This window comes from Cynocephalus volans, chromosome 12, assembly GCF_027409185.1.
Source record: "Cynocephalus volans isolate mCynVol1 chromosome 12, mCynVol1.pri, whole genome shotgun sequence".
Lineage (NCBI taxonomy): Eukaryota > Metazoa > Chordata > Mammalia > Dermoptera > Cynocephalidae > Cynocephalus > Cynocephalus volans.
Window position 1 is genome coordinate 15,090,944 of NC_084471.1, and position 72,089 is coordinate 15,163,032.

Here is a 72,089-nt window from a genome sequence, read left to right on the forward strand (position 1 = left end):
ATGGAGCTAATGGAACCATAGAACTAAGAGCTTATGTGTCTAGAAGACAAATCAAGAAAACAGACATGTAGCATAAATCAAGCAATGGTAACTGATAAACAGGGTAATGAGATAAAGCAGTGGTTCTCAACCAGGAATGATTTTGCTCCTCTGGGGGGTATTTTGGCCATGAAGACATTTGGGGTTGTCACAATTGAAGGAGGTGGTACTGGTATATATTGGGTAGAGACAGGGATGTTGCGCAACATCATGTAGTGTACAGGACAGATACTCCCACCCCACAAAAAAAAGAATTATCCAGCCTCCAAATGTCAATAGTGCTGAGTTTAAGAAATACACACACATGCTCATGCATGTATACATATGTATGAAATCTCAAACATGTGTAAGTAGAGACAATAACACAACATAATTAACTCCGATATACCCATCACCCAGCTTCAGTAATTACTAACCCGTGGCGAGGGATTTCATTTATTAATCCCTTCTTTCCCTGATCTCCACTACTACATTATTTTAAAGTAAACCCTAAACATAATATCAAGACCTCTGAAAATTTTAAGCATGAATTTCTAAAAAAATCCGTCTTTTTTTAAAAACACAACTGTGCCATTATAACACTGAAAAAATAACAATAATTCTTCAGCATCGTCAAACAATCTTAACGTTTCCTCAACTGTGTCATATTTTTATTTTTGTGTGGGTTTTATACAGTTTGCTGGAAGCAAGATCCAAGTGGGGTTGGTATACCTCAATCTTGGTTGATATATCTCTTCAGTCTCGATAGAAGCCAGAATTTTGTGACCAATTTTTGGAGAAGCTGAAGCTGAGGGTGTCGTCTGACTCCAAGAACCGGGTTGAGGGTGTCATTTATCGAGATGGTTCGTATAAGAGTAGACGCAGATGGGCGTTGTGGTGCAAGGTGGAAAGAAGATAACAATTTTGGCTTTAATGGACCCATGAGACACTCCAGTAAAAATTTCCAATTGAAAAAGAAGAGAAAAATAATCTAGGAGAGAGCTCTGAGAAGCTCCAACATCGGAGGAACACTGGAAAAATAAGCTGTCAAAGGAGACTACAGAAGTGGTTCCAGACAAGCAGGAGGAAAACCAAGAGAAAAATGTAATTGATGAAAAACAATTCTGTTCGATTCTTTCCACTGGGCCATACACGTGCACACACATACACACGCACGCACACACACCTCACTACCACCACCACCAACAGCATCCCTCTCGCCCACCATTTCTTTATAAATACTTTAAAACTGAAGTATGTGAAGTATACATATACATTAAGAAAATTCAAATTTTATTGAAATCACCCAGTTCTGCACAGCCTCATGTTATGATGAACAAATTAGGAGTAGATAAAATCTGGAATTTAGAAGATTAAATTGATTTTATTAATTTACCCCCATTAAAGTTTCTCTAAGTAATTTGCCATGCTGTTAGTAATTACGTGACAAAATTAAAGACTGCAAATATCGTAAGAAGTGAGGAACTAAACAGTGGCGTCTTAGGATTCTCTGAGGGGTTTTGGTTTGAAGTTTGGAAGAAAGGCTTTCCCTACAGACATCCAAGAAGATATCAAGGCTCTCTTGTTCACGGGGATAGGGAACAAAACTATTTTGCTTATTTTGTAATAAATAAAAAAAGAGAACAATCCAACCTTACTCCCACATCCTAAAAAGTGAGGATATCTCTTAAGAAAAAGAAAATACAAAAATGATAAAGATACTATGGAGTAAACATCCATACAATCTTGATATAACTAAAAACTGAGTGGTTACAAAAATCGAAAGACATTCCCAGTGACATTGATGTATAATGAGATGATACGTAAGTAAGCTTTTCAAAAATCGTTCCCAAACCCTCAATTGCCTGCTCCTGTGAGCAATTCACTTACAGAATCTGGTGACAGCATGGAATTAAAAAATACTTCTGGAATAAAGAGTAAAGAGCAGGCAAAAGTCCTTGAGTCTACATTTCCACTGCTTGGAGGATGGGGAAGTACAGAGGCAAAAAGTACAGGCCTCGGCATTATATAGCCCAGGACCAAATCTTGGCTCTACGAATTACTAATTTTGTGACCTTGGACAAGTCCCCAAACCTGTCTATGCCTTTTTGTCCACCTCTTCAGATGGGGTGAGAATAGAACCTGACTCCTACTTTAAGTACTTAATATAAGCAAAGCACTTAGAACATGGCTTAGCTTGTATTAGGAGTTATATAAAGTTAGGTGCTATTTATATTAATGTTGTTGTTATAGATGTCATTGTTATTTTTCACAAGCAAGTAAGTGGTTTGAGAGTTGGGATCAATATAGTAGAGAAAGAGGCAAAGCCAGGGACCAGGACTGAGAATGCCCAGAGACCCAGATGAAGTTGCGTCTGATTGGACCCATGCACCTTCACAAATTAGCAGTCCCTTCACCTTTACTGTCTTTCTGAGCCCTATCCACTCCTAAAGACTGCTCCCAATCTACCAGCATCATCTCTCACCTGCCTTTGTTTTTCTCTTGCACTCACAGTCCATTCCTACACAGAAGGTAGAGGGAGTCTTTTCAAAAAGCAGTTAGACCATGCATTCCTTGGCTCAAGGCCCTGCAGTTGCTCCTCATTTCTCCAGAGGCACAGACAGGGTCCTTACAATGACCCACTTGTCCCTCCATGGTCCAGCCCTCATCACCTCTCTGTCCTAGTATACTATCCTTCCTTGCTCCACTCCAGCCCCTCTGGCCTCCTTGCTGCTTATCAAACCCACCAGACATGCTCCTGCCCCGAGACCTTTGCTGTAGCTCTTCCCTCTGCCTAGGATGATCTTTAAATATTTTTCCACTTAGTTAACTCTTTACCTACTTCATGTCTTTGCTCAAATATCCCTTCTCAATGCAGACTACATCAATGACCCTTTCTAATAAAACTACCTGCCTCTGCCATTCCAACCCCTTGGCACTCCTGAGCCCACTCTCTGCATTACTCTTAACTACCTTATCCCTCACCTGGATCACCCAACAGCCTCCTTACAGGATCCCTCACCACCGAGTCTATTCCCCAGAGCAGCCAGGATTTGGGGGCACTTACCACTTTCAGTATATAACATAATGTACTTAATTGTTATGCATATTATTTATTGCCTATGTTCCCCTGCTAGATTATAAGGTCCAGGAGAAAAGAGATCACTCTTTTATTCAGTGATATCTCACAAGCTCTTGGTACAGTGCCTGGAACACAGGAGTTGCTCAAAGCATGAACCATGAACCAATCCCTTTAGTTCTTTTCCAGACTACATGGTAGCCAGCCCCCCTAGCCAGTGAGAGCCTCGGGAGTTGCTACAGCGTGAATGTATGTGTCCCTCCAAAATTCTTTTTTTTTGGAACTTCAACCCCAAACTGCTGGTATTAGAGTTGGGAGCTTTGGGAAGTGGTTAGGTCATGAGAGTGGAATTAATGCCCTTATAAAAGTGCTGGAGGGAACTAGCTAGGCCCTTTTTTCTCTTCCACCTTTTCCACCCTGTGAGGATGCTACACGTAGAAGCATCCCCTTCCGTCAATGGGGAAGGCTCTCACCAGACACTGAATCTGCTGTTGCCATGATCTTGGACTTCCCAGCCTCCAGAATTGTGAGGAAAAAGTTTCTATTGTTTATAAATTACCTCATTTAAGGTATTTTTTTTATAGCAGCAGGAACGGACTAAGACAGGACTACTTAGTCATTCAATCAATCATCCACCCACCCTACTAAATTGTACTGAATACCTACCATGCTTCGGGCCCTCAGGTAGGTATTGGCGAACCTACAATAAATAATGAGGTCTGATCTCTACCTCTTCCTACCTCCCATTAATTTCTTATTCCATCCTTGCTTAGCATCTTAATTTTCCCCAAACATGCAATGTTCTTTCAAACTCTGAAGACTTTGCCCCTATGATTTCCTCTGTCCAACGAATACAAACGAATAATAGCTAACATTTAGTGAGCACACTGTTCTAAATGTTTTACATGCATTTACTTATTGAATCTTCATGATGATGCAATGAATTAGATACTATTAGTGTCCCTGTGTTTACAATGGAAGAAACCAAGGCCCAGACAGTGAATTAAATTGCCTAATGTCATGTAGCTGGTAAGAGAAGCATTTCTGACTCACGCATGGAGCATTTGATTCTCATAACCACTGTACAATAGAAAAACACCCTTTTCTGTTTTTGTATGCCCCAATTCTTGTCTCTTTCTAAGTTAGGGGGTCATGAACTCAAATGCGTTCAGGAACTAGGCAGGTTATAAAAATACATGAAGGGGTTAGGTAAAATGAAAGGGAGTAGTCGGCCTATACTAATTAGAGACTTATCCAGTTTTCTTACAAGAACAGTGTGAGTCAATCAAAACATGTTTCTTCTGTATTCAGTTCACAGGTTAGGAATTAGCAACACCGCTTTGGATATACTTGAGATGTCATATTACCCAACAGAGTTACCTACTCCCTCTTTGTGTTCCCTTGGCCTTTGGGCACTTAGTAGCTCATCTATGACAGAACTCAGTAGGTCGTTGATGCAAACCTGACTGAGCACCTGGCAGGGGCCAGGCACTTACAATAAGGTGGTGTCTAAGAGCGTTAAGCACACTGGCCTCCTGGAGCTTCAATCTAGAAGGTTCAGGGTTGAGAAGGAGAACAAGGCGGGTGGGGGGAAATGATCAGAAAAGGCCTCAAGGAGGCAGTGGCTGTTTGTCCTCAAAGATAAACAGATGAGCATCTGTTGGATGAAGCAGCAGAGGGACCAGAGAGACAAGGGCATTCCAGGCAGCATTAACTACACCATGGAGGCTTGAAACAGCCTGGAATTATCAGGGAAATTCAGGAATATCCATAGGGGCCTACAGGGACTGGGCAGGGGACTAAAAGCAGAGCAAGAGGCAAGAGTTTTTGTCTGGATATAAAATTTACCCTGTGGGCTAAAGAAACACTGAACAGTTTTAAGATGACAAGCAACATGACCAAGCACATGATTTAAAGAGGTGAGTGGGACATAATGTATTTTTGGATTTTTCTGGGTGGAAAAGGAGACAATGAAAGACTGATTTTAGAGATGGACAGCATATGGAATTTCAAGGACTTGCTAACTGATTGGGTCTCGAGAGAGAGAAAGAGTTTACAATGATGGCCAGATATTTGGACTGGGTGGGTGGGTACATGGTAGTGTCATCTCAGGTACAGAGATCATGGCTGGAAGAGAAGGATTTTGGAGAAAATATACTAAGTTCAGTAGAATTTGAGGTGCTTGAGAAATGATGGGATGGAGATTCCTAGCATGGAGATTTTGATACATAGTTCTGACAAAGAACAGCTCTGAGCAGTAGTTGAGTCCATGAGAGTGGATGATTCCAAGTGGATGCAGAGTAAATAGAGAAGGAAAAGATGGGGTCCAGGACAGGATTTCAGGGAAAGAAGATGATCTAAGAAGCAAGAAGAGAAAGCGAAGCTTGCAAAAGCACTGAAAAGAGTACGGTCAGAGATAAAAGAAGAATCATGACAGAGGAAACCAAGTCAACGTTATTGAGGACACCAAGGTATCTACTGCACTTATCAACCAAGTGGTCAACATGACCTTTGCCAGGGCAATGCCAGTCAGTAGATGAGGACCCTGACTGGAGTGGTTAATTGTGACAAGTGAAGAAGTGGAGACAGCAGGTGTATGGGATCCTTGTGAGAACCTTGGCTCTGAAGATTAAAGAGGGAAGCGATTAGAGGGAAAAGGACTTTCTCACGATGGAAAACATTCGAGCAGCTTTCTCATCTGAGAGGAAGCAGCCAGGGTGGAGGGAGGGTCTGGAAATTCAGACTGAGCAGCATCTGGGAGGAGATGGGAAGGCACAGGTAGAGAATGTAAACACAGAAGACCACTGCTTCTGAGACCGGGAGAAAAGAGGTGAAAGTGCAGATAAAGCTATATTTTATGGGGCCCACCTGGAAGTGTGAGGAGGTGTCACGTGACACCATCGATTTTCTTAAACAAGCAGGAGGACAAGGCCTCCATTCAGAGCATGTCTTCACAACCACATGGCTCGCTCCCTCCTCAGAGCTGCTGCTGGGCTTTTGTCTCCTTGTCCTTTCCCAGTTGGAGGACTTCTGTTGCCATAACAACAGGATGCAGCATTTTAGGTTAGTTTTTAAACTGTATGTGTGTGCATGTGTATGGGTTGAGCATTCTAGTAAATGTGGTGTGGATATGGGCTGGAGTATCTGAGGGTATCTGTTGTCGGTGATGGTGTAATTGTGAGTGTGGACAAGCAAGTTGGTGAGAGTATGTGAGCTGTCTTCATCTGCCAGTGAGTTAAAAATGAGAAACATCAAGTGACCCTGAGGATCTCCTCGAGGTGTGAGTGTGTATGAGTACATTAGCATGATGGTGTGTACATAAGGAAAAGCTAAGTGTGTGGGCCTGGGTGTGAGTGGGTTTCCATGGGGAATAGCCTACGGGTACATGAGTTTATGTGTGTATGAGCAAGTGAGTAGGTACATGTGTGTTGTGTATATGTGTGATGGTAATTGTGTGTGAATTTCTGCGTGTGGGGAGAGTGAAAGTGTGTATGTAGGTCTGAGTGTATGTACGTGGATATGTACCAGAACATATATAACTAGTTTATGCAGGCCAGTTAAAAATTTCCATATTCTCGCTTTCATTCTCCACACAGATTTCAAATTTTAAATTGGCCATCTTCTACATCAACAGTCCCCAAGACTCGGTCTTAGGTGTCTCCTGGTGTTAGCAGGAATCACGTGCATAGGGACTTTGTGCACCCTGTAGGGTGTAAATACAAGAGAGTGATGATCGAGCACACATCTGGGGAATGTGAGAACAGTGGAGGGCGTGTGTGCGAGTCTGCACGTACGTTGGATTTGAGAGCTGGCATTGCTTTGAGAGAAAAGGGACAGAGCTCATCTTTCTTTAAGTAAGCATTTATAGAGCAAATTCTAGGTGTCAATCATTATTCCAGATACTGGAACACAACAGTAAACAGAACAGCCAAAGTTCCTGCTCCCCGAAGTTGATGTCTTAGTGAGGCGTGATGGACCATAAATTAATAATCTGATACCTAACATGTCAGTGGTGAGAAGTACTAAGAAGAAAAATAAAGCAGACAAAGGGGATGGAGGGTGTTGAGAGGCACTCTTTTATGTAAGATGGTCCAGGAAGGTCTCTGTGAGGAGGTCATACCTAAACTCGTTTGGGATTATGGAGCAAACTCTGAGCTAGAGCGTTCAGGGCAAAGGAAGAGCAAGTGCCCCTGAGAGAGGAGGGAGGCCAGCGTGGCTGGAGCAGATGGGGGAGAGGGGGAGCAGATGGAATCGGAGAGGGATCGAGGGATCGGGAGCCGCAGCACGCATGGCCTGACAGGCTGCTGTAAAGACTTAGGATGCTATTCTGAGTTCATGGGAAGTCAGAGGAAGGTTTTACCGGAGAAGCCCCATGAACTGAAAAGTATTTTACAAGAATTTTTCTGCTTGTTGTATAGAGTTTGGACCCTTTCAAAAAAAGCCAGAATGGAAGCAGGGAGACTGATCAGGAGTCTATAGCCAAAGCCAGTGGCAGCGGTGATGGTGAGAAGTTGCCAGATTACAGACACATTCTAAAGGTAGGTCAGACAGGACTTGATGATGCGTAGGAACTGAGTGTGAGAAAGAGACAGGAATTGCTGTAACTTTAAGGTCTCTGGCTTCAGCAACTGGAAGGATGAAGGTACCATTATGAAGACAGGGCTGCAGTATCTGGCCTCCAAACCAGACGGTGTCACTTGTGCAGTGACAAGTCATGTGTCCTCTTCACAACTTTCAGACACAAACAATAATCCTCTATCAAGGGGTTGTCCTGAGAACTGAATGCTGTTTTATATTCATTCAATAAATATTCTTTAGAACTGCTTTAGCTATCGGGCATAAACAGAATTGTGTTTTAAAACTACTTTTTTTTTCCTTTTAGTTACCTTCCATGTAAGAGATAATTGGGGAATGCAAGTGGTAATTTAGAAACTACTAGTTTGGGATTCAATTGCAGTTCAGGCAGTAGTCAGTGAGAGATACATGGTCCAGCAATGGGTCCCTTTCTTAGTCTCAGCAATATCTGTAAAGCATAATATGAATGGGAAAGAAAGGCACTAGCCAATCTGCATAATAATGTGTATATGATGATGAGCCTGTTGGATAAACTCTTCAAATATCAGGCTGCACTTCCAAATTTGCAAAAGAGCTACAGGCCTGTTGTAAGAGGATATAGGTTTGGCTGCATTTAATAAATACCCAAAATAAGGGTAGCTTAAGCAAGATGGAGGTTTTTCCTTTCTCACATAAATGTTGGAGATGAAATTACTTCTCCACAAAGTCAGCAGGAGGTCAGTCTCCCTCTCTCTATTTGTTCTGGCTTTCCTGGAGTATATACCATGTCTGCATGGTCCAAGGCGTTCACTGTCCCTTTGCATTCCAGCCAGGAGGCAGTGGGAAGGAGGAAAAGCCATGGACTGGACATTATGCTCATCAATTCTGCTTGCCCTCTGTTGTCCAGGACTTAGTCTGTGGTACTGATTCTCTGTGGCTGTGTGCTTGAGCTCAAGTTCTATTACAGTAGCCACCCTTATCTGCAGGGGAAACAGTCCAAAACCCTCAGTGGATGCCTGAAACCCAACCCAACTACCGGAAATCAGAACATGCTTCTGTTCAGGTCTTCCACCCACAAATTGAATGCCTTTTCCATTTAACTAAGCACCATGGTCATAACTTCTGCACTTTAAGGTGTGATTGCAAAACTAACACAAATTTGTCACAATTTTATGGATAGAAGATTCATTCTTACTGTAGATATTAGCAACCTCAGCATACAATTTATTTTCTTTCCTTATTAAGTCGAGAACTTTCACCTTTTCACTTAAAGGAAGAGTTTTAGGGCTTCTCTTCGGCATATCCATATTGCCAGCATCAGTGCTCTTGTGTTTAGAGGCCATTATTAAGTAAAATGAAGGTTGCTTAAACACAAGCACTGCGATACCTTGGCAGTCAATCTGATAACTGGGACAGATGCTAAGTGACTAACGGCAGGGAGAGTCTACAGCCTGGATGTGCGGGACAAAGGGATAGTTCATGACCCGGGTGGGACGGAGCAGTACGGTGCCAAATTTCATCATGCCACTCAGAACAGCGTGCAATTTAAAACTTATGAATTATTTATTTATGGAATTTTCCACGTAGTATTTTTGGACTGCAGTTGACTTCAAGTAACTGAAACCATGGAAAGTGAAACTGTGGATAAGGGGGGAGTACTATATTCTGGAAGAAGGGCAGAATTGACATTGAGAGTCAAAGTCTCTGCCACACTCATGGAGTTCACAACAGAAGATACATTGCCAAATTTCGGACATAAAGGGCATAACACAGAGACTAAGGAAGCAGTTAACAGCACTGACTCTTGAGCCAGACCACCTCAGTTTAAATCCTAAACTTGCCACTCATTAGCTGTGTGACCTTGGGCATGTTACGTGGGCTCTCATGCCTCTGTTTCCTCATTTGAAAAATGCAGAAAATGATAGTATCTAACTCACACATATAAATATCTGTGTCTATACATAGCTTAGAATACAGTTCATTTATTATAAGCACTATAAAAATGTTTGCTATTATTGTGTTAGTAAACCCTGTATTATATTATATTAACCCTGCATTATAAACTCAATATGTTTATTAAATAAAAAATATAAAAATGATAATAATATAAAAATATATCTAATTTTGTCCAAAGCCATAGTATTGTTGGTAATATATCAGGTTTAGTATAAGCTTTTTTTTCCCTAAGATATTCTGTTACATAATAACATAAACTCATAAGTCCTAAAATTTTATTTTAAGGTTTATGCGTGTAGCACACCTACAGTCATCTCGTACCTCAGCAGTGTGTACATCACTTCAGGAAGCAATACCTGGCCTAGAATCAGAAGATTTAGATTCAAATTATTTGTGTGATGCTGGCCTATCATTTCTCTGTTCTGAGTCTTAGCTTCCTCCGCTGTTAAAACAAGGAGACATTACAATCTGTCTCAGGGTGACTGACAACATTAGATGACAAAGCGAATGGGAAACCACCAGGCCTTCCTTCCTGGCCCCTGACTGGTATGCAGCAAAGCCCAGCTGAATCTGAAGCTCTCCAGGGACAGATGATATCCTCGTTCCCCTCCAAGAGGGTCAACCTTCGAGCAGCTTCTTTATTTGAGGGGTCTCGGAGAGGAAGCGCTACAGCAGTTTTAGAAACCACCGGCCCATGATCATCTTCTTTGCTGGATAGAGAAGGATTTTCATGAGGAGTAAAGCACTGAATCTTCCACCTAATTCTCCGCTTCTTGCAGTTCATGAGCAAGCTGACCTTCACCTTGAGAATGTCCTTGAGACGACAGCACCCTGCCTCCCCCACCTCTGTTTCTTTTTTCCTTCCCACCCGTCCCTTGGAGGTGGTTATGTCTCCCCTGACAGGTTCTAGAGATAGAATTTTTCTTAGAATTGGGGACGAATCTCTATTAGAGAGATGCAGCTGCTTATCTCAGTGCTGTCTTTGCCGCCTCCACCTCCTTATCGCTCCCTGGCTCTCCCGGTTCTCCGACTCATCACATCTCTCTTAATTTCTTTCCTTTTTTTTCCTTCCCCTGCCACATCTCTCAAGTTTGCTTTGCAAGATTAAGAGGAAGTGAATTTTCTGTCTTAAAACCTGTGGTGGCATTTGAGTCCCTTCTTTCTTTTCAAGGATGTTGAGCTCCTTCCCTCCTGTCTGACATCCCCGGTGGCAACTTCGGACGCTGGGGATGCAGAGTTCTCAAGTCTAACCACTGCACTAGCTGTGTGACTTAGACAAGTCAAGCTACCACACCTCTCAGAGACCCAGTTACCCCTTCTGTAAAAGCAGGGGAAGTTAAATCCTCTCTTCCACGGGAAATTAAGTCAATAGCTGTATTAAGGGACCTAGCACAATTCCTGGAATGAAGTAGCCATAAAGCCAACATTTTTTCTCTTTTTTGTCACCCCTTTAATTTTTTTCCCTCTACTTCTAATTCTTCCATTGCAATGGAGGTTGTAGAGCTTATCCACAAATACTTGAAGTCCCAATAACTTGTACTGGGACAACCAGGTAAAGAGATGAATCTATTTTTTGTTGATAGCAAAGACTCTAAGTGATTGAGTACCTACCATGTGCCAGGACATTTTTACATAATTTTTGTATATGTGTAAAATTTTAAAATCCTCCCAGGAAGCCTGAGAAACAGGTATCCTTTTCACTGGCTAGAGGCTGCCGACCTTGCATAAAGTCACACAGATGAGACAGGAAGAATTTGAATCTGACCTCATGCATCAGAGTCATGGGGAAGCGTTGGTGCTACCAGTGCCCAGAAGCGGAGACCACCCAGTGGGAACTAGAGCCACAGTGAGGACGTCCCTGTAGGAGCTGAATCTCAGAAGAGAGGGGACTGTAGCTGGAGATGCCTCCAGAAGCCCAGAGACGGAGGGACAGAAATACTCCAGCTTTTCTCCTCTTCAGTCTTCGCCAGTGCCTCCCAATGGCTGAAACTAGTGGGGGGACAAAGGGCAAAGGAGCCTGGGGAGTGTAGTTCCCTATGGTGACAAGCAGAACAGGAGATCACCTAAGAGTGGATTTTTGAGAACAAACAAACAAGAAACTAACCAGGTGACAGTGACAGAAAAAGGAGAGAGCTTAAAAGAGGGCTCACGTGACATGATCCACACACACTTAAAGACAGGTACAAAGGGAAGGTATTTGACAAGGGAAGGAGAGTCCACTTCCATTTGAGGTGGTCCTCACCCTGTAGGGTTTACCTGAGATCTTAAAAATTAAGCAATGTTTTTCCAGAAACATGGAAGGGAGGCACAGCTCAGGGGGAAAAAACAGCCCATGAGAAGTTGTACTAGGAAAACACCTGCACCTGTGGGTAAATGGGGCATGGGTACTTGAAGAAAAGTTGTCATGGATAGTGGTGACCCATTTCAGGATTTTGAGGAAGGGAAAATTGTCCAGAGCAGAGAAGTAGGCCATTTGGGGGACTGTGATAGGTGGTGGTCCTGACTGGGTTTTTTTTACATTCATTGTAGCTTGGAGTAGAAAGGGTTTGGAAAAACCTTAAGAAGTCCATAACCAGGCACTCAGCACCTCCTGAGTACTGAGTATCAGACAGACCCACAATCAGGAGCTCTCCTGTACTGCCTTCAAGCCCATTCAGTGAAAATCAGGTTACAGATAACTTTCTTATTTGCCCTTCAGAGTCAGAGTGGCAGAGCTGATTCTGTGTGAGAAATGAAATATGTATATGTCTGGAGCTGATGGAGTGCAAGGGGTGCGAGACAGATCCACTGCCCACCTTCCTGTTTTCTTTGGTTTCTGTTTCTCACTCCAGATCTGGCATCCATCCTTCTGTGCACAGTAGGTAGGCTCTATGGCTAGAGCTCCCTTGTGTTCTGGCTTTTGGTTGAGTTCAGCCAATGGAAGGCATCCACTGGAGTTAAAGGGTGGAGGAGAGAGAGCTGCAGGTATTTATCCCTCTGCTCTCTCACTGCCAGCCTCAGGTGGCTCCCCTCCCTGAGGTTACAGCACTTCAAGCCTAGGGTAACAGCTTCCCACTGTTGCTAGTCCCTGGATACTTCACCAACCCTTTCTGGTTCTCTCAAATTCACCCAAACCTTTATAAACAATCCTTTTGTTAAACTTTCTCAATAATGCTTTGAATGTGCCATTCCTTTCCTACCAGGACAGACTGATCCAGCATCCCTAGGCACAGTTATAAAATCTCTATCCACAGGATATCACAAAAAAATCCTAGACGGTGTCAGTAGTGAGAAGGACCTTAAACATGCATCTCTAGGTCTAAATTCCTCATTCTGCCATCAAGGGAACCAAAACCCAGATGGGATAAGCCTACATCGCAGATAAGTTGTGGTTAAATGAAAAAAAAAACACTTCTCCCGTAGTATTTTTCACAACATTACACCATTTTTTTTTTTTTGCCTTACCTTAAGTTAAAGTAATCTTTCTGTATTCAATTACCTCTTGTAAAGAAAAAAAGTTTTCATGGTATCAGAACTGCCTTACATAACGCAGAAATTCAATAAGCTTCGCTTAAGTGTCACATGCACTGAAGATAATAATAATTTATGTTAGACCATATCTCCTTGTTTACATTGAAGTTTGGTGTGTTTATAGGATAGAAAATTCCCTTTCCATATTTTATGTCTGTTTAGTCAGCCTTTCTTGTCTGCAATGTAAAGAAATGTAGCATTATAAATTGTAACCACTTACTAGCGAGACCAGATGGCAGGTTCCTGATGATGCCTGCACCTGCTAATAATCAGCAGCCTTAGTTCTTCAGGAGGGTTCAAGAGATTTCTCTCCCATCCTTGTCAAAATGAACATCTTGGATGGTCTGCCCATATCCTGGTGAGAGCTTCCTTAACCACCCTTCTTGCCTGCAGTTTGTCAGGTGATCCTGTATCTCTGGCCACAGGTGATTAGATGAGGGGTGGGAGAGATCTGACTCAAGTTAGCCAATTAGATTCCCTTGCCCGGAATTTGGAGACTACTAAAGGGAGCAAAGCAAAGAGAGAGGCTGAGGGTGCAAAATCATGTGGCCAGAAATTCCGGAGCCATGGGTGGTTATTTTCCACTATGTGGACTGGAGAATAAAGAAATCAGACCCACAAAGCCACAGCAGTAAGATAGTCTCTGTTACCAAAAGTTCCCACCAGGACTTGACTGTCTTTCTGCCCTGGAATCATGGTCAGTCTGCATCCTGTATCAAAGTACTTTCTACTTTTATTTTGCTTAAAGCATACATTGGTTCCCATTATTTAAAAAATGCCCTTACTATGCACACACCCTAAAAAAGTTCCAGTCAACTCTAAAGAGATAGAACTTTCTTGAGAGACAAATTCAGAAAGCAGGACTGAAAGCAGACTGGGAATCAGTTCCTGTGAATGATGACCCCCTAATGTACAGGGTTTCCTTCCATCTGACGTGCATGAGGTGGCTTAGAAAAACCCCATGTCACCCAAATAAAGGAAGAGTTTTCTGTTTTATATGTCTTTTACACACACACACACACACACACACACACACACACACACACACACGAGGGGTCTTCAGAAAATTCAAGGAAAGATTTGTATTATCTTTGAATTCCATTTTCCATGGACTTTTTGAATGGATTTAAAAGATAATATGAATCTTCTCACAAACTTTTTGAAGTACCCTCGTATTTTGCCATCAGCGTGGGACCAGAGAGGTCAAGTGAGGAATAGATGGCTCCCATTTATCAGGGGCCTACTGTGTGCCAGCCACTTCCCACAAGCCGCGTCATTCAATTCTCAGAAAACTCAGGACGTTCATGTCTTTACCTCTCCCCACCCTTGCAGATGAGAAAATAAGGGCAAAGAGGTTAAGAAATATGAACCAAAAAACCCCCCAAAACCTAACAAGTACATGTACATAGTAGGGGAGGATACTATACACAGGACTCTGGTACAGGCCCCCTGCCTGAAGGAACCAATTCGATTATTCCCTCAGTTTTCAGCCTCACCCACTTGTACCAGGTGCAGTGCCCTTAGCACTCAGCTAGTCCAGTGGTTTGCCAGTTTCAACATGGTCAGAACACACATGGAGGGCTTATTAAAATGCAGATTACTGAGCTCCACTACCAGGTGTCTGATTCGGAAGGTCTGGCATGGGGACTGAGGGTTACATTTCCTCCGAGTTTCCAGATGATGCTGAAGCTGCTGGTCTGGGTCCACACTTAAGAACCTGGTCCAATCCCTTCATGTAACAGGTAAAGACACCGAGGCTCAGAGGGTACAAGTGACCTTCCCATGGGACATTATAGCTCAGATCTGCAGCCCCTTGTGCCCTGTCTTTAAAATTTCTCTCTGTCCTGCTCACGTGCCTTTTTAGGGTGACCCTAGAGGTAAGCACAGGCATAGCAGGTAAATTTTCAGTTCCTCCAGGAATAAATGATTCAGGATGATGGGGAAATGTTCTGACATGTCTTGCCACTTTTAAAGCCTCAAGGAGAATCTTTTTAAAAATGAGAGAGAAAAAAGTTATACATTACCTAGAACACTTTCATAAGGACTGAGATCCTTCCTATAGAAAGGATCTTTGCCTCAGCTCTTGGAAGTTCTGAATCGGGGAATGTGGGGATAGAGCTTGGGAAATAAAGTTCTGATGCACATGCTCATATCCTTCCCTGCTTGGGATATACAACAGCAATCTCCCCTTTTTTCTGTGATCTGTTTGAGACCAAAAATGAAATTGGAGGTTTTTCTGCGGCCAGTCTTTGTGCTGACCTAAATTTTCACTCACTCAGCAGCACTTTTGGAAAATGCTCCTGAAATGTTACAGTAAATTTCCATGAGATCAGAGAATCCTAGAACCAGAATCTTCCTCCAGAAAGTCCATTTCCCTGGAAGGAGGCATTTGTATTTGTGCCATCTCCAGGTGATGGTGACAATGACGATGAGGACAGCTAACATTTATAAAGTGCTTGCTTGCCCAGGTGTTGTCTAAGAGCCTTACATATGTTAACTTAATGTTGCAAACAATCTGTGAAGTAGATAATATTACTTTAGTTCATTTTAAGAATATGAAAACTGAGACACAGATGTTGCATAAGTTGTGTGAGGACATACAGCTTGTAAGTGGCAAAGGGCAGAACTCAAATCCAGGCAGTCTGGCCCTTAACTTGTCGTTGCTCTGCCTTTGACAAGAGCACCACAATGCATGGCTGTCACCTTGGGTTTTCTAGCTAACACTTTACCAGAAAAGAAAGCCGTAAACCTCAGGACATGGAGCAAGGCATGCTTCTCTCAATAACAATGGTTCTGATTTTTACTTTTGGGTGTAGGTGGTTTCCTACACAGCTAGAATTTGATCACTGAATTCTTTTTTTTTAAAGATAATTTATTATACATACATGTGGGGTACAAAGTTGACTTCCAATAATTGTGTATAATGTGTAATGGTTAGATCAGGATAGTTAGCTTATTCATCATTCCAATACACAATCATTCTTTGTGTCTGTTGACCAATTCCTCATTAGCCTGCCTTTCTCTCCCCCTCGCCTCCCCTTTTCCACCTCTGATAACTACTGCTCTTTTCTCTCTTTCTAAAAGTTCAACATGTTACTGTGATTGTTGTTTCTTTCTTTCTTTCATTCTCTCTGTCTCTCTTTATTGTTTCTTTCTTTATGGATTCAGCTCTCAGTTATGAGTGAGAACATACAGTTATTTCTCCTTCTGTACCTGGGTTGTTTCACTTAGGATAATTTTCTCCAGGCTCATCCGCATGGATGCAAATGATAGAATTTCATTCTTTTTTATGAATGAGTAGTATTCCATTGTGTAGACATACCACAATTTCCTTATCCAGTCATCCACTGATGGACATTTAGAGCTGCAATAAACATGGGAGTGCAGTATCCCTTCAATCTCATGTCTTCCAACCCTCTGAGTATATCTCCAGTAGTGGGATTGCTGGATCATATGGTAGTTCTGGCATTTTCAACAGGGTTGCAGGCTGAATCACCTACAGAAGCCAGACAAGATAATTTGGGCCATTTGGAGAATAGACGTCCCATCTAATGAGGGCAGTAGCTACTCACCTTCATCAAATTGTTGCCATGTAAAAATGCAAATCCACAATTTCAATATCTCCTGATTTTTTTGTTTTTAAGTATATTTATCGATTCAGCTCCCAGTTATGAGTGAGAACATGTGGTATTTCTCTTTCCATACCTGGGTTGTTTCACTTAGGATAATTTTCTCCAGGCTCATCCATGTTCTTGCAAATGGTAGAATTTCTTTCTTTTTCGGCTGAATCCATAAAGAAATAAATGAACAATAAAGAGAGACAGAGAGAAATAAAGAAAGAAACAACAATCACAGTAACATACTGAACTCTTAGAAAACTAGAGGTGGAAAAGGGGACGTAAGGGGGAGAGGGTGGGGGGTTACTGAGGAATTGGTCAAAGGACACAAAGAACGATTGCGTATTGTAATGATGAATAAGCTAACTATACTGATCTAACCACCACACATTCCACACAATTATTGAAAATCAACATTGTATCCCACATGTATGTATAATAAAATATATATATATTTATTTTTAAATTGACAGATAAAAATTATATATTTTTATTGTGTAATGCATGATGTTTTGAAATATGTACACATTGCAGAATGGCTAAATAGAGCTAATTAACAAATAATTACATGTTTATTATTTTTTGAGGTGAGAACACTCAAAATCTACTCCAGTGATTTTCAATACAATCATTATTAACTACAATATATTGTTACTAACAGTAGTCACCATGTTGTACAATAGATATCTTGAACTTATTCTTCCTAACTGAAATTTTATATCTTTTAATCAACATCTTCCCAACACATAACCACCATTCTACTGTCTGCTTCTATGTGTTCAACTTTTTTGGATTCCACATACCCTTATATAAGTGACATCATGCAGACTTGCCTTTCTGTGTCTTACTTCACTTAACATAATTTCATCCAGATTCATCACGTCTTTGCAAATGACAGGTTGTCCTTTTATAAGGCTGAATAGTAATCTATTGTGTGTGTGTGTATATATATATAGTGTGTGTGTGTATATATATATATATATATACACACACCACATTTTCTTTATTCATTCATTCACTGATGGACACTTAGGTTGATTGCATAACTTGTCTATGGTAAATGATGCTGCAGTTAACATGGGAGTACAATTATCTCTTTGATATGTTAATTTCATTTCCTTTGGATATGTACCCAGTAGTGAGAATGCTGGATCATATGGTAGTTCTATTTTTAATTTTTTGAGAAACCTCCACTACTGCTGTACTAATTTACATTTCCCTTTTCTTCACACCCTCTCCAACACTTATCCTTTGTCATTTTGTTAATAGCCATTCTTTTTTTTATTTTAACCTCTCAGTATACATTGTAGTTGATTTTTATGTCTGTTTACCTGTTCCTCTTTCCCCCCACATCACTCCCCTCCCCACCCCAGCTCTATCATATCTGTTCACTTGTCTTAACAAGTTCAAGGAATTGTTGTGATTGTTCTGTCTTCTACCCCCCATTTATTTATTTGTTTGTTTATTTATTTATTTATTTAGAGCTACCGCAAGTAAGTGAGAACATGTGGTTTTTCTCTTTCTGTGCCTGACTTGTTTCACTTAATATAATTTTCTCTAAGTCCATCCATGTTGTTGCAAATGGTAGTATTTCATTCTTTTTTATAGCAGAGTAATATTCCATTGTGTAGATAGACCACAGTTTCCTTATCCACTCATCTGATGATGGACATTTGGGCTGGTTCTAACTCTTGGCTATTGTAAATAGTGCTGTAATGAACACAGGAGCACAGGTATCCCTTTGGCATGAAGAGTGTTTTATGCTTCATTAATTTATTTTTTTTGCAGATCTCTTCCATTTCATTTATTTACTTATTTATATTGGTTATGAATATTCATGAGATACAAAGCTGATTGGCTGATTGTAACTCCTTGAGCCCAAGATGTAAAGGCCAGATCCATACTGGCAGCATGCACCTTACCACAAATTGTGTTTGTACCCCATACCCCCCACCTAATTATCCCCACCTCCTTCCTCCCTGCCCCACTCTGCTTTGTGTCCCAAGGTATGTTCTCTCCCTCTGCAAGTCAAACACCACTGTGGACTTTCTTTACCTTCCTTCTTTCTCTCTTAGCTCCCACTTATGAGTGAGTACATGAGTTATTTATCCCTCTGTGCTTTGCTTATTTCACACAGAATAAGTTTCTCCAGGCTCATCCATGGTGTTGCAAATGGGAGAATTTGATTCTTTTTTATGGCAGAGTAGTATTCCATGGTGTATATATACCACATTTTCTTTATCCAATCATCCATCAATGGACATTTAGGTTGGTTCCATGTCTTGGCTATTGTGAACAGAGCTGTGATGAACATAGGAGTGCAGGTATCCCTTTGACATGATGATTTCCATTCCTCTGGGTATATACCCAGAAGTGGGATTGCTGGGTAGTATGGAAGATCTATCTGTAGTTGTTTTAGAAACCCCCATACTGTTTTCCATAGTGGTTATACTAATTTACAGTCCCATCAACAGTGCAGGAGCATTTCCTTCTCTCCACACTCTTGCCAGACATTCTAACAGGTGTAAAATGGTTTTAATTTGCATTTTACTAATGATTAATGATACTGTGGATTTTTTTATTCAGCCATTGGCCATTTGTATATTTTTTCCCAGAAATGTCTATTCAGGTTCTCTGCCCATTCTTTAATTTGATTATTTGTTTCCTTGCTATTGAGCGTTTGAATTTCTTACATGTTTTGGATATTAACTTTTTATCAGATGTATAATTTGCAAACAATTTCTCCCATTCTGTAGGCTGCCTCTTCACTCTATTGTTTTCCTTTACTTTGCAGAGCTTTTTAGTTTGATTCAATCCCATTCATCTGTTTTTGCCTTTGTTGCCTGTGCTTTTGACATTTTTTAGTTTGATTTGATCCCATTTGTCTATTTTTGCTTTTGTTGCCTGTGCTTTTGGGGTCATATCAAAAAAATCATTGCCAGAGCTTTCCCCCTATATTTCTTCTAGTATACCTGTTTTAGGTCTTACGTTTAAGTGTATAATCTATTCTGAGTTGATTTTTGTATATGGTATGAGGTAGGGTCTAACTTTATTCTTCCACATATGAATATATAGTTGTCCTAACACCATTTATTGAAGAGACTGTTCTTTATCCATTGTGTTTTTGGCATCTTTGTTGAAAATCAATTGACTGTAAATGTATAGATTTATTTCTGGGCTCTCTGTTTGGTTGTACTGTCCTTTGTGTCTTTTTTTTAATGCCAATACCATGCTGTTTTGAAATCAAGTAGTTTGATGTCTCCAACTTTGCTCTTTTTGCTCAAGATTGCTTTTGCTATTTAGGGTCTTTTGTGGTTCCACACAAATTTTATATACTTTTTCTATTTCTGTGAAAAATGTCATTGTGATTTTGATAGGGACTGCATTAAATCTGTACATCATCCTGACTAGTATACACATTTTAACAATACTAATTCTGCCAATCCACAAACATGGGACATCTTTTCATTTATTTGTGTTGTCTTCAATTTCTTTCATCAATGTTTTACAGTTTTTAGTGTACAGGTTTTTCATCTTTTTAGTTAAATTTATTCCTAAGTATTTTTTCGTGGCTATTTTAAATGGGACTGTTTTCTTGATTTCTTTTTCAGATAGTTCAATGTTAGTATATAAAAATGCTACTGAGTTTCTTATGTTGATTTTGTGTCCTGCAACCTTACTGAATTTATTTATTAATTCTATCTCTTTTTATAGGGAGTCTTCAGGGTTTCTGTATATAAGATAATGTCATCTGCAAACAGGGGTAGTTTAACTTTTTACTTCCCAATTTGAATGCCTTTTATTTCTTTCGAAGACCTTTTAATTTTCAAGAGAAGAACAGAAATCCAGAACTATATGTGAAATTTCCTGTGTTTAAATTTGGCAGCCCCCACACCACCAAAATGTGCAGGTAATGCAAATATGCTTATGGCTGGATTTTGCAATGTCTCCTCAGTGTGGAACATTAATGCTGAGGAGGAAATGAAATACATGTGGTTCATAAACTGATGGTGCTTACAGTTTAATGGATCACTGTCATCCTCAGTATTATCACCATCACTGTAATTGGGGACACCTGCTATGCCTCAGGCATTTCTCCAGTTACTCTACATCCATCAGTATAAATCTTAGGCATTTGTTTTCTCATGCACTGAGCGAGGTACTTAGGAATAGAATGAAAAGAGTGCAAACAAAACACGTCTGTCCCTCTAAGCATTTAGGCCATTTGGAGAATCTAAAATGTACACAGACATGTGTGAGCAACAATTCCTGAGCATTTACTATGTGGGTACTTTTTATATTTTATCCCATTTAATCCTTACTACAGCTCTATGTGTATGACATAATCATTCCCATTTTACAGGAGAAAAAATGAGTCCTCGGTTCAGTGAGTTGCTCAGGGCTACAAAACTGGTGATTGGAAGAACACAGAATCAAACTACATTGTGACCTCAATGCCCATGTCTTTCCAAAACCCCATTTTCCTACTATATTTTTTTGTTGAGTGTAATAAAAAATTTATTATGAAGTGTGAAAGAAATCCTGATGTATTGAAAATGAGAGGGTAAATAATTTTTTGTTATAAAGGCAGAGTTTAGAAATGCCAGTTGCAGACTGGGTGCCAAGAAAGATGGCAGTTGACAACCTCCACGATCCATCAACTGATGAATGAATAAATAAAATGTGGTAAATCTATATGAAGAAATATCATTAAGCAATAGAAAAAGTATTGATACATGCTACAACATGAATGAATCTTGAAAACATCATGCTACGTGAAAAAAGCCAGTCACAAAAGGCCACATATTGTATCAGTCCATTTATATAACATGCCCTGAAAAGGCAAATCTACAGAGACAGGAAGTAGATTAGTGATTGCCTATGGCTGGAGGGAGGGTGGGTTGGTTGAAGGGTTAGGGCTATGGGGTGAAGTATTTCTTTTTTGAGGGGCTGAAAATGTTCTAAGGCTAACTGTGGTGATGGTTGCACAATTCTGTGGATAAACTAAAAATTATTCAATTGTACACTTTAAATAGGTGAATTGTGTGGTATGGGAATTATGTCTCAATAAAGTTTTATAAAGAAAGAATAGAAGAAAGGAAGGAAGGAAAGGGAGGGAGGAAGAAAGAAAAGAATGAAAGAAAGAAAGCAAAGAAAGGAAGGAAGGAGAAAAGAAAAGAGAAGAAAGGGATGGAAAGAAAAGCAACTCTAGGAGACTAAGTGGGTTCATGGGCCAGCCACACAGAGGTTTTAAATGAATGAACAAAAAGGTATAAGGAGAAAAAGGGCATCAAAAAACTTGATTAATTGATGGAGAATGAAAATGCTGTAGGGTGGAAGAGTGTATGAACTGATCAGATACAAATCAACGAGAAATGACTTGATAGCAGGGAGAAAATGCTGAAGGGAACCACCAAAGATGACTAACAAGGAAAACAAAGATCAGGAACTTAATATTCACTGAATGCCTTGTACATGGGGGGCATTGGGTAGGTACCTTCAGCCTAGAGAAGGAGGTTTTCTAACAGAGGAGCAGGCTGGGATCTAGAACATGAACATCACCTTCAGGTTCTGGAAGAACAATTTGAACTTGGAGCCAGTGCTGTATCTGGAGTCCAGCCACAGGTGGTGGCCTGCCTCGACAGAGGTGAGATGAAGCTGACCCGTCTGGGAAGATGACAGTGGCATGAGATACTGATACATCCTCAATCAAGTTGAGCAAAAGTCCAATGAAGACTCCATGAGTTTGTGAATTTTCCATGTGTGATGAAATTTTTCCCATGATTTCTCCATCAATGAAGGACTTCTTTGGGTTGTGCTTATCTCTGACATATGCTTTGGGTCCAGTTAGGAGGGATGTGGAAATTTAAAAAAGGAAAACAAAAAGGGATAACATTTGTAGAGTGCTGGGTAACGTGCTGGTCACTCACTTGCATTTCATCCCCAGCTCATCCTTAGATCTACAGTATGGCACAGGCAACATTTTCTCCCTTTGACAATGTGGAAACTGATGCTCCAAGGGATTAGGAACCTCACCTAAGGTTACTTGGGTGGTAGGTTTGGGAGCTAGAATTCAAACCTAAGCCATATGTGTTGTCTCTCTTCATTTATTTTGTAAATATTTATTGAGCACATACCTAAGTCAGGTACTCTGAGTATGAAATAGATAACAAGGCATTATACCCTAAAGTCAAATAAAAACAGATTCATGGGCATGTGCTTTATTCTGCTTGGGCTGATGTAACAAAATACCATAGGCCAGGTGGCTTAAACAGCAGACATTTATTTCTCACAGTTCTGGAAACTAGAAGTCAAAGCTAAAGGTGCCTATGGAATCGGTTCCTGGTGAGGGCTCTCTTCTGGTTTGTAGGCTGCCACCTCCTCACTCTGTCTCACAGGGCAGAGAGAGAGAGAGCGAAGAGAGAGAGAGAGAGAGAGAGAAACAAGCTCTAGTCTATTCTGACTGTAAGGCCACTAATCCTATTATGAGGGTCCTACCCCTGTGGGGTTCCGTCTCATCTAATTTTCATTACCTTCTAATGGCCCCACCTCCAAATACCATCACATTGAGGGTTAGGGCTTCAACATATAAATTTCAAGGAGACACAAACATTCAGTCCATAACAGCAAGTGACCTATGCAGTTTCACAGGGTCCTACACTCAGAAGGTCCCTAACACTTGGTCTAATGCTCTGTTGCTGCCACGTTAAAATTTTTAATGATTTTGTTGGATCCTACGGCAGATCTATTTGTAGTTGTTTGAGAAACCTCCATACTGTTTTCCATAAGGAAAATGTGGTATATATACACCATGGAATACTACTCCGCCATAAAGAAGAATGAAATTCTCCCATTTGCAACACCATGGATGAGTCTGGAGAAACTTATGTTGAGTGAAATAAGCAAAGCACAGAGGGATAAATACCGCACGTACTCACTCATAATTGGGAGCTAAGAGATAAAAAAGAAAGGAAAGAAAGACCACAGTGGTGCATTGGACTTGCAGAGGGAGAGAACATACCTTGTGATACAAAATGGAGTGGGGGGAAGGGGGGAGGGGGAAGGAAGTGGGGGATAATTGGGTGGGGGACACAGGGTACAAACACAATTTGTGGTAATGGGCATGCTGCCAGTATGGATCTGGCCTTCACATCTTGGGCACGAGGAGTGACAATCAGCTCTGTATCTCATGAATATTCATAACCAATAAAAAAAAGAAATTCTTAATGATTTTGGAACATGGGACCCCACGTTATTTTCCACTGTATCCTGTAAATTATGTATCCTATCCTGGAGTCAAGAGAAACAAAGATTTTCAACATAAGTATGATTAGAAGTTCCAAAGTCTTTTCAAATGTTATCTAGTGTAATCAGTCACTGGGTCCCTGAATTCTATTCATAACGTTCACATCTTCTGTTGTAATGGCTTTCATGACATGGAAGTAATCTGTCAACACTGCCCACTAACCCTGAGTGGTAGCAGGAAGAAGTTACCTGTACAAATGTTAGTGGATCTTGGATCTTCTATTCAGGATGTCCAGGTAAGTTTGACCTCAAGGTCACCTCCAGATCCAGAGGATGCCCTCACCGGGATCTACATTTACTCTGACATTACCCCAAATGTGATAAATTTAGTAGCTCCAGTTACTGAAATATTGATGGGTCAACTGGCAGTATGGAATGGTACACTGGGAAGTAGGGGTATAGAATGCTTATAGAAAGGGGAATCAACAAATGGCTGAATAGTAATGAAAGTTTTGGGTACCCAGAGTGGTATCCAGCAACTCTCAGAGTTGTGTTCTAGACAGAATAAGGAATTTGGAGGCAGATGGGCCTTAGGAAGCTCTGCTACTCACTAACTGTATTACTCTGTTTTCTGTTGCTGGTAACAGAATACCTAAAATCTAGTAATTTATAGAGAAATGGAATTTTTTTCCTACAGTGTTGGAGGCTATGAAGTTCAAGTTTGAGAGGTGCATCTGATGAGGGCCTTTTTCTTGGTAAGAACTCTACCCATGTGATACCCTGTGTCCACACTCATGATAACCCATTTATCGATTAACCCATTAATTCATGAGTGGATTAATCCATTCCTAAGGGTAGAGCCTCAATTCAATCACCTCAATCAATCCACTCCCAGTGGCCCCATCTCTCAACACTGCCACATTGACGATCAAGCTTCCACATGAGTTTTGGAGGGGACAAACATTGAGACCATAGCACTAATCATGAGTGATTTGGGCATTTTGTTAATGTCTATGACCTTCTCCATCTATGTGTGAGACAGGAAACAATAACGACACCTCCCTCACAGAGTTGTGAGCATAAAATGATACCAGACGTGGAGTGTCCAACAGAGCCCCTGGAAGAGAGGAGGTGCTTGAGGAATCTCGGTTCTCTCCTCACCTCCTCCTTCAAGAGCAGAATAAAAATAGTTTGAGACTGCTACAAGAATAACAGATGAGAGTAAGAATAGAGTGTCAGACCTTGGAGATCATCTAGATCATTGTCAGCATTTTATAGATGGAGAGACAGATGCATGAATAATGAAAGCTGGGTATAATGGAGAACTTTTCAAGGAGGGGGTTGCGCTATCTCCTCTACAATTTTTTTGTTTTTTCTTTCTTCTTCCTGGAATAGAATGTGTTTGTGTATGTGATGGCCCTGCCTGCAGGCTGAAAATTAGATCAAATAAGTCCTAGGTGTCATTGGATAATATATTGAAAAACTCCTTGTAAGCTGAGAAATTGAAGTAGGTAACTTACATTTTTGAGCACCTTTTATGTATCAGGCACTATATTCATATCCTTCACTTCTTTTATCCTAACAGCATCCCTGTAGGGGAGATATCACTTCTCTGATTTGCAAATATGGGAGGAAAATGAGGTAGGTCCAGGGAGATAGAGTAGCTGGCCTAAGGGCACAAAAAATAAGTTCTATAGCTCTTGCTCTTGTGTGTCTACCACTCTACCTCTCACTCTTATACAAGTATAAAGGCTTCTTGTGATATACCGACGTGGTCTGTGTGTATATACATTAATGCCCCAAATATACCAATGACCAGTCATACATCTGGCATCTAAACAAGTGTGCCATTTGCATACATATTCGGTGAATGTTAGGAACATTGGGTATCAAAGTCAGGTCTCCTTTAGGGCCCTGATAACGAGCTGTTTTATTACAAATAATTTGGAGATGTACCAGGATCCCTGACTTTCATAACCATTACCTGTACTCTAGCTGCTGCACTTCATTTGGCTGTGTGCACAGAGGGGATTTCAGATTAGCAGATCAACAGTGGCTCGTCCAACCTAAGCACTGAGGAGGAAGGTTAATTAAAGAGAAACAACCAACACCAGGGAATATCTCCTTCATGCGTATTATCAGACCTTGACATAACTAGAGGGGATTGTAGTCAAGTTGAAGAGCATACACAAAAAGGGAACAGGTTGTTAAGTCCATTTGGCCATGAGGGATACAAATAGGGCCACAAGATGGAAGTTACAGGGGGTCAGACTTGTCTTGACAAACAAAAGAATTTTTTGTTCATCAGAAGTGTGCCAAGATGGAAAGAGTGACTTTGCCTGGTAACGAGGCCCCTATCACTAGAAGTGTATGAATACAGCCTATTTGAATGCTTTCAGAGGATGTTGAAGATGACATTCAAGCAACAGATGGCTGATTGTATCAAGCAAGATTAGAAATTTCTTCTCTTAAGCTGAGACAAGATTCTGATGGCATGATAGCCAAGAAACCCAAGAATATCCAATCCTAGTATCATCCCCACGACCCCTTCCCTGTGAAGTTCTTGAGGAAACTATACTCATAAGGAGCAATGGAAATAAGAAACAAAATCAATATTTTATTATTGATTAGGCCAGTCAGTTTTACCCCAAAAGAAAATATATGGTAAAGCTGTGTTAGAACAAAAATCTCACCTATGCACCCATTAGGGTTTTTACCTTCCCTCAAAACTCCTTGGCTTGCTGTATTGATCGCTAGAACAAAAACAAGACATGCACATCAGATATGCATGCAAGGAGGAAAGGAGAGGAAACCACAATATCTGGATATCAAGAGGGTTCTAGATTAGTTTCCAATCCAGCTGCATGGAGGAAACATAGAGAGAGGACCCATGAGCATTTATGCAATGTTTTGATGCACGGTGAGTCTGCATTGGCAGATGTGGCACAATTGATTGTCTGGACTGTCATCCATTAGACTGTAACTCCCTTCCCTTGTAGAGGAACTAGAAAGGACAGGGGAGAGGAAACTTCCCCTCCCACCTGCACTTTCTCCTTCTGGCACTTAATAATGTATTAGGCTATGGAAGGGCCAATGAGCAGAAGCTGCAATGAGCTGAATTTTTGAATCAATATTAGGAAGGGTTTTGAACGGAGCTGCTCCGATAACAGGCTGCCTACTGCAGCACAAGTTCTCTTAGAGCAGGGATAAATTCTTTATTATTTTTATAACCTCCAGATGCCTAGCACAGAACCTAGGGCAGAGCAAGTGTTGGGGAACTGTTTGTTGAATATGGGCTGAGTACATCTCCACAAATGTACTCAGAGGCCAGAAGACTGTTCAGAAGGCTCCAGAGGGGCTTCCTGCATGAGATTGGTCATTGCACTATATAGCCTCTAATTCGTCCATATCTAAAAGCCTGTGACTCAAAGTTTGGGGCTTATCTATGAGTTTCAAAGTGAACTGGGTATATTATAAATCCTCGTAATAGTTAAACCACAGAACTAATCTTCTAAGGGCATGGATGTAGTTTTTAGTGATGGAGGAAACTGAGATTCTCTGGAATGGTAGAAAGGGTTTGGATATGGGAGTCGGAGAGACCTGGGTTTCAGTAATAAGCACATGAAATAATAGAAAGAGTTAGATTGTAATGGAAATTGCACAGATTGGTGCATTTGACTGGTCTGGGTCTGAATACAAGCTCTGCCTCTGCAGAAGTGAGTCCAAGTGGGAGGCCAGAGGTGACGGAGGCTTAGGCTGGGTGGTGTTCAAGTCAGAAACAAGCATACAGATGTTGTCATATTAAGTCTATGAGACAAGTGTATGGTCACAATTCAAGATTTCTGAAGTTATATCTTGTCTCTGATGGCTGGGTGTCCATAGAGATAGTTTATAAAAATCCATCTAGTTGTCTGTGATTTCCTTCTTTATATACTTTTTTGTACTTTCCATTCTTTTTACATTGAGCATGACTCCCAAATGTATATCACCAGCCTGAACTACTTCTTTAAACCTCAGACTCATATATTGAACTGCATCCTCGCCATTTGTACTCAGATGTCTAACGAGCCACTCAAGCTTGAAGAGCCCCACACCTGCTCCTCCCACAGTCATCTTCATTTCAGAAAATCACCACTCTTCCTTTCCGGTTGGTCAGGCCAAAGCCTTGAGGCTCTTTACTCATTTCTTTTTGTCACCAGCCTAGGTCCAATCTATAGCAAATATGTTATCTCTTCAAAGTAGACAAAGTAGAACCTGAATTTGACCATGTCATGTGCTATGTAACTGTTCTCCAACTGTCCTGATTTCTCTGTCTGAGATGCTCCTTCCGATGGGAAGATGTTTTATTCTTGCTCTACTGTACTCAGGAGCAATCCTGTGGCTTGCTTTGGCCAATGTCTCTTTTACAACTGGCAATGTTCCAAACAGAAGCTACTTTGCCAGCCCGAGTCTTGCAGTAAACATAACGTGGATTAGAGCCACAGACATTCCATGAAGCACATGTACCTTAGGAAGAAATTAACTCTTTGTTGTTCTATGCAACTGAGATAGCTGGGATCTTTTGTTACTAGGACATTACACAGCCTACCTGACTGATACAAACCACTTCTCATCACCTTGACTGTGACCATATTAGTCCAAGGCTCCTTCATCTTCTGCAGGGAGGATAGCAATGGCCTCCCTACTTCTATTCCTTCTCCCATAGTTTATTCTCAATGTCATAGCTGAAGTGATCCTTTAAAACCATAAATTGGATCATGGCACTCCTTCAATCAAAACCTTCCAATGACTTCTCTTCTTATTCAGAATAAAGGTCAACATGCCTGCACAATTGTTTATAAGGCCCTACATGATCTTGCAGGGGAATCTCTACCACTCCCATGCCCAGCACCACTGTCTTTCAGACCTCATATCCCACTCCTCTCCCCTAACCCACCGAATCTCAGTCACACTAACGTCCTTGCTGTTCCCCACATGAGCCAAGTGAGAGTATGCCTCTGAACCTTTGCGCTTGCTGTTCCCCCTATCTGGTTGTTGTTCCCTCAGGTATCCCCCTGTCTTCTGGTCTGTGTAGTGCTCCCCTGTCTTACTATTTACCTTCAAGCATTCCCTCTCCTGCTACCATTTTTAAAATTTTTCTCCATAATGTATATCATTGCCTGACACACTATTTGTTTACTTATATTTACCGTCTATCTCCTCCATTTAAAATTGAAGCTTCAAGAGGGCAGGAGCTTGATTTGTTAATAGCTATACTACCCAGTGCCTTGACTTTTATCTGGCACAAAGATCAATAAATATTTGCCGAATGAATAAAAAAGTGAACTTTTTTACAACTAGAAAGAGTAAATAAAACAAAAAGGGAGTAGACAGAAGAACTCATTCCTTTACAAAAGCAAATTAGATACTCACACACAAGGACATCTCAAATTTGAGGACCACACTCATGAATGCTGTGCTGTGAGTGGCGTCTCTGATATATTAAGCTTCTCACTACGAATTCAACTGGCATCTTGTATAGTTGGCATAACTCATTTCTCACTTAAAAATAACATTTCTTTTAAAAAACTATCCCCGTTCTTCTGATAACAGCAATAAAAAAATTAACTAAGGAAAGCCAAAGTCAAAAATTACCATGTTTTGTATTTCTGTAGCACTTTACAGTTTTCAAAGATCTTTTACATTTTTTGTTTCTGAGCCTGTTCTTCCCCATTTTACAGATGGAGAAACCGAGGCTCAGGAAGGTGATGTGACTTGCCCAAAGTCAGAATAGAGGTGGCAATGTCAGAATTCTAACCGTGGCCTCCTGAAACCAGGGCCAATAATCTTTTTTACTCTTCGAGCTGTCTCACTCTAATTAAGGTAGTACAAAATAAAATCATATAAGCAAAACTTCTGTGCACATGGTAAAGCATATGACAAATGCTCTTATTATTATTTTTATTACTGCTGCTACCACCATTCACATGACACATTTTGAAAACTGTGACCTCATCTGAAATTGAGGAGTTTGGACAAAAGCACCCCCAGGGTTTTTTTTCAGCCTGAGTAGTCAATGATTTATTTTCCTTTATGATCCTCTGGCATTACTAAATGGGCCTAGGCAAGTCCTTCCAGAAAGGATCAAAGAAAGGGCTGTCAGGGAGGAGAGACAAACACGAGAAAGTTCAGCACCTCAAAAAAAGTAATTATTTCAGAGCAGGAGAAGCCAGCCAACAAAAACAACACGCTTGAGGGTTTCAAATGAAAGTGTCTTTTCAACCATGGCTTTAATGGAAACCACTAATGAATCAGGGCACCTGGTAAGGAATAAATAACAACTTAAAAGGGGGTTGTGGCTGGGGCAGAATACAGAGGCTGATCTCAGAGAGTCAAACAGGACATGGAAGGTTGGTTTTATTATGCTGGAAGGAAGTAGCCTCAGGCATGTTATTTATTCATTCATTCTGCAAATGCTTACTGGACGCCTACTATGTGCCAGGCATTGTTCTCAGATACAATTCACTCTCCAGTTGTGATAAGAGGTGAGTAAGCTACCAGGAAACCGGTTAGTCAAGATTTTATAATATCTCATTGACTTAAATATCCAGCTGCTTTTCTTAAATATTAAAGACTTGCATTAGGTGGCTCTGGATGAGTGTGTAAACTGAAAAAGATTCATTTATTGATGGGGATACACCATGGATTAGTTTGCTAGGGCTGCTGTAACAAAGTACCACATACCAAATAGTTTAAACAACAGAAATGTATTGTCTCACAGTACTGGGGACTAAAAATCCAAAATCAAAGTGTCAGTGGGTTTTTTTTTTTTTTTCCCTGAGGCTGGCAGGGAGGTTCTGTCCTAGACCTCTCTCTTTGGCTCATAGATGGCAGTCTTCTCCCTGTGTCTCTTCACATTGTCCTACCTCTGTGCCTCCCCCTGTATCCAAATTTCTGCTTGTTATAAGGAAACCAGTCATAGTGGATTCTGCACTACCCTGATGACCTCGTTTGAACTTAGTTATTTCTGTATAGACTCTATCGCCAAATAAAATCACATTGTGAGGTACTGGGGCTTAGGTCTTCAATGCACAAATTTTGAAAGGACATAATTCAAACCATAACACACCCCTTCTCAGATATAATCAACCACTGATAGGGGGCACACAATGAGGTAGTTTAGTTTAGTTCAACTAAAATTTAGTGAAAGCCTAGTAAGTATATTCAGAGAGGACTAGGACATGGTCCTCAACCTGAGCATCTATTGCATACATGTTGTGATCTTGTTTAGTGAACTTCCCACCAGAGGCCAGGATTATAAGACTCAAAACATATTCTACTGCCAACCTAAGAAAAAGTCCTTTTAAAAATAGATTTTTACAGTATATTTACAATATCTTTTAAAATAGTTATTTTTCTTGATAATAGAAGTGGTTCCCACTATTTGCACAAAATTGAAAAATACAATAATGAATAAAAAAGAAAATAAAAATAAAACATACAATTCTACATCTTAAAAAATAACCACTATGAACATTTTGGTGTATTTTATTCTAGCCTTTTTTCCCTATTAGTATATTACGTTAAAAATTAGTGAAAAAATTCCATGAAAGTGTTTACTATTACGTTTTTCTTCGCTTAATATATTTTGAGCTATTTTCCAGGCTGTTAAATATTACTTGGAAACATGATTTTTATGGCAGAATACTATCCACTCACATTTATTTAACTGTACTCCCCTTGTTGCATATTTAGATTGTTTCTTTGTCGTTCTTCTGCTTCTATAAATAATGCTGCGATACACATGCTTGAACATAAAGCTTTCTCCAACAGTAGTTTACAGAAGAGGCAGGATCATATCTTTAAGGTTATAACTCTACTGCCCCGAGATTATGTAAGTATAAATTTATGGACTATGGTTACTGTCAAGACCTACTTTGGAGGAGCCTGGACCTAAGGATTAGCCTGACCACTGGCCGTTCCCTGACCCGCCTGCTCAAAGGGCAGTCCTCGGGTGATGGGGCCGTGTGAGTGTGTATGCAGATGGGTCCTTGTTCTGAGACAAAGGACTCTGGTCCCAGAAGAATATCACATAGTGCTGATTAAGAGGAAATGCCTCCTGGACACACAGGAGCTTTGCCTTCCTTTGGGATAGGTGAGGCCCCAGAGGTAGGGCCCACTGACTGTTTCTATTTAGAAGAAAGGAGAATGCTAGGGTCAAACAAGAACTGAGAAAGGGAACAGGGAAAGCCCCCCAAGGTAGCAAAAGTAGCTCAAGGACCCATACCCAAGGGGAGTTCCAACGCAAGCCCAAGCAAAGAAGGCGTTCATGTCCCAAAGGTCTGATCCAAGGGCAATCTGGTCAATTTTATACAGCAGACAACATGCCATTGGCTTTGAATCCTTCTGCATACTTGAGTTCTAATCCTGGCTTGGCTTCTGGCCACCTGTCTGATTTTGGGCAGATCATTACTACTCAATATCTCAACCTCCTCATTTTAAGACAGTAAATAATATCTACCTTGACTTATCGCTGTGAGGATTAGACGTGCTTCATAAAATACTCAGAACGGTGTTGCAGCACAGAGTGCATTAGTCTGCAAATAATAGTAGTAAGAGGCATAGAAGCAAGAAAAGGGAGAAAGAGAAGGAGAAGAGCATTACATCAGATTTGCTGGGAAACAAACTCTTAGACAGGGATATGTGTGTGGAAAGTGTGTTGGGAAATTATCTCAAGAGCAACACCTCTGAGAGAGTGAGGGGCCAGGGCAGAACAGAGGGAGAAGCTGAACTCTGTTGCAACAGAGAACTTGGCCAATCCCAAGGGGACTCTGAAGCTGGGGTGGTCCTTTAGAGTGGTCTTAAGTCGAGGCAAGGGAGCCAGGTTCTGCTCCCAAGTCACTAGTTGCGGGCTGACCCCAAGGAGATGTGACCTTGGGTGAGGAAGCTACCCTCAGCCAACTCTTCCAGCATCTGGGGGCATGAGCGTGTTGGCCCCAAAGAGGGGATCCAGTTTGCAAACCACTGCACCCACTGCAAGGGGAAATTCTGCCGTTGATCGAATGCTGCTGCTGTGAATCAAATACCTTCAGCATTTGCTCTATTCCAGGCACAGTTCCAAGCTACAAATGTTAACGCATTTACTCCTTAAAACAGCTCTGTAAGATAGATACAGAAGTCTTATTGATGAGGACACTCGCAAAGATTAAAAAATCAACCCGGTATCACCTAGCCGTGCATGTCAGACGCTGGATTAGACCCAGGTGGTCTAACTCCAAAGTCTGTGCTCTTAACTTCAAGGTTAATAAGATCTCTGCTCTGGAGGAATTCACTATTTCACCTGATATGAGACAAATCCTTGTTGAAGGCAGTGTATTAGTTTTCCATTACTGTCATAACGAATCACCACAAATTCAGCAGCTAAAAACCACACCCACTTACCATATCACAGTTCTGTGGGTCAAAATCTGGAACAGTGTGGCTCAGCTGTGTCCTCTGCTTGGAGTCTCACACTGTTGAAATCAAGGAGTTGGAAGGCTATCTTCCCTTCTGGAAGCTCTGGGGATTAATCCACTTCTAAGCCCCTTCAGTTTGCTGGACAAATTTGGTTCTTTGTAGTTATAAGATTGAGGTCCGTATTTTTAGCTGGCTGTCACCTGAGGGACAGTCTTTGCTCCTAGAGGCTGCCCATATTCCTTCTCATATTTTCCAATCATCTTTCCACCAGTAACAGCAGGTTGAGTCCCCCTCATACTTTGAATTTTTCCAAACTCTCCTCTTGACGCATATTTCTTACTCCAGCTTTCTTTGCTTTTAAGGACTCATGTGATTAGATTGAGCCAATGACTTAATCTGATGATCCAGGATAATTTCCCAAACTTAAAGTTCATAAACTTAATTGCAACTGCAAGTCCCTTTTGTCATGGAATATAACATATTCACAGGTTTTGAGGATTAGGGTAGGGACATCTTTGGGGAACTATTCTGCCTACCGCAGGCAGTTTAGGGTAACAAGCACTCCAGGTCTGTCATCACAACCACTGTTCATCATAAGTTTAATGATTAAATCAGGCAGACATACCCCTTATTCATGTAACCAGCACCAAATAATGATGAGGGTGGGCACCGCAATTCAACTATAGCTATTATTTTGGATCTGTTTCCCCTTAATATTTACTCTCTACTTTCTGGTTGAGTTTGCCTGTATTTTGGTTTTCTTGCTTTTATCTTCCCCTTCTAAGTCGGTCCTTGTCCCTTAGACTTATTAAGGAATGGGGCTTTCCTGGCTTTTATCCATGTCACCTGCCATAACAAGGATCCTTCTGTGGTTGGCCAGTCCAGAAAACCTCTCCACCTGACTGACCTCCCTGTACTTCTCAGAGACCGACACTGCCCAGACTCTGCCTACCTCTCCAGCTCCATCTTGGTCTGTTTCCTATTCCCCTGCAGGGCTGGGACTGTGTCTTATGCTGATCTGTAGCCACAGCTTCTAGAACAGTGGCTGGAATAAGGCAAACAATCAATACAAGCTTGTTGAATTCTGAAGGGAAGGAGGATGGATGGGTGGATGGGTGGATGGGTGCATGGGTGGGTGGGTGGGTGGGTGGGTGAGTGCGTGGGTGGATTGAATGAACAAAAGAGCTCAAATAGTTATTAGCATTACCCTTTCCTAAGTGTGATGATTCATGAGTTAGGCCAGCGGGGTGAAACCAAAATTTATTTTCCTTTATAGTTTATTTATTACACAAATATTTACTGGGTGCCTACTATAAATTAGATTCTATAACAGGTTCTGTTGGTGATGAATAAGACTTGCCCTTGATTTGAGAGAAGTTTGCTTTCCATCGGGGAGCGTAGCTGTGTACACAGCTGTCCCAGTTTCTCCTCCTCATGTCTTCTGACCCATCCCTTCCTCATCTACCTTATCTATATTTTGGCCATTCTGCCTCTCCTTCCTAAATCAGTCCCAGCCTCTCAGGCCAGTAATTCTGTAAAGAAAGAGATTTCTTATCCGGGGTTACTTTAGAAACTAAGTATTAGGAAAGGTTTGGGAGCTGGCTAAATGTCTTCATTGGCAAGAAAGAGAATACGAAACAATTATAAGGAATTTTCTTATTTTGATTGTTTAATGGTTACTCTTGAGGTCATCTGCACTAAACTTCCATCCTTTCTGGCATACATAGCCCAATTTTGGTGCTGGTTCCATGATCAGAACTGATGTTGGAGGTAGGGTCATGGGAGCCCGAGAGTTAGCCTCAACCCACCCAGTCCTCTTACCAGGTCCTTGAATTTGCCACAGGAAAGAATTCAAGGGCAGAGTCACAGTAGACAGTGAGAGCAGTTTTAATATAACAGATAAGAAATACATGTTCCACAGAGAGGGTGCAGCATGCTCCAGAGATTGAGCAGGGCCCACACTGAGTCTAGCACAAAAGTAAGCTCAGTACAGATGTCAGTCTAACACAAAAGCAAGAAACATACTTAAAGTTCAGTACAGAGTGCGGGCTGGCTCAAGGTAGTGAGCAGCCACTTGCTGAAAGTAAGTTTGATACAAGGTAAAGTATACACACCTCAGCCAGCAAAGTGCAGGTTGCCTCCAGGAAAGTGAGCAACAATGCTGCCTTCAGCTGGGATTCATCTTTTATAGTTTCTCTATGTAATGAATATTCAGTTAAAGGGGTGGTTCCCTGTTATGTAACATTTAGTCTTGCACATGCTCAGTTGGTATCTTCCTGGAGCACATTCATTGATCACACCCTATTAGATGCCCCAGGCATGTTCAAGAATATTGTGTGCTCTCTACTGAGCATGCCTAGCCACTGGATTTGCATAACATAAGCCAGACCCTTGTGGTCTCTTTCCTCTTGTTGGTGCTGAAAATAGGTCTAACTGGCAACAGTAGCTTTCCTCCAGGGAAGAGCCCAGAGGCAGGGCCTGAGACCTCAGGGAGTGGCTGGAAACCCACAGGCATGTGCTGAAACTCGAGCCCAGGGAAACTGAGCACCTCCTATATCAGAACCACTTAGAGAAGCACCATGGCCATGACAAAACAAGAAGACTGTAAGCTTTGGGGACAGAGTGGCTGGAATTTTCTTGTTCTTGCTCTTTTTTCTTTTTATTGAGATGACATTCACATAATGTAAAATTAACCATTTTAAAGTAAACAATTCAGTGGCAGTTGGTATATTCATAATATTGTGCAACTGCCATTTCTATCTATTCTAAAACATTTTCATCACTCCAGAAGGAAACCTGGTATGCATTAAGCAGTCACTTCCATTTCCCCCTCCCCAAAGCTCCTGACAACCGCCAGTCTGATTTCTGTCTCACGGATCTTTCTACATTGGATATTTCATGTAAATGGAGTCATATCATATGTGACATTTTGTTTCTGGCTTCTTTCACTTAGCATAATGTTTTTGAGTTTCATACATACACATTGTATCATATATCAGTACTTCATTCCTTTTTATGGCTGAATAACATTACAGTACATGTATATACCACTATTTATTTATCCATTTATCTATCTATGAATGTTTGGGTTGTTGCCATCTTTTGGCTATTGCGAATTCTGCTGCTACAACCAAGTAGGTGGATGTACTTGTTTGAGTCTCTGTTTTCGACTCTTTTGAGTATATACCTAGGAGCAATTACTAGGTCATATGGTAATTTTATGTTAAACTTTTCAAGAAACCAGCAAACTGTTTTCCACAGTGGCTATACCGTTTGAAGTTCCCACCAGCATTGTACAATGGTTTTAATTTATGAACGTTCTAGCCACCACTAGTGATTTTCCTTTTATTGTTTAAATGATAAGTATCTTATTGGGTATAAAGTAGTATCTCTCCCCTTACCCATCATTTTCCCTACACCCCATTCTTACTTTGTCCAGTTGGAAAGGGCTTATCCTTCTGAATTTTTGCCTCTTTCATGTCAACATTGGTCTTGCCATCTCTTGGAAACCCTGTAATCCTTACATACTTGAGACTGAGCCCTTGTATTTTGCAACGGAAGCTTTCTGGATTCTTACAAGGCATCAGTAGATCAGAGTTCCAGCCTCTGCCCACAGCTTCCTAACTGGGTGATTTGGAGGAAGCTAATTCATCTTGCAGAGCCTCAGTTTCCTCATTTATTTACTATATCAGAATTAACCCTTGCTCACAAGGTTGGTGTGAGACTCAAATAAGCTATAAATTGTAAGTTGTTATTGATGGCCAGAAGGATTGGGGCTTTTTTGACTATTTCCCTAGCACAGTATCTGTCCACAATAGAGGACCAATGATGAATGAATGAATGACTATTATTATCATTATTATTTCACTGTTAAAGCTCATGGGAATGACAGAGTTGGAGAAGATATTCCAGTTTTTCTTTAGACAGAGAAGTTTAATAGATTGGAAAGTGTTTAATGAGCTGGAAAGGGCATCAACCTGGCCTTGCAAAAGGTCTCTTGCCTCTTTCATATTGTGCAATCCTAGGTCCACTTGCCAGGCTCACAAGGGACCCAGTTTCCAGCAGCCACATCTTGCTGTCATAGTCCTAGTCACAGCACGAGGTGGGAAGGCAGAACCACTGAGGTGTCAGTTCATGGACCGTCCAGGACCCTGGCTTCACATGGGAGACAAAGGTCTGTATCTTTCCAGGCATGGAGTACACTTGGTCCTCATCCCCATCTGTGGTCCCCAACCACAACTGCCCATATCCCATCCTACCATCCACACATCGTGATACTTTGACTTCAGGCTTACCATTCTGGGTTTCCCATCATCTATTTCTTTTTTCATGCTTTGAAAAAGAGTTTTGTTCTTCTTATTATTGTAAAACATATTTTATCTTTAATTTCTATGCATTTGGGAGCATAGAACAAAAGTTCAGAACATGCTCACTTCTCCACATTGACATGGAGGGATCTTCATTATTCTTTCTATCATTGCATTAAGCAGGCCAGTTTCATACCACACTCTCCCCATTTATAAATAAACAAAAACAACAATCACAGTCATATGTTGAACTTTTGGAAAACTAGAGGTGGAAAAGGGGAGGGAGAGGAAGGGAGGCTAATGAGGAATTGGTCAGTGGACACAAAGAATGATTGTGTATTGTAATGATGAATAAGCCAACTATACTGATCTAACCACCACGCATTGTACACAATTATTGAAAATCAACATTGAACCCCACATATAGGTATAATAAAAATAAATAAATAAATAAATAAAAAGAGAGATAGGTAATCAAAGAGTAACATATAAGTCTTACTATGTTTGGCCTTTATAACATCCCTGTGGTAAATGGTATTAATTATTCTCATTTCACAGAAGAGGCACTAATTTGACATGTACAGGATGAGCAGGTGAAATTGGATCTGCGTTTTACTCTTACTCCCAGTATCACTAAATGTCATGTCTGTATACACTATGTGGTCGTGAGGAAGAGATACGCACATGTGCACACATGCACAAACACCCCCCACTGTAAATAAATTTTTGGGTCCATGCTTCTAATCAAATGTTGAAAGGATCTTTGCTTAGGGCTTGTCAACATCATCATTTACTTTTCAGCTGTTTAAATAGCAGGAGAATGGTTCACTTGTCTTTCCCTCTTGGATTGATGAGAGAAATGAAGCCCTTTTCAGTGGACCCAGCCTATTAGCAGGCTACAGAAGGGGGTGCCCTTTGCCCCTTCCTTCCCTTTTATCTAGAAGCGAAGGGATGTGGAGAGATCGGAGCACAGGATCCAACAGTAATGGGGTGTAATTGAGTTCTCAGTTTGTTTTAACTGCCCGGGTGCGATTGCCTGTGAAAATGGTTTGATTTTATGCTCTTTGTGAAGCTGTGTCAAGCCCCATTTGAAATAACAAGGGCCTTCCTTTCTCTTGCTTCTGCTCAAACTGGGGATGAGTGGAGGGGAAGGGAAGGAGGGGAGGCCTCCAAGAGCATGTGCAGGGGGAGGATCAGGAGCGACCATGTGCAGAAGTGAGTGGGCAGACAGAAGCAGTGCTGGAAAACTGCCCTCAGGCTACCTGCAGCCATGGAAGATAACAGGTGGAATATTCATCTGGAATCTTGCAACTTTCTCCTCCAATCAGCAGCTTTTCTGTGAGGCCTGGTCAGGCAGGCGTTCGATGTGATCTGCTCTATTTCCACGGACAGTGATAATGCTCTCATAAGGAAGAACAGGAGCGGTCAGAGGCTAGACATGCTAACCAGAGTACCCTAGAAGTGACAGAAGTTACTACCTTGTCCTGGCTATTTCTTACAGAGGCAGAGCTCAGAGCTGTGATGTCCAGTTTGGTAGACATTACCCACCAGTAGCTACTGAGTACTTGATATGTAGCTGAATTGAAATGTGTATAACTGTAAGGCACACTGTATTTCAGGGCTTACTGTGATTTTAAAAAATGTAAAATATCTTATTAATAATATTTTATGTTTATTCCCTGTTGGAATTATAATATTTTAGATATATTGGGTTGGATAATATATATTATTGAAATAAATATCACCTGTTTGTATTTATTAATATGACTACTAGAAAATTTTAAACTATATATGGCTCACATTATATTTCTATTAGACAATTCTGCTCTAAAGCCTTTCCCAAGCCCAGTATGCTCCTTTAGGCTGCAATAGAGATAAACAGGCTGAAAATTACCCCCAATTTTGCAGACTAGAACCTCCCCCCAACCTTTTTTCACCCTCTTGAGAAAGCACATTGGAATGCAAAGCAGTGAGAGTTATATTATGACAGGAATTGCATTGAAACTAAGCCAATGTTTCAGGAAAGTGAATCAAAAACATGGTTGTGTTTTTGTTGTTTAATTAAGAACAAATTTCTTATGTGATACCCATATCCGTGAAGCCTCTCCCTAGCCATTGAGGTGTAAGTTAATTTTGCCTTGGTGACTTCTAATCCCATGACCCATGAAAGTCCCTGATTCCTGCTAGTATTAAAGGTGGTGCAGGCAGGAGATGTGTGTTTCTGGTCCCTTGTGCTTCCTGGGTTCTGGTTTCTCATCTACCTCCCCATCAACCAGTACATGGAATAGTCGCCATCTCAGGAGTGATGGCTAATTTTAGGTGTCAACTTGACTAGATTAAAGAATACCTAAAAACCTGGTAAAACATTATTTGTAGATGTTTTCTATGAGTGTGTTTCTAGCAGAGATTAGCTTGTAAGCCTGAGTGGTCTGGGTGGGGCAGATCTGTCCTCATTATGAGCAGGCACCATCCAAGCCTCTGGGGGCTCAGAGAGAACAAAAACAGAGGGAAAGGCCAATCTCTCTCTCTGTCCACTAGAGCTGGGATACACTCTTCTCTGCTGTCCATGGACATCTGAACTCGAGACTCTTCAGCCTTTGGGTTCCAGGAACATACACCAGCATCACCTCCAGCCTCTCAGGCCTTTGGCCTTGGACTGAGACTAACACCATGGGCTTCCCTAGTTTTGAGGCTTCTGGACTTGGACCAAGCCACACTACTGGTATCCAGTTTGCAGATGGCCTGTTGTGGGACTTCTCAGCCTTCATAATTGTGTGAGCCAATTCTCCTAACAAATCCCCTCTCACATAACTATATACATAGCCTATTGGATCTGTTTCTTTGGTGAACCTTGACTAATACATCACGTTTATCTGACTATACCACAAAGAATCTGTACCCCAAGCATTCATGACTTTAGAAGATTTTAGCAAAGACTGGGGTAGAGGGGGCTGCCTGGAGGAAAGTCACATCAGGCTGAGCAGAGATTCCTGTCATTTGGCTGGTCTATCAGTCAGTATTTGCTAGGCCTTCCCTCTCTTTCATTGCCTCTTTCCCTCCCTCCTTCCTTCCCTCCTTCCATCCTTCCTCAGGACATGTGTGAGTATCCAGGCAGAGACAGTGCTATGTGAGAAAGGTGAGAGCGAAGGGGATTAGCTTTAGTGAGGGTTGAGAGTGGACCCCATCCAGCATGAGTGTCTTCTTTGGATTCTGACATTGGGGTAGGAGATGGGGAGAGCCCAGCATGTTTCCATCCCACCTCAGCAGACAGCCAATATGAAGGGCGGAGAAAGAATTCCTGGGTCTCAGTTGAGTTCATAGATCAGGTCACAACATGTTCACAACAGAAATGAGCATTCAAGATCAGCGCATTCAACTACTCGTTTTATGTGAGAAGATGCTGTGAGTCAGAGAGACACAGCAGATACTGATGGGGCGGAGGAAGCCAGAACCCAGGTCCCTCCTGGCACCCTGTGGAGCTCCTCAACAGCGTCCCCTCGCCAGTGACCTTGTTGTGTCTCCTGTCCCCAGTTGGAGAGAGTTATGGCCACAACACTGTGCACATCTGTTTCTTTCAATGTCACCTTTCCAGTGGTTGGCTCTGTGTTCCCCACATGACAACCCCCCTGAGAACCCCAAATTTAGCTCACTTTATGATATACTCAAAAGGATGGCTTTATGAGCCCTTAATTACCCTTAATCGTTGTAGTGAAGACTCAAAAATGCTTGATATTCCAACTCCAAACACAGTCGGAGCTGCAGGAAATAGTGTGGGCATAATTCAAAAAGACACTTAGGACACTGCAAAGGTCACAACCCCCCCCACCCCGGAAAGCACTTGCTACCTTCGTCATCCAAACTGGTGCCTTTGATTCTCTTTTCTCCCTTCATACCACCACCTGTCCTTCTTTGCTTTTTCTTGTTTCCCCTAGTGCTGGAAGAATAAAGCTAATATTGATTGAATGAAATGCTGCCACTGTGAGCATCACAACATTCCTACGAGGTAGATACTATCATCCCTATTTGAAAGATGAGGAAACTGAGGCTCAGAATGCTGAGGGCATTTGCCTGAGGTTACACAGTCAGTAAGCTGCAAAACTGGGGCTCAAAATCCGGTGCCCTTGCTAACTGTTACTCAACTCCACCACTCAGTTTCCCATTTTGCTAAAGCCATCTCTGAGTGTTCATTTTAAAACCTGTTCTTTCCTTACCCTCACTTAGTCCAAGAATCCCTGGGCTTCATGCTTCACAGAAAATAAAGATACAAGACCAGGAGGGAGGCACATTTTATTTTCCTCTTGGCTTGCCTTTTGAAAATATTTTCTTGCCATTTTTTTTTATTAGTTGATTCCACCTCCATGAGGCAATTATTATTACTCTCAACAAAGCTCAGATTTAGGATTCAAGTTTCTAACCACTGCACGATAGTGCCACTCATCAGGCAGGGGAATCCAGGTTTTGTTGAGAGCCAGGATGCTGTTAGTCCAAATGATGGAAAGGCAGCCCAAACTAGCTTAAGCCAAAGGGGAGCTTTCGGTTCACATAGCTTTAAAGATTACAGGCTTTCCCTGGGAACTGAAAGAAGAACTCTCAAAACCCTATATTCCCCAGAAGCCCCAATTCTACCCACACAAGTTCCATCTGTTAAATTTTGCACATAACTTAACTGCCAAATAAAATGCTATTTTTCTTCATTTTCTTTCTCCTTCTCCCCATGAAACACTCACTGTTCCATCCCCAGATTCCCACTTTGTTCATGCAAAAGTACTTGCCTTATATTGTCTTATGTTATAGCGTACCTATCTGTTCATTTCTGTGTAGATCCACTCAGTATCCTGTACATATTGGGTGCCAAAAAGTATTTTTTGAATAGGTTAGTAGATGGATCAAGAAATGAACTGATAAGTACATAAGTAAATAAGTGAATGTAAATTAAAAGTAGAGAGGAATGAATAGATGGATAGACGGGTGAAGAGATAGATAGAGATAGGTATATAGATAGATAGATGATAGAAAATATATTGATAGATGGAATTGTGGTTTGGTCAGTGGATGAAGGACGGGCAGATAACTGAGTAGAGGGGAGGATAATTTTATAGGTGATAGATTGATGGATGATTGACTGAACTGATAGACAAATAAGGGAAAGGATGGGCAAAAAGATGGGTAGATGAGAGATGCATTTGAAGGGCAACTTTTCGTTTAAGGTATGTATAGAATTCTAGTTCCCTCTTGTATAAATAAAGCATGCAGCTGGAACAATTTTCCTTAGTTTTATTTTTTTCCATGGTAAGACTCTTAGAAGATATCAGAAGAAAGTTGATATCTCCTTTAGATAAAGTCTAAAAAAATGCAAGTAAAAGGTTTACCTATGGTGGTTTTTTTTTTTTTTTTTTTGTCCTTTTTGTGATTGGCCGCACCGCGCTCAGCAAGTGAGCACACCAGCCATCCTTATATAGGATCCGAACCCGCGGTGGGAGCACTGCTGTGCTCCCAGCACCACACTCTCCTGAGTGCGCCATGGGGTCAGCCCTACCTATGGTGGTTTTTATATTACTCATTGTAATGTGTTCGAGTATCTCATTGAAGAAGAAAAGAAAAAACAGATTTTATATATGTGCATGACAGTCCATTAATCTTGACTTGCCTCCCTCTTGCATTTTGAGAGTAAGGCCACCCACATTAACTAGGGAGGGAAGCAAGAGGTTGGAGGTGAATGGAGCAGGAAGATGGACTGGTTAATCACTTCCACTCTTCAAGCAAAACAACCTCCAAGAACCAAATCCTGCTTGCTGCCTTTAACTCGCTCTCTGCTGCACGCCTGCTGCCAGGCTCAGCTGCTTTCTCTGCTGTGGAATGAACAGAAATAAAGTTGAATTCTGGAGCTATGTCATGCACAGAATTCATGTAAATTCTTAGAACTAAATGTAGCGACCTGTTCTAGTCTGACTAAATTAGAATAGAGTGGAACCATCACTACCTTGGTATTCGATGTAATATGGTTCAGAAGCTATATCATTGGAATGGCTAAAGGTCCTTGGAGGCAGGCAAATTTATGTTTGTGTCCAAAATCTTTTTCTTACTGAGTGAAGAACTCCTGTTTTTGGCAACATGGTAATCCAGATGCCTCCTCCCAGAAGCCCCCGCAATCCTCCTGCTGAAAACAAGTGTCAGTGCTGGATAGAATACTTTTAAATCTTTTCGAGTGCTTCATTGAGCTGGCAAGAAGGTAAGTGGTACTCATGACAAGGACCTAGAGGTGCAAGCATAGCACTGAAACTCCTTGTATCTGAAGTGCGTTTTCTGATCTTTGTGAAACTTAAGTGTAAGTTTTTGCAGTCTTACTGGGCTCAGAGACAGATAACAAAACCCAAAGTCCATCCAAGATAAGGGGGTGTCTGGCATAGGCTCTTCCAATAAAGCCAGACTCTACAGAGCTTACATCTTTAGTGTATGGGAGAATTAAAAATACCCATCCCCTGGAGGACTGCAAGGAAGTTTGCCCATTTCAGAAATGTTGGCATGGGAGGCGGCGGCAGCCGAGGACGGGGACGGCGACGATGCGGAGGCAGAGAGAGAGCCACCCGGCCCGGCCCAGCCCTGTGAGTGACTCCCAGCCTGGCCCTGCTTAGGGGGGCGGATGCCCGCCCGGCTTCCGCCTGCCCCACCGGGCAACTCACTGGCCCTGGGGCTGCCTCCATTTTCTCAGGTGGTGGCGGCTCCGGACCGGCTTGGCCAGGCCTGTCCTCCTCACCCAGCTCGGCTCCTCACTGAGCCTTCCCACTTGCTTGCCCCAGCACGGGGCTTCCCGGGGCCTGCGGGCCAGCCTCCCCTCCCACTCCCTCCATGGTTCTCTGGCGGGCGGAGCTGGTGGCGGGGAGCATCCTCGGCCAGTGTCAGGAGGGCAAGGAAGTACAGGCTGGGCCGACTGTCACTCCACTGCACCCTGGGCTCTGGCCCCCAGTAAACTTCCTGTTACTGGGAGGCAGATACCATCTCTGCAGCTACCAGTTCGGAAAAACACCTAACCGATTTCTGGTTAGGAATAGTGTGGTCGGAGTGTTCTCGAGTTCGCTTGAACCAGCCAGAGAGCTGACTGTGGGTGGGCACCAGAGTCAGTCCACGCCGGGGGGATTCAAAGGTGAACCGTGTGCTGCGGTCTCCACCCCCGAGGAGCTCACGCTCTGGTGTGGGAGATAAGACAAGTACACAAATAACTACGATACCAGGAGGAAAGTGATAAGTCCTGAGAAAGATCTACACAGTGCTACAAAGGCACCCAGAGTCACCGGTCATCTGCACCTAGCAGAAACCAGGTAGACTTCCTGGGTGAGGTGGTGCCGAGCAGGGTCTTGAAGGCCCGGCTGATAGACGAGGGTTGCAGAAGACACGTCCCAGCCCGGCCCAGTGCGCACAGAGCGGGGAAACGTCTGGCTAGGGAGGCGGAGACTCGGCAGAAAACACACACCCTGCAGGGCCACCACTGTGAGATCCAGCAGCCCAGCCTAGTGTGCACAGAGTGGGGAGACGTTCAGCTAGGGAGGCGGAGACTCGACAGAAACCACACACCCTGTGGTACCGCCTCATGATCTAGCAGCCCAGCAGAGTCCAAGCTGAATAGAGAGGTTGACCCCCGGAGAGGCCCAAGACCCGAAGCAACCATACACACAAGACACTAGAGGCCACCTGAGCAATCACGGAGGTAACCATACCAAATTGGCAACCACAGAAACGTCTTAGTTAGTCAATAGTCTCAAACCAGTGGACTGTGAAACCCTCTGCCACAATGAATAAACATCAAAAAAGAGATACCAGAAATACAAAAAATCAAGAAAATATACCACCAAAAGTTAATAAATTTCAAACTCTAGATCCTATAGAACAAGAAGCCCTTGAAATGACTGACAAGGAATTTCGAGTGATAATTCTAAGGAAACCGAATGAGATACAAGAAAACTCAGCTAGATATCATGATGAAATGAGGAAAAGTATACAGGATCTGAAAGAGGAAATGTACAAGGAAATCAATGTCCTGAAAAAAAATGTATCAATGACAAAGATTGCCAGCCAAGAATACTTTACCCTGCAAGGCTAACCTTCTGAAATGAAGGGCAAGTAGTATATTTCTCAGAGAAACAAGAACTGCGGGAGTTCACTACCACATGACCACCCTTACAGGAAATCCTCAAGGGAGTACTGGGTTTGGTACCTTAAAAATAACTACCCCTGCCATAAAAACCCAAGAAATATCAAAACCCACTAGTATAATAAAAATGGCATTCATGAAGAGAAAACAAACAAACAAAAACGCTATCTACAACCTAAGGAACCAACAAACACAGAAACCAAACAGTAAATCAGAAAGCAAGGAACAAAAGACACCTAAGACAACCAAACAACCAATAAAATTCTAGGAATAAATCAATACCTTTCAATAACAACTCTTTACGTAAAAGGCTTAAATTCCCCCATCAAAAGACACAGACTGGCTGACTGGATTAAAAAGGAGGACCCAACCATATGCTGCCTACAAGAGACCCCCTCACCCATAAAGATTCACATAGACTAAGAGTGAAAGGCTGGAAAAAGACTTACCATGCAAACAGAAAAGAAAAACGAGCTGCAATAGCTATTCTTATATCTGACAAAATAGACTTTAAACTAAAAACCATAAAAAGAGACAATGAGGGACACTACTTAATGATAAAAGGACTGATCCATCAAGAAGACATAACAATCATAAATATGTACGCACCCAATGTTGGAGCAGCCAGATTTATAAAACAAACTCTATTAGACCTAAAGAAGGAAATAGACACTAATACCGTAATAGCAGGGGACCTGAACACCCCACTGTCAATATTAGACAGACCATCTAGGCAAAGAATCAGCAGAAAAACACAAGATCTAAACAATACTCTAGACCAATTGGAATTGGCAGATATCTACAGAACATTCCATCCAACAACCTCAGAATATTCATTCTTCTCATCAGCACATGGATCATTCTCCAGGATAGATCACATATTAGGTCACAAATCAAGTCTCAATAAATTTTAAAAAATTGGAATTATCCCATGTATTTCCTCAGACCACAATGGATTAAAATTAGAAATGAATAACAAACGAAACTCTGGAAACTATACAAACACATGGAAATTAAACAGCATTCTACTTAATGACATATGGGTCCAAGAAGAAATCAAGCAGGAAATCAAAAAATTTATTGAAACTAATGAAAACAATGATACATCATACCAAAACCTGTGGGATACTGCAAAAGCAGTATTAAGGGGGAAATTTATTGCATTAAATGCTTACCTCAGAAGAATGGAAAGATGGCAAGTGAACAATCTAACACTTCACCTTAAAGAACTAGAAAAACAAGAACAATCCAAACCTAAAGTTAGCAGATGGAAAGAAATCATTAAGATCAGAGCAGAACTGAATGAAATTGAAACCCAAAAAACAATACAAAAGATCAATGAATCAAAAAGTTGGTTTTTTGAAAAGATAAATAAAATTGACAAATCATTAGCACGGCTAACAAAAAAAAGAAGAGAGAAGATTCAAATAACAAAAATTAGAAATGAAAAAGGCGATATTACAACTAATTCATCTGAAATACAAGGAATCATTCGAGACTACTATAAACAACTATACGCCAACAAATTTGAAAATCTGGAGGAAATGGATAAATTTCTAGACACACACAAGTTCCCAAAACTGAACCATGAAGATGTAGAAAATTTGAACAGACCAATAACAATAAAGGAGATTGAAGCTGTTATCAGAAGGCTCCCAACAAAGAAAAGCCCAGGACCAGATGGATTCACAGGAGAATTTCACCAAACATTCAAAGAGGAATTGACACCGATTCTTTACAAACTATTCCAAAAGATTGAAACAGATGCAAACCTCCCAAATTCATTCTATGAAGCAAACATCATCCTGATACCAAAACCAGGTAAAGATATAACCAAAAAGGAAAACTACAGGCCAATATCCTTGATGAATATAGATGCAAAAATCCTCACTAAAATACTAGCAAACAGAATAAAGCAACACATACGTAAAATTATTCACCACGATCAAGTGGGATTCATCCCAGGGATGCAAGGTTGGTTCAACATACGCAAATCAATAAATGTGATACACCATATTAATAAACTCAAACACAAGGACCATATGATCATCTCTATAGATGCTGAAAAAGCATTTGATAAAATTCAGCACTCATTCATGACAAAGACCATCTATAAGTTAGGTATAGAAGGAAAGTATCTCAACACAACTAAAGCCATATATGACAAACCCACTGCCAATATCATCCTGAATGGGGAAAAGCTGAAAGCTTTTCCTTTAAGAACAGGAACTAGACAAGGATACCCACTCTCACCACTCCTATTCAACATAGTGTTGGAAGTATTAGCCAGAGCAATCAGAGAAGAGAAGGAAATAAAGGGCATCCAGATTGGAAAAGATGAAGTCAAACTGTCCCTGTTTGCAGATGACATGATCCTATATATCAAACAGCCTAAAACCTCTACAAAAAAACTCTTGGAATTGATAAATGATTTCAGTACAGTAGCAGAATACAAAATCAACACACAAAAATCAGTAGCATTTCTTTTCTCCAATAGTGAACATGCAGAATGAGAAATCAAGAAAGCCTGCCCATTTACAATAGCCACCAAAAAAATAAAATAATTAGCCATTGAGTTAACCAAGGATGTGAAAAATCTCTATAATGAGAAATACAAACCACTGCTGAGAGAAATTAGAGAGGATACAAGAGGATGGAAAGATAGCCTATGCTCTTGGATTGGAAGAATCAACATAGTGAAAATGTCCATACTACTCAAAGAGATATACAAATTCAATGCAATCCCCATCAAAATTCCAAAGACATTTTTCACAGAAATGGAAAGAACTATCCAGACATTTATATGGAATAATAAAAGACCACGCATAGCCAAAGCAATGCTCAGCAAAAAAAATAAAGCTGGAGGCATAACACTACCTGACTCTAAGCTATACTACAAAGCTATAATAACCAAAACAGTATGGTACTGGCATAAAAACAGACACACTGATCAATGGAATAGAATAGAGCATCTAGAAATCAACCCACACACTTACTGTCAGCTGATCTTTGACAAAGGCACCAAGCCTATTCAGTGGCGAAGGGACTGCCTCTTCAGCAAATGGTGCTGGGATAACTGGATATCCATATGCAGGAGAATGAAACTAGACCCATACCTCTCACCATATATTAAAATCAACTCAAAATGGATTAAGGATTTAAATATACACCCTGAAACAATAAAACTTCTTAAAGAAAACATAGGAGAAACACTTCAGGAAATAGGACTGGACACAGACTTCATGAATACGACCCCAAAAGCCCGGGCAACCAAAGGAAAAATAAACAAATGGGATTATATCAAACTAAAAAGCTTCTGCACAGCAAAAGAAACAATTAACAGAGTTAAAAGACAACCAACAGAGTGGGAGAAAATATTTGCAAAATATACATCTGAAAAAGGATTAATATCCAGAATATATAAGGAACTCGAACAACTTTACAAGAAGAAAACAAGCAACCCAATTAAAAAATGGGCAAAAGAGCTAAGTAGGCATTTCTCTAAGGAAGATATACAAATGGCCAACAGACATATGAAAAAATGCTCAATATCACTCAGCATCCGGGTAATGCAAATCAAAACCACACTGAGATACTATCTAACACCAGTTAGGATGGCTAAAATCCAAAAGACTCTGAACGATAAATGCTGGTGAGGTTGCGGAGAAAAAGAAACTCTCATACATTGTTGGTGGGACTGCAAAATGGTGCAGCCTCTATGGAAAATGGTATGGAGGTTCCTCAAACAATTGCAGATAGATCTATCATATGACCCAGCTATCCCACTGCTGGGAATATACCCAGAGGAATGGAAATCATCAAGTCGAAGGTATACCTGTTCCCCAATGTTCATCGCAGCACTCTTTACAATAGCCAAGAGTTGGAACCAGCCCAAATGTCCATCATCGGATGAGTGGATACAGAAAATATGGTACATCTACACAATGGAATACTACTCAGCTATAAAAACGAATGAAATACTGCCATTTGCAACAACATGGATGGACTTTGAGAGAATTATATTAAGTGAAACAAGTCAGGCACAGAAAGAAAAATACCACATGTTCTCACTTATTGGTGGGAGCTAAAAATTAATATATAAATTCACATACACACACACACACAAAAAAAAAAATATGGGGGGTGGGAGAAGATATAACAACCACAATTACTTGAAGTTGATATGACAAGCAAACAGAAAGGACATTGTTGTGGGGGAGGGAGGAGAGGGAGGGGGGAGGGAGGTTTTGGTAAGGGGCAACAATAATCAACCACAATGTATATCAACAAAATAAAATTTAAAAAATTAAATAAAGAAACTTAAAAAAATAAAAAATAATAAAACACTTAAAATGGTGAACTTAAAAAAAATAAAAAATAAAAATATAAAAAATGAAGGATAAAAAAAAAGAAAGAAATGTTGGCATGAATGAGGAGGAAAAGTTGCCCACGAGAAGTTATAAATGCAAACCAGCCATCATGCAGGTTGCAGTAAGAATTCACTCTATCGGTGGAACATCTAGGTAAGAATTTAGTTTAAAATGGTCCTAGTCTTGAAAACCCTGTAGAAACCTAGGAATATCTTTTCTGGAATAACCCATCTCAAATTATTTCCAGAGGTAACGTTTCAAGGGAAATGTGCATATCTCTGTGAAGTAAAACACTGACCTCATAGCTTTGTGTAGGCTGGACTTGGTTTTCTTCCTCCACCGTATAGTTACCATCTTTCCAAATGGTGGGCTCTCCTTGAGTCTCAGATAATGTAGTTGTCTCTGAAAGCAGTAAATGGAGTGGAAGGATGAGAATGAGGAGGAAGAGGAGGCAGAAAAGAAGTATGCAGATGTGCAGAAAGAAACATTTTTATTTTCTTAATTGAAACATAGTTGGCTGTTCGTTATCTATGGGGTACACAGTTGAATATCAATACCTGTGTGCAATATGCGATGTTCAAATCAGGATAATTAGTATATTCAACGTTACACAATGTAACCATTCCTTGTGGATAATCTCCCTCCCCTTTACCACCTCTGGTAAACTCAGTTCTTTCCTCTAAAGAAACATGATTTATAAGACTGTTACTGTATTGCTGGATATAAGACTGTGACCAATTTTGATTAATATAAATAATGCTGAAAAGAGTACCTCTACACTCAAATATTTGACTAGATTATTTTATTTACTTGCAATAATTTCCTCAAAGTACATTTGCTGAATTGACCTTTTTTTTTTTTTTTTAAGTCTCCTAATTCCCAATGAGATAATTTACACAGGAGAGCCTTCTGAACATCAGTGAGGTAAAATATAAGGGACTTAATGCCATTTTAATGAAACGACATAGAGGGATAAAAAGTAAGAAATGCATTCAGTTTTAGTTTGATTAATTTACTAAGTATCTCTTAAGCTCAGACTTTTTATCAAGGTAATTCTACATACTGAGGTTACAACTATAAGAAGTTACAATCTTTTCAGTCCAGACACTAGCCATAAACAAAAAGAGATGGGTAAATATGTGTAAATAAATAGGTAATAAGTATATATAAGTGTATAAATAAGTACTTAGAACTGTGCCAGCACATAGTAGATGCTCAGTAAATACTTGAGCTAAATAAACAGGTTGGGTGATGCTTTGAGAGGGATGTAAGAGGGATTTTCAGGTGAGCAGAGACAGAAAGTGGGTTTGATAGAGAGCTCAGTTAATCAACTTCCTGGTATCAAAAGCAGTGTTCTGGAGCAAGATGTGAAATGGGTAATTCTGTCCTTTACTGGGTGCTTCATGCTGGAGAATGCTTCCTTCTTGCAGAAATGTGGGGAGTGAATGTTAGCAGGGGTAAGGAGGTAGTGGAGAATAGAAGCACATGGTACATTGAATTTGAGGCTTAACTGAAAATCTCCCAAATGCAAGCCAATGTTCCAAGTTGCTAAGAGCATCTTAGAATTTGCTGTTTTCCATATTTTCCATGTCTGGACCACTCATCCTCATTCATGGCCCCTTTATGCCTCATTTCCTCACTTCACATAGACCAAATGTCACCTTCCCAGAAAGAATTTTCTTCACCCTCCTGGTAGTCCATGTCTCCCTTCCCCTGCCTTACTTTTTACCATCTTATTAATACTATTCTTAGTTGTTTATTGTTAACCCCTGCACTAAAAGGTAAACAAGAAGGGTCTTTGTCTCTTTTGCTAACTATTGTAACCCCAGTGTTCAGGACAGGTGTGTAGGATATAGTAGAAGTTCAATAAATATTCATTGAATGAATAAATAAATGAATAAGCTAATAAAGGCTACTTTTCCTGAAAAACCATCTTAATGAAAAGACAGGGATTTCCAGCCAAGATGGCAGAATAGATGGTCCCCAGCATCACTCTCTCCCACAAATCAACCAATTTACAACTATGAAAAAGCAACAATAGCCAAGGTGGGGCTGCTAGAGCTCAGGGGAAGAGGAGGAGAGACCTACAGAGTGCATGAAGGTGGGAGAAGCCACAATGAGAGAAAGAAAGAACCACTCTGACCGTTTCGAGCCCTGGCTGCTTCCAGGCTGGAGATGCTGAGCGCTCGGAGCAGGAGCCGGCAAAAGCCACAGCTGTGCCTTTCATTTGAAGTTGCTTGGAGGTGGCAGGGGAGAAGAGGACCTTGGTGGCCCCCAAGCCAGCAAGACCACTAATAAGGTTCCTGTGGACCCACATAGGAGGGACGAGCAACAACAACTGAAAAAAAGGAGCCATTCAGAGGCCAGTGACTCATTGCAAGGGACCAGCACATGGCCTGTCCCATGGGAAGTGTCTGCAGCATAGCCCATGGGGGAGATGGGCCCACTGGAAGAACACTGGGACACAGCAAGGACAGCTGATCTGCACTGCAATCAGTGTAGGACCACTCAGAGGAGACTGGTCAGGAGTATAGAATTGCATGGGGTGCAGTTTGCTGAGAAGACTCGGGCCTAGACCAGAGTTTCTACACAACTCAGGTGCACTGGATCTCTCAAGAGCTGGAAGTACCTATAAAGTAAACCATTAAAACCTGAGCCACACAAAAAGCCTTCCCTAGGGAATCAGCAGCAAAGCAACAATTTAGCTCAGCCACACAGCTCACATACTGGTCCTAACAGGAAGTTCCCCCATTTTAGAAGTAAGCAAAGGACAACAAATTAGTTCCAGTGCAGAGCTTAAGGGGTGGGAACACCAAGTAATCCAACATAGAACTGAAAGAAAAATCAAAGTGCCCTCAGCCAGAGACAAAGTTTCATATTAATTAATAAAGGTCTCATTTCACCAAAGAACACCTATAATACCTAGAAGTACCAGAAGTCCCCTGGGCTACCAACTCAGAAAGGGGGGAAGGCTGGGGGCCTCAGCAATGTCCCCCTGACACCCACAGCCAATCCCAAGGGAGAGGACCAAGGGCCTCAGTCATGCCCCTCCCCAGCACACACAGCCAGCCCAGTGACAACCACTGAACTGCAGAAAGCACCCTGGGCCCTCCTGAGCCTGGGTGGTGGGGGGCCTTGGGCCTCAGCCATGCCCCCCAAACATGCACAGCCAGCCCAGCGCAATCACCAAGCTGCAGCAAGAAGGACCCTGGGTTCCTGAGCTGGTATGGTGGGGGGTGAGGGCTTTTGCCACACCCCCCTGACTTCTGCACCCAAGCTGGCAATGACCAAGCCACCACTGGAAGCCCCCTGGTCTCCCCTGTGGGAAGGGGGGGTGTCACAGGCCTCAATCCCACCCCTCCTTCTTCCTCCTTCTTCCATCCCATTTCGTTCCCCTCACCTCTCTCCCTCCCAACTGCTCCACTACAACATCCTAGAATGTAAAAAATAATAATAATAAAATTACATTTAATAAAAAAAAAAGACACATGTTGACCTTTTTTTGTACATTATTGTATTTTATTACCTAAATAACATATGTGATAATCCCTATTTATATCCCATTTTATAGACACATAACTTTTGCAAGACAGAGAGGCTATATAATGTTCTTAGCACAGTGGCTTTTACTTACAGATTAGTTTTTTTTTTTTTTTGCTATATATAACATTAAGAGGATTTTATGTGTGTCATATCAATAGCATCATGTAGGAACGAACGTAGCAGAGTGAGGTCGTGGAGAGATGGTCGGATCTGGAATCAGATCACCTGAATTCTAGCTCCAGCTCTGCTTCTGCTAACCTATATGACTTTGGAGGAGCCTCACTTTCCTCATCCGTAAAGTGGGAGCTCTTCCCTGTCTCACCAACTTCATGAGGTTATTGTGAGCATAATGCAAGTTAATAAATATAAAAGTTCTTAGCAAACTCTAATTAGCTATACAAATCTGGCCATAATTTTGTAGCTGTACACTCAGGGGAACTAAGGCAAACAGACTTGATGTTTCTGGGCTTCCAAGTTTATGCTCATCTGAATATTCCATTTGCCTGACTTTGGTGGACAGGATCATCAATATTAATGTTCAGACTTCATGAATTATGCACCTGAGCCAAGATATTTTTCTTCTACCTTCCCCATTTTATACTTCATCTCACAGGGTGAATGAGCTTCAGCCACTAACAAAGACTCCCCAGAAAACAAAGACAAGAGGCATCCTTGGGATAGGAGAACATGAGGCCATCCCCACACCAGCCACCATCGCTGCCAGCAGAAAGGCAATGTGTATGCATATGCTAGCAAGCCTTTAAATTGCCAAGTGTTGATCTCAGTCTTTACAAAAATCCCACTGAATCATTCACCACCTATTGACTCAGTGCCTGAGGTTAGAGACCCTTTTAATAGGAGCCTGGTTACACACTTGGTCAATGGCTTGCTCACAGGATAATGGACCCAGAAGAGGCATGTTGAAGATGTTACTCTAAAGGGAGAGACGGAAGAGCGTATATATTTGGTAAATAATGTTACTACAACATTTCCTCAACAATCAACAAGGTGCTGAGGCAGATGGAGGGAAGGTTCCTATAGTAGGCAGAATAATTCCTCCTACCTGCCCTGCCAAAGATGTCCATACCCTAATACCACAAACCCGTTAACAGGTGACCTTACGTGGCAAGGCAGAATTAAGATTGTGAATGGAATTAAGGATGCTCATCAGATGACTTTGAGGTGTGTCAGTTATCTTGGATTATCCAGGTGGGTCCAAGGTAATCACAAGAGTTCTTAAACGGTGAGGAGAGAGGCAGAAGAGACAGAGTGTCAGAGTGTTGTGATGATGCAGGACAGATTCCGCTGGCCATTACTGGCTTTGGAGCTGGAGGAAGAGACGAAGAGCCAAAAAATGCAGGCAGCCTTAAAAAGCTAAAAATGGATTCTTCCCCAGAGCCTCCAGAGAGGAATTCAGCCCTGCCAATACCTTAATTTTAGACCAGTGAGACTTATTTTAGACTTCCAACCTCCAGAACTGTAAGCCAATAAGTGTGTTGTTTTGAGCCACTAAGTTTGTGGTATTTGCTGCAGGAGCAACAGGAAACGAATGCAGTGCCAAAGCTAGGACTATCGTCTAGCAGTTTCCGATAAGAGATTCTGGTTCATTGCCCTAAAAGAATACCAATATCTAATACTAATAGGCTAATATTAGAGTCTAGAACACTGAGACACTAAGTCTATCTGGAAGTTAGAAAACCAAAGGCATCATCCCTACACTAAAGCCAGTGAGTTGAAAGATCAAACATTCTTCTCTGAACCTCCACTTAATCATCTCTGAGAGGATTAGACATTGGTCTCCAGGGTTCTTACAGATCTATAACCAAAGTCTCCAGGAATGTTTTGCCTCTGTGGATGGTGACTACTGTCCTGAAGGGAATGGACCCACTGATGCAGCTGTGGAAGACTTGGGGACAAATACCAAGACTGCTTTTGGAGACAGTGCACAAAGGCACAGGACATTTCAGAATGTTGCTGTGTTTGGTATACATTGATGCACATTGATAAACAAACTGCAGATTAAAGCAACAAACATGTATTATTTCACAGTTCCTGTGGGTAAGGACTCTGGTCATGGTTTAGCTGGGTGCCTCTTGCTCAGGGTCTCTCCCAAGGCTGCAATTAAGGTGTCAGCTAGGGCAGGAGTCATATCAAGTGTTGACTTGGGGAGGCTCTGTTTCCAAACTCACTCACATGGTTGTTAGCAGTCTTCAGATCCCCACTGGCAACTGGCTGGAAATTAGTTCTGTGCCACATGGACTTTCCATAGAGCTGCTCACAACAGGGTGGCTGGCTTCCCTCGGAGTAAGCAAGCTGCAGTCTTTATGGGATCTAACATCTGAAGTGACATCTAATCCATCTCCTATACTCTGTTCGTTAGAAGAGAATTACTAAGTCCAGGTCACAATCAGTGGGAGGGATACCACAAAGTCATGAATACCAAGAGGTGTGCCTCCTTGGGGGCCATCGTAGAGGCCACACACCTCAGTTGCCTTTAAAAGAGGTAGAATGATGAATTGGTGAACACCCCCAACTATTACGAAGGCAAATGAGTTTGATTCTCAGATGAGGAAAAAATAATATATATATATATATATATATATATATATATATATATATATATATTTATTTAAAGATAACTGGTAAGGGGATCTTAACCCTTGACTTGGTGTTGTCAGCACCACACTCTCCCCAGTGAGCTAACCAGCCATCCCTATATAGGAATCCGAACCCGTAGCCTTGCTGTTATCAGCACCACACTCTCCCAAGTGAGCCACAGTCTGGCTCCGAAAAAATAATATTTTACTATAGCTGGTCTGACCAAAAGTTAGGAGATTGATCTAATAAGCCTGAAGTCATGTGTTCAAATCCCTTACAGACCTATCACCTTCAGCCTGGCGTGGGACTGCTGGGGTGAAGGATAGGAGAACTTCTGCTGCACTCCATACCAGCTGCCATCATTTCACACTTAGATAATTGCAAGAGCTCCTGAATGTCCTACTGCCTTTTAATCTTGCTCCTTTTCAACTCCTTTTCTACAAAGTAGCAAGAATATCTTTAAGATAAATTACGCTACTCTTCTGCTTAAGATGTTTCGGTGATTCTCATGCACTTAGGATAAAGCCTGAAATTCTCACCGGCCTCTGAGATAAGCATGATCTGACAGCTGCTTATCTCTCCCATCGTTTCATACTTCTACTCCACCTCACCTCGATCACTGCCCTCTAACCACCATGCCTTTCTTTCAGTCTCTTGAAACTGTCAAATTACTTCTTGCTCTAGAGCCTTTACACATGCTGTTTACTCTTTCTGACACACGCTTCTCTGAACTCCACCTTGCTAATTTCCACGTCGTTCGAATGCCATATCTTCAAGTGATATAATTAGTGATTATACACATGGTTTTCTTGTTTAAAAACTCTCCCCTTCACTTGACTCTAAGTTTCAGAGAAGAGCCATGTCCTGTGTGTTCACCACTATAGATCAGCATCATTAGTAAGTGCCTAGTACGTAGGAGCTTGATAAACAGTTATTGAGTGCATGAAGGGAACCCAAGAATATCCAAACCCTAGCTTTGACCAGCCATCTCTCCTTCCTATAAGTCTTAGAAGAACAACATACATAAAAAAATAAGAACAAGTCAGGGAACATACATTAAAATGGAACTAATAAGCAATTTATAATAATAAGCAACACACAGCCACATGTAGGACATCTTATTCACCATACCTGTTAGCTCTAAATATAGCCTTGACTCGGTCAAGCCAAAGGCAACTATGCCTCGTTCCTCCCATTGTTCAATGAAGAAGAGCATTTGCTCCATTGCTGAGAGCCAAGCGTTCTCAGGCTGCATGCAGACGTGCTCAGTCTAGGGCAACCCCCACTGGCTAGACTGTCCCTTTGGAGAGAAGAGAACAGCTGTAAAGGAAAGGAAGAGAGAAGAGAGGCTGTACCATTACTGACCTGTAGAAGGAGGGAACAGAAGAAGGGCATGGGTATCGTGCCTTTATGTCCTTGAAAGCTCTACCCATTGCGATCATGGTCCTCCCAAGATAACCGGGAATGTGGCCATCTAGATCCTCCTCATCCTTCCAACTCCTTCTCCTTGATGGTGGAATGCTGTGACCTTGACCCAGCTACGTCTTTGGGGAGGATCATAGATAGGACCAGGAAGAGGGATGGATTGGAGCCTCAAACCCCTTTTCCTAGAGAGCAATAATGGCAGCTATTGGGATAGGATGGCTCCAGCGTGTGTGGGATATGGAGGTGCCATCCTGAACATTTTATTCTTTCCCCTTAGACAGCACATTAAAGTTTCAAGAGCAACTTCACATTTAATATCTTCTCTGATCCTTAGAGCACCTCTGCAACATTGGTTGGGATAGGATTATAATCCTATTTGAAAGAAGAAGCAATAGGCTTAGGTCAATTTTGCATATTTAGAAATATTGCCTGCATGAATACATTTTGAAATAACTCAGTTTTAAAGTCTCTAATATTTTTTAATGATGCTTCTAAAAAGTATTAGAGAATCTAGCCTTTTTATTAATTTATGCACATACTTGTGAAAACACTGAGTTTGGTTGTTAAACATAAAAGTTGCCCTCAAATATTTTTCCATTCTTCTTCTTCTACTCCTCCTCCCTTGCTTTCTTTTTCCTTGCAGAATAACCCTGTCCTAAGTCTATTAGGTGGAGCAGAAAGGGTAGGCATCTGCACCTACAAGGGAGGGAGCTATGGTGACCTAGTGTCAGAGGTCACGTGCAGGCATGGTGGAGTGGACATTTGAGACTGCCCTGAGCAGGGTAACCTGAGCCTGTCCAGGGTGAGGGGGGTGTCCATGAAGAATGTGACAGCCTGGAGCATGTGCAGAAGTTGTCCATGTCAGTGAAGATTCCTCCCAAGTGAGGTAAAGAGGATATTCAGAAAGAGGAGCAGCTATCACAGCCCCAGTGGGGTGAAAAGGGTGTCTCTGTGGAGTGGGGCTGTGGGGATGTGGGACGTCACCAAGCACGTGCAGTCAGAACCTGAGCAGGATGAAGGGTACATCTCCATAACGGCAGTTTGGGGGAGGGGAGCGTGTCGAGGCCCAAGAAAGACAGGGGGCATCATGGGGAGGAGTCAGCTTATAGTGGGGAGTAGGAGCATAAGAAAGACAAGGTGAGAAGATGTGGGTTGAAAAGGGGTGTCAAACTCTAAGCAGGATCCTCAAGAGGATACCGATGTGTAAGCATAGCCCAGTGGAGGGATATCCAAGAACCAGCAGGGTGAAGGGGGTGTCCACACAGTGTAGTGGCCCCACATGCAGTGCTGGAATTCAAATGGAATGAGGGACCATCCATCCAAGGGACTGGGCAGCAGTGGAAGCAGGAGATTTGTTACATACAGGGGGATTGATCAAATTAGCAAATAAAGTTGGGAACCAGTTGGAGAAGAGAGGTGCAAACATGGAAAGACAGAAAACTAGAATGAAAACCATAGTGTGAGATTACAATTAGAGTGAATCCATGATTTTCAATACAGATATAAATGCAAATGTGTGAATATACATATGTACCTTCCGTGGCTCTGTCCACTGAGAAGATCTAGAAGTAGTGACATCCAGATAGCAACGAACACACCAAGAGCTCATATCTTGATTTCCTTATACTATTCGCCACTAAAAGAAACCAGAGCTCCTTGGGAAGTGGCTGACTTCAGAGATGGGGCAGGGAAAGGCCAAGATGAGCCTGGAGCAACTTGTAGCAGAGAGAAATGATGGGGGAATGTAAAAGGGACACCAAAACCAGCTTGAATGAATCCTGCTTGCCAAGTTGGGGACAACTTGAGTATCAAAATAAATAATGGCAGTAATAGATTATAACTTTATTATTTCATTTGATAATTTTATTATTACAGAATGTAATAGGTAACCACAAATCCATACTGATAATAACTTGAAAGTTTGATGACAATGGCATATTTACATAGTGTCAAAGTACTTTGCATTAAAATACTTAGTTACAAAAGGAAGAGGAGTGACTTTATAGTTGGAGAAGACTAGCAGACATCACCTTGATCAAGAAATTAAAGTAAACAAATGGAATCATCCACCTGTTGATGGGATTTAATAACAAGAACACAGCATCACTTCTACAATATTTCTGCCAAGGATGCACAACTTAAACCTAATCATAAGGAAATATAAGAAAAACTAAATGGAGAGACATTCTACAAAATAAATGAGCTGTATTCTTCAAAAGTGCCAACATCATGAAAGTCAAAGAAGATTGAGGAATGTTCTAGACTGAAGGACACAAAAATTACATAAAATTAGGTGCAGTTCGTGATTTATAACAGAGTCCTTTAGCTGTAAAGGAAGTTATTGAGACAATTCAAGAAACTTGAATGGGTCTGTTGAATGTACGGTGATAATGTATTAATGCTAACTTTCTGATTCCAGGGGTGTGTTTTGGTTATGTTGGAGAATGTCACTGTTTCTAGGAAATACACACTAAAGTATGCTGGAGTGATAGGACATCAGGTTGGCAATTTACTCTCAAATGGTTTAGGAAAAAATGTGTTTGTTCTGTGCTTGCAAGTTATTTTCTAAGTTTGCAGTTGTTTCAAAAATTTTAAATAGGCAACTGGAGGGATAATATTTCATTGGTTAAGAAAAATGCTAAAAAGTCTTTGCTTTTTGACTGGAAGTCGTCTGATAACACATCTATATTCTCACTTGCTAATTAGAAATTCTAATTTGTAGCCATGAATGTCTTTGTTTCATCTTAATGAAAAGGTTGGAGAGGGAAGGGAAGAAATTAAACATTTCTTACATGGTTGGAGAGACCACATTTTCCAACCTATGGAATTCCTGGGAAAAAGGCTGCAAAGAGGGCCTTAGTAATAGCAATGGCTAAAAATTCCTGAGAGTCTCCTTTGAGGTATTATTATATGAGTTTTATATTTATTAACTCAGGCTAATATTTTCCACAACGCTATGAGACAGGTGTTATTAATAGCCGTATTTTATGGACAATGCCATGTAACTGGTAAGTAGCAGAGACAGGATTCAAGCCCACGTAGTTTGACTTATGGGTTTATAATTCCTGTACTGGTAGAAACTATTTTGGCAATAATAGTTAATACTTACAAATATTTACAATGTCCAAGGCACAGCACTAAATAACTTACCTTGTTTAATGTTCATATAAACACTATAAATTAGGGTTTCCAGATGAGGAAAATTTGAGCAATGACACCCAGTTAGTAAGGCACAAGAATTCAAACTTGGGTCTGTTTGACCCCAAAACTAGTGTTCTAAGCCACTATGCTACACTGTCTATCTGCTAGAGGAAAAGTCAGAAACCCTAGAATTTTATACTGTGCCTTTCACCTTTTTTTTTTTTTTTTACAAGGTCAGGATACCATACTCTTTGTGCAACGTTATTTAAAAAAATAGATACGAGATTTGATCTTTGTCATACTCTGTCAACAACTACTATCTTTAAATGACCCAGTCCTGTGAGTGGTTGATCACTTTGTCAATACATTTTTGGGTAACTTTTCTTAGCAGAAAACTGACTTTGAAGGTCTCCCTCACAGCAGTGATCCCACCCTGCCCTTATAATCCATCTTTTTAAAACGCCAAGCTGATTAAAACCTTCTGACAGGCAGCCACCTTGTCTCCTGAATTTTCGTCTCGTAGGCTCAGAAGCAGCGGTACTTTGCAGATCGGTACTGTCAGTTCTGAAGTAAAATGACTGGGATGTCAAGACTTGATAAACAATTGTAAATAAACGAAACTGATGTCAAAGGTAGCTCCTCTTGTCGTTTCAGAATCTCAGCAGAGGCCCCAAAGGCCTAGGATAGCACAACAGATACCCCACATCCTAAAATGAGGTGGCAGATCCCCTGTGTAGGACATGAAGAGGGCACAATAAAACTGGTTCTGCCAGCAAAGTCACTTACCTCTGGCTGGTAAAATTACTGGATTGGAAGTATTTGGGGAGAGGAGTCCTTTAGAGAGCTGTTGGAGTGCTATAGGGTCTCTTCTCTCCTTTCAAGATGGTGGAAGGGAGTGACATTAATTTAGATGAAAGATGGTTAATAGAATCACACATAGAACTTCATCTGTGTCCCTAGGGGTTGAGAGAGCATTGGGACTGGAGGGAGAGGCTGAGAGTCAACCATGAGTAGAGTTCTACTGGGTGAAAGCCCTCCTTTCACAGTCAGTGGATCAGAGGTGGGTATTTTCCTGGGCTTCATACCAGCCATAACTAAGACAGCTTTCCTGGAGCATCCTGGAAGGATTCTGTGCATTAGGATGCCTGGAGGCACACATCAGAGGATGGGCCACCAGAAGCCCAGCAGCAGATGGGAAATAAAATTTGTCTCCCAGAGAATGCATTGATTTCAGGAAGGAAATCATCTTGCTTGAAGCTCCCAAGGGAAACCCATGAAAGTGGTCCAAGAAAGAAATGTCAGTTTTAACTGTTTTCCAAGACTAGACCTCAACACCAACTTTCAATAGTACCAGCCACATAAAACTATGCTCTTCACTCTTGAACCCCTCTTCATTTGGGCTGACCAGAATGGTGAAACAAGAAGCAGGTTCCCTGTGGGGTAGAAGGTGATCAAGAGAGAGACAAAATGCCAACCACACTCTTTGTCCCCACTGAGGGCTGGCTTCCAAGCTGAGGGAGGGTTGGGGACTATCATAAAACAAAAATAAATAAATAAATAAACATAGAGATCATTCCAAAGTGTAATAAGTGCTATGAAAAAAAAAATAAATAAATAAAATAGCACAATCTGACTGAGACTATGTGGGACTTGGGCATCAGGGAAGGTCTGTCTAGGAGGTGACCTGTGAATTGAGATATGAAGGAAGAAGGAGTCAACCATTCAGTGAATAAAACAAAGACCATTCCAGGCAGAGGGAACAGGAAGTGCCAAGGCACCAGGCAGGTGTGGAGGACAGAAAGCAGGGCAATATTAATGGCAACAATCAAGCTCCTCCCTTGACTGTGACCCACCGGAAGGCTGAACCGCATCCCCTCATGTCAGTTTCCCCAGTCTCTAGCTTTGCACAGGGTTGGTGTAAATTCAGGTATGCTGAATGAATTTCGTTTGTTCCATTTGAGGAGGCGCTGCCCAGGCTTCAAGTCCAACCCAACTTTTGAGCAAAATTTTACACTGGGACAGAGTTTGGCCAGTAAGAAGGTGTACAGATTAGCGCAAGCCCAACCCCTTACTCAAAGCCCAGGTTCTTCTGTGCCTGAGCCAGTGTGTGAAATTAAAGTAGAAAGGAAAATGGCACAAAGAAAAGATGAAGAAAAAGATGAATGGGGCATTTTCAGGAGAAAAGGAGCTCAGAGGGAAGGTCAGCAATAACTTTTTACCCTCTGCTTCAATGTGATCCTTCTCATTCAATCACTGAGAACTGCTGTTGAAGGGAGATGCTACACACTTTCTATCATAAGGAAACTGAAACTCAAAAATGGCAAGTTCTTGCCCAACATCAAACAGCTAGAGAGTGAAAAGCCAGACTCTGAAACCAAGATCAGAGGGCTCCAAGTCCAGTGCCCTTTTTTACTATGATACATGCTAGTAAGGTACAAAGAAAATTGAGCTCATGAGAAAATAGACTATCATATGTGGTCCGCCCACTATGTACCCATTATTTTATATCATTAAATCTTCCTTCAAAAATCCCAGTGTTGACCTTACGATAGTGTGTTATTCAGGCTTCTCTAGGAAGGAGTTGCCAAGATGGAATTAGAAGCACAAGACATTTATTGGGGTAAATGACTATGGGGAACGAAAGGGAGAGAGAGCAGGAGTAATGGGGAGGGTCTCAGACCACATGCGGGTCTGACAGGTGTGAAGGCAGAGAGGAAAGGCAGGAGGCTGGATAGCAAAAGCCTCCAACTATGGTGCAGCTCTGAGAGTCTCAGCAAGGCTGATGGGAGCCCTGAGCATAGGTGCCCTGTTAGAGGAGCTCCACCATGTGCAGGAAGAGCCTGATTTCTAGTCTCCCCGTGCACTCGATCCCTGGCTAGGATTGGTCTGGGGAGAGTGTGGCCTCAACATAAATGCGGCAATGAATCCTGAAGATGTGATGACTGGGAGCTGTCAGCCAACTCCACTCCTCTCTTTGCATGTCCAGGGAAGTTAGGGACCATACCCAAAGACAACAATAATTGAGAGAGTTGTTATTCTAACCCAAGTCTATCCAAAACCAAAGCATTTTGCACCACAGCACCAGAACTTAAAAGAAAGCCACATGGATTAAAGAGTGCAGCACATCCACGGTTCTCTTGCTCCTTCCCAAATTGTCTCACTCCCCCGTGATTTCTATCCTCACAGACCTACCCAGTCCTTTCACCCTTTCCTTTCTCTTGCCCCAGGCCCCAGTCTTAAAAAATTTTCACAGGGGCCAGCCCCGTGGCTCACTCGGGAGAGTGCGGCACTGGTAGCGCCGAGGCCGCGGGTTCGGATCCTCTATAGGGATGGCCGGTGCGCTCACTGGCTGAGTGTGGCACAGACAACACCATGCCGAGGGTTGCAATCCCCTTACAGGTCAGAAAAAAAAAAAAAAAAAAAAAGGAGAAAAATATTTTTTCACAGACCCCTGAGCATCCCCAGCTGCTTCCTGTCTCGGTGACTTCACACATGCTGTTCCCCCATCTGCAGAACACACTCTGCTCTTGTCCTCAGTTGGCATTTGTGGTTGTTCATTCTCCTTATCCATTTACATGTCTGCCTCCCCCACTTGACCGAATGCCTTCAGTTCAGTAGCTTGTGTATGATTCATCTTTGTTTCTTTATTTCCTGGCCTGTTACCAAACACACAGAGAATATTTTTGGAATGAATGAATGAACAAATAAATGAACGGGTGGCTATTACCACTCCCAAGCATCATCCCTGGGTCTTTGGCCTTCCTTCCTAACTCCCAGGTGTGCAACCAGCTGTAGATGAGAGGTTTATCCGAGCAGCTCCATTAGGTCATTGTAATAGACATTTCTACTCTTTACCCATACCCAGCTCATCTCTACTTTGGCACACACAGGGATGACTGCCCCTCTCTGCCTCTTTATGTTAGGACTGGCCAGTAGGGCTTACTTTGAATAATAAAACATAGGCAGAGTGGTGTGTGTCTCTTCATGGTGGGAGATTTCCATTGCAGGCCTCTCTTCCCCTGCCAGAGTCATAGAAGTACCCATTGCCATGGAGATACCATAGATTAAGCCAGCCTGGGCTGGGGATCCCCCTCCTGGAGGACAGCTGCTCTGGAGAGGCACCCACACTGACAACAGATGTTACATGAGTGAGAAATACCCTTTTATTGTGTTAAGGCATGTGACAAGGTTTGAGATTTGTCACCACTCTAACCTGCTGCACTTGACTAGCACAGGCACCATCTCACAGAATGTGAAATCTAGCAGACTAGCAGTGGTTTGTATACCCTCCCATGTGTCAGACGTGTGCTTGCTCGACTACAGATTCCTGTGTCTCACCCACAGAGATCTGAGATCCTGTAGGGCTAGTCAAGGTTTAGAAATCTGTTTTTATCAGGACTCTGGCGGCTGGTCAGATGTACAGGCATATTTAGGAATCATTATATTGTAGAGTATTAAACACAAAGTCCTTTTTCATATAAAATGCATTGCCACTTGGCTTGCTCAGGGATACCCTATTGATACTGGCAGAATCTGTATTAATACTACAGTATTTCTAGCTCTTCCCACGGACAAATCACTTTACCTCTCTAAGCCTGCTTCCTGGAATATAAAGAGGATAATAAAGCCTTCTCTGCTGGCTTGTTAGGTGAATTAGGATGAGCTTGATGCATTCAAGGCACTCAGTAAATGGTGCTCACCTACCATGAAAAGACTGCAGTTCAGAGTCACTGTAATGTGCTTGAGATCACATAGCAGGTTTGTGGTAGAGGAGGCATAGAAGGCAGGATCGCTCTGCTTCCCCAGCCGCCCATCTCTGTATCTGTGCCATGAGCAGAACCTTCAGGTAAGAAAGGAGCTTGGGCAGGGTCAGGGAGAGCAGCAGGCCAGCTCTGCTCTGCAGTGCACTGGGATACGGTGGGCTGGCTGCCTGGTGCATTGGTTTCCAGGTATCAGTACTAAGTGAGAGCCTGCAGCCAGGAGGAAGGAGTGCAATCTCTCTGCAATTAAAAAACTAATGGATTTTAAATGGAGCTTCTTCTTAAGTTGGCAAAAGCCAAGTCGCCTTCAGGTTGTAATAGAAGATGAAGGGAGAGGAGGGTGGAGCTTTCAAACCCAATCCAAGAGCATCCATTTTAAACCACCAGAGTTCTTCTTTCCTGATAGCCCATGGCCAATGCCTTCTGTGAAGGGTGGATTAGCAGGTGTATGAGCAGAAAGCTCAGATCACTGGATTTGGACCAGTTTGGCTGTTCTCTTTCCACCACCAGCCAGTTCCTCTGGGGCCTTCTGTCTGGGCTCAGTGGTCAATTATTCAATAAATACACATGGAGCTGTGATTTAGGGGTTGGGCTGGGACCTGTTGGAAGACCATGACATGGTGTGATGCTGCCAAGGGAAAACCGGGCTGGAAGTTAGGACACGAGTTCTGGTCCCAGCTCGGTCACTACTAGCTGTGTGGCCTTAGAATGGTCACTTTCCCTCTCTGTGCCTCTTTATTTATTAAATAGTATATAGCTGGTTGGATCAGATAATAATAGCAGGTGGTATTTTGTTTGGTGCTTACTGTGTCCCAAACATTGTTCTAAACGCCTTGCATTAATGGACTCATTTAATTCTAACAACAAGCCAATTTCATTATTCTCATTTTACAGATGAGTAAACTGAGGCACAGGAAATTTAAATAACTTTCTGAAAGTTACAAATTTAGTAAGCACAAGAGCCCTCAAAGTCTGGCTTTTGAGAATGTGGTCATAAAAACTGTAGTCTTCTGGTTCTCTAGACTCTGACTAGCTTGACCAGGTTACGGTCCAAAGGAGAAGAGTTAGACCTCCTTCCTATCCTCAGAGTTTTCTTCTTTAGTAGATAGAAAAAGATCATTACCCAAAAGGTAGTACTGGGCACAGTGGCCTGGAACAGACTGTAGTAGTTCAGGGAGGGAGGGAAAGGGAGGTCTGGGAAGGTTTCCAGTGGTCTAGGAAGGCTTCATGGAAAAGCTGAGATTGAAGCTGGTCTCTGAAGGGTAGGCAGGACTAGCAAAAGTAAGGGAAGAGGAGGCAGACTTTTTTAGTAGTAGAAATGCACCATTGAAGGCCTGGAGGGTAGAACACGTGTGGTGCACAAGCCAGAGAGTGTGGCTGGGGACACCGTATCTATCTGGAAACCCTCTGTGCTCTTGGAAAACCGCATCATCGTCCAAGGCTCAGCTCCAGCATCATCCCTTTATTCAACCCTTTGATGACCATCCTTCGCCCAACACAGACCTGCCTGTCATCATCTCTGTGACACCTTGTATCTCCCGCTGGGTGGTGAGCACCTCGAGGTCAGAGATGGAGCTCTTATCTCTTTCCCATCTTCATATCCCTGGGTCACAGGGGCTGGCACAGTGTGGTAAGCACTTGATGATGAGTTCACACCAGAGGTGATATTTACACCAAACGAGGCTGGGGCATGGTGAGTCCTGACCGGCCTTCAGAAGAGCTGATGAGTTTGTACTTGATCTGAATATAGGCAGGGGGGGTTGAATGGTCTTGGGCAGAAGAGTGACCCCATGATATTTTTGTCCGGTGAAACCTATGTTAAAGGGGCCAAGATGTAGGGTGAGCCAATGACTTTTGCCCTTTTAATATGAATTTAAGATCAGAAGAAGAGGGGAGATGGGTAATTCACATTCTGAAACCAATAGCGGGCTATTAATAAGGACCAGGGTGATGTTCATGGTGGCGTTGATGCTGGTGATGACCCAATTTTGTCTTTTGGGTGTTGCTCCTCTGGGAACCCTTTCCCCCTAAACCAGACATATTCTTTTTTACTTATTTCTCCTTAATATTTCTCTCTGCCACCTCCCATCCCACATTCTGGTTCTAGGGAAATGCCTTTCACGTAGTAGGTGAGAGAGAGAGAGGACATGGAAGGTGCCTTCTACATTGTCTAGACTCAGTAAATTTTAGGTCAAACCATGTAATTGAAGATTTCTGGGAAAAGATATTTTCACAAATTATTCAGGTAGACTGTTTCAGCATTATACCATCCTTGAAACAAAATAACTCTTTGTGACTATTCAGCCACCCTCCAGTTACATCAGAGACATAACAGAAGGAAAAAGAAAGATCAATTCCAAACCTAGAAACCCAAAAGAACCCAGCGTATTTTTTTCCAAAAAGTGAAAACAGATAGAATTCAAGATAAATTGGCAAAATGCTTTGAGGTCATTCAAACAAGGAGGAAGGTACTCAAAGCTTCTCTCATTCCAGAGCTGGGCAAGAGGATTAGCAGGCACTTTGAGCTCTTATCAGCAAAACTAGAGAGACAAGCAAAAGAATAATTATTTAGAAACAATTAGAGAGAAGATGAGCTTCCCTACTTGAAGAAACAAAGAACTGAAATTACAGTGACACTTAAGCCTTCAGAGTATAATTGTTCACATCTCAAAAAGTGTCTCCAGGACCTGAGGGTTAAAACCCTAGCTCTTTAAAAGAACACACAAGTACACCCACAGCCACAGCACATGACTGCTGCAAATGAATGAAGCCACCTGGACTTTAGGTTCTCATGTTTTATAGCTACATCCTACAGGTACCCAGGAAGACCTGCTCCTCATCTGAGAGGTCACTTAACAAATCAGAATTTCATCTTCCCTTATCCCCACCTGTTCTTTATTGGGCAATTTTAGCTCCCAAGACCTAAGCTGTTGAGACAGGATTCTTCGTTAGGAAGACACGATATGGCTTCCAGTCCCTGGAACCTGCGGGAGTTAGCCCCTGACAATATACTTCCCATTGAGTCAAGGGAGATTGCTAAAAGCAAAGGACACTCACTTAAATGCTGGTACATCTCTTCCCTCTCCTTCCACTACTTGTCACCACTAACCACACACCCTGCAGGCACATATTCATATATTCACCTCACACTCATGCACACACAGCACACAATCACGCACAAAGCCCACCTCCACCCAGCCTCACCTCACCACTTTATTAACTCACAGATAACGAGACAACCTAATCTGATTTGCCCTGGCATAGAAAATTCCCCACCACCCTCTTACATATACTCGTATGCACACATACCCCACTATCACATCACCACCACATCATTGATTTATTCATGTGCCCTTTTTTGTTCTAAAAATTGAAGATGTATGAGTATAGGATAGACATAGGTCCTGCTCTCACAGAGCTTATATTCCAATGGGCAGATATTAAGCAAGTAAACCATTATATAAATAAGATAGATTTAGAGAATAATAAGGACGAAGAAGAAATTTAAACAGAGTAACGTCACAGAGAGAGAGAAAGACAACCATTGAACAGCATCCACCAACTCACACCCCTGCCACTTATACGCATTACACCCCAGATCCCGTTACTGCAAACAGTCCCCCATACACAACCCACACCCATGTGGCTGCCACTGCATGTCACCACTGGCTAGCGACCCCCACCCCATTCACTTCTACAGACAAATAACTACACACATACTCCTTCATTCCCATGCTGTCTCCCCTGACTCACTCACATGCACACCTGTTCGTATGCAGATGTACCAGAGTCACAGTCATGCACACATGTCTTCTCCATCACACACACCCTACTCCACCACCCATCACATACACGTATACATGGATGTGCCCACATTCATTTCCAATGACCGTACTTCAACTTTAGCTACATGCAGCATAACTCCATATGCACCCACACACCTGGGCTGTGCACTGTGGTAGGCATAGATCAAATAAACCCTGACTATGCAGAGTGTCTACACAAAGACACACACTTCATTTACATACAAACACACACACACAGAGCAGATCTTACATTTAGCCTCATTTTACTTCACAAGGGAGTGCATCTGGTGTTGTTTAGCAATTTATTTTAAGAAACAGCACAACTCCTATTACTCCTCCCCTCCAGCCCCAAGGATCACTCTGTAGTTCTGTTTACAGCAAAAAACCAAATAATCCAATTTAAAAATGGGCAAAGGAGATGAATAGACATTTCTCAGAGGAGAACATACAAATGGCCAACAGGTATATGAAAAAATGCTCAACATCACTAATCATCAGGGAAATGCAAATCAAAACCACTTTAAGATATCACCTCACCCCAATCAGACTGGCTATTATAAAAAAGACAGGGAATAACAAATGCTGGTGAAGCTGTGGAGAGAGAGGAATCCTCCTGCACTGTTGGTGGGGCTGTAAATTAGTACAGCCACTATGGAGAACAGTACGGAGGTTCCTTAAACAACTACAGATAGAGCTTCCATATGTTCCAGCAATCCCATTACTGGGGATATATCCAGAGGATTGGAAAATATCAGGTCAAAGGGATACCTGCACTCCCCTGTTTATTGCAGCTCTATTTACAATAGCCAAGATATGGAACCAACCTAGATGTCCATCGCTGGATAACTGGATAAGGAATTTGTGGTATCTATACACAAAGGAATACTACTCAGCCATAAAAAAGAATGAAATTCTACCTCTTGCAGCAACATGGATGAGCCTGGAGAAAATTATCCTAAGTGAAACAACCCAGGTACAGAGAAAGAAATACCACATGTTCTCACTCATAACCAGGAGCTGAATCCATAAATAAAGAAATGAACGAGAGAGAGAGAGAGAGAGAGAGAGAGAGAGAGAGAGAGAGAGAGAGAGAGAAAGAAAGAAAGAAAGAAAGAAAGAAAGAAAGAAAGAAAGAAAGAAAGAAAGAAAGAAAGAAAGAAAGAAAGAAAGAAAGAAAAAAGAAAAAACCAATCACAGTGAGACATTGAACTTTTAAAAGCTAGAGGTGGAAAAGGGGAGGGGAGGGGTGGGGGAGGGGGCTAAGGAGGAATTGGTCAACAGACACAAAGAATGATTGTGTATTATAATGATGAATAAGCTAACTGTACTGATCTAACCAACACACACTTGTACACAATTATAGAAAATCAAAGTTGTACCCCACATGTATGTATAATTAAATTAATAAAGAAAGAAAGAAAAGAAAAGACAGAACTTACTTGGATCGCAGATAAGGTGATGTCTGTCAGCAGTGACTGGGGGAAAACAAAAAAAACAAAACAAAACAAAACAGAAAAACCTTTATTTGGTTGAAACCTGAGTCAGGAGTTTTTGCCATTTCCCCTGAAGCCAAAGCCATAGGGGATACGCCTCTTCCTCTCCCCCTACATCTGCTTCTGCAGTTTCTTAGCTGCCACTGGCCATTCATTGCTGGCAACAAAGGCTGCTCCAAATAGACATCTACTGGAGCCAACAGCATGGGAATGTGGCTAAGTCTACAATGAGTAAAATACTCAGTGGCTCTTTAGCCCGTCAAGCTGGGAGTGGGTGAGGCTCAAGGGGTCATCCAGAGGTTATTATTGGTGTGTCAGTTTTATGTTGTTTAGTGGCTTAACACAACATCCATTTATTATCTCACAGATCTGTAGGTCAGGGGTCCCGGCACGGTGTGCCTGGGTTCTCTACTTAGGGTCTCAAAGGCTGAACTCAGTGGATCAGCCAAGGTGAGTTCACATAAGAGGCTCTAGGAAAGAATGTTCTTTCATGCTCATTTGTGGCTTGGAATATGATTCCTTGCAGTTGTAGGACTAAGGTTTCCATTTCCTTGTTGGCTGTCAGTAGGGGTGTTCTCAGCTTCTAGCAGCCCCCAACATCTCATGCTTTATGAGATCCTCCATCTGTCTCCCATTAAATGTCTCTCACACTACGTATCTCTGACCTCTAGATCCAGATTTAAAGGGCTCGTGTGATTAGGTCAGGCCCACCAAGATAATCTTTGCATCCTTAGGGCAACTGATTTGGCACCTTAATTACATCTGCAAAATCTCTCCACAATGGTACCTAGATTAGTGCTTGATTGAGCAACTGTGAGAAAGTGTGTACACCATGGGTCACAAATCTTAGGTCCTCTGAAAATTCTGCCTGCCACACTCTGGCTGTTGGTTTTCTGGCCTGTACAAATAGCTCATTCCTTCAGGGTTTCCCTTGGCCCTTACCTGGCCAGACATCTTCATTTCCCTTTTGATTTTAGTTTCTGGCTTGATTCCATTCTTAAGTAACCATTGTGTGGAGGCCTAAGAGTGCTCCATCCTTTACATATCCAGCCTTTAAATATTTGGCAATGATTAACACCTCCCTCG